This window comes from Octopus bimaculoides, chromosome 1 (assembly GCF_046866305.1).
Source record: "Octopus bimaculoides isolate indiv1 chromosome 1, ASM4686630v1, whole genome shotgun sequence".
Classification (NCBI taxonomy): domain Eukaryota; kingdom Metazoa; phylum Mollusca; class Cephalopoda; order Octopoda; family Octopodidae; genus Octopus; species Octopus bimaculoides.
In genome coordinates, this window is record NC_142928.1 from 38,980,512 (window position 1) to 39,052,600 (window position 72,089).

Consider the following 72,089-nt stretch of genomic DNA (forward strand, 5'->3'; position numbering starts at 1 on the left):
CAAGCTATAGAACTGCACCAAGCTCCAGTCTAATGTAGCATGGTTTCTACAGCTGAATGTCCTCCCTAATTCCAAATATTTTACAGAGTGTGCTGGGTGCTTTTATGTGGCACTGCATGAGCACTTTAACGTGGAACCAGCACAAGTGCTTTTTATATGGCATTAGCACAGGACTCTTGTAGGCCAACCCTCTTCACCAGGGCGAGCAACCTTAACACTTCTGTGGAGTATGGGTGTTCTTAAGTACAGCAAAGCACTATGCATCTCAGTCCTTTGTCATCTCATCTGAAAGGTTCAGTATCAATACATTTCCTCCATGTTGTATGTCACCTTAGTTTTATTAATATTGTAATCTGAAACTTGTTATGCTTCTAATGATGAACTACTGTCTAGTTATGAAATGTTCTTTCTAATCTTAGTCATACATGCTGTTTGACTATTTGGGATTATATAATACCTCTTGACTAGAAGAGATCTCCCTTCCAGTAGGACATGAAAAATAAAAGAAAACTGTCATTAATAATTTATTCTTGCTAACCCTCTGTGCAACCATTTATTTTACATACCTTCATCAAGATGCAGACCTTTATAATCAGTTTACATAAATATATAAAAATCCATTTCTATCTTAGAGTCACATCTCATATCAATGAATGTCAGTCAAGAATTTTGGTTAAGGGTTCATATATAAAATAAATCATTTTAGTAGAGACAATAATTACTTTTACTCAGAAAATTTTCATTTCAATTTCATTTGTATGAAGTTATACGGATTCATATTACATTACAAGTAATGCAAGATGTTTTCACTTATATTACTTAGACAAATATTATTGCAAAGGTGTAAAATTGATAGGAAATGTTTTGCACAAGGTCTGTAAGATTAGCTACAGTTTTTAATGCTTCTCAGACTAAATATTTTACAAATTGAATAAACTTATAATACTATAATAAATTGGTAAATAGCAGAGCTAGACAAGGAAATGCCAAAACTGTCAACTTTAGATATGAAGAAGTATTACTTTAGCTTTATAAGTATTGAACTGTTCCAATCAATTTATTGACAAAAATCAAATGTAAACAGTTTTTACAATATTTCTTCAATGTTATATTTTGTTTTTTTACAATGAAATTTTCTACTAACAATCACATTCTAGTGATGGAATATTTAAATAAAACCATCTTTTCAGAGACTTATTTATTCTAATATCGACTTGACTTCAGCACAAGGCAACACATTTTGTAGTGACAAAATTAAATTAACCCCAATGACTGAATGGTATGAAAGAGAGTATGGCCAAGTTGGTATTGTTGGAATTTGAACCCAGAATATATAAGGATGTAATTAAATGCAGAAAGAGATATTTTGATGCACTCTATCAATTTTACCTTCCAGTGCCCTTGTTTACTTCGATATTTCTAACACTTTTAAAATGTTTTAATCCACTTGTTATAGAGATTTATTATCCAGCAACAAGTGAAAATCTAATATTCAGAGGGAGAGATAAAGGCAAATTACAAAACAAATTCATTAAGGCTTACATTATATCTGATGGCATTTTCATCAACCACTAATGCAAAATGCAATTTCTAATTCTATGAAAATGTAAAATCCTTTGAGATATCATCTAAACAGCTCAGTATAAATTGTATGCCTCTAAATAGCACACATGGGCACAATGAATTTCAGACAACATTCTGCTATGTATCAGCTTATAATGGTTGTTTTAAAATTCCTCATAAGTTTATTCAATAGATTCACTTGTGGTATTAAGAGAGAAAAAAAAAATAATAATGCCCTAATTTAATACCTGCTGTTAAGTGTAAGTACATTAGTACAGATTAAAATTACAGAAACTCTCTTCATGTTCTCATTATTTATTTTAAACATTTTCTAAATAAAAGTTTCCCTTTAATTCAAATATCCATTACACAAACTCACAAATATAATACATCATAAAAAAATCAAATATTTAACCTTACACTTTTAAAACAAAACTTCTATTAAAACAGTTCTGTCCTTATTGTTGCTACATCCATTTAACAGCAGCAGTTCTCCAACCCCTATTACTACTACAGCTGCTGCAGTAGCTTACGTTAAGGCTAAGGGAACTGCTATAGTGTGTACCACTATTAAAACTATTTGATTTACTTTTTTAATCACATTATTTTTACATCTACCTCCACTATGAAAGTTATTTGGCAGCACCAGCTCTGTTCATCACTGCTGTGATCGCCATTCATTCAATAATAACAATTTTGCTATTATCATTGCTACCACCTACACCTATCATGTAGCAGAATTCCTGTGTATGACTACTTCACAACCATCATAACTCTTCAACTGATTCTGCAGTAAAACGAATGAGTTGTAATATTTTATCATCACACTCTCACATCAGACATCACCACTGCAACAACAACCACCAGCATCATAACCACCACTACCACCACCACCTTTTCATAATCATTTATAAATATTGAGAAATTAAAAGAAGCAATATAGTGTGGTTTTGAAATTGATGCCAGGTATCAGTCTGCCATCACAATATCATGATTTAAAGATTTAAAGCTTGCACTTCAAACTCAGGGATGTCTACACATCAGCTGCCTTTCCTTCACCAGTTTCACAAGTGCTTCAGGGAACTTCCCTTATTTTTCAGATATTCTCTCTCGTTTGTCACCCTTTCACAAGTGCAGTCACACTGAAAATCTAATTACAAGCACAGTTACGCAAATCATGCATGGCATCAGTGATGCTGATGTGCTCAATAGTATCCATCCTTACAACCTGTTTCTCCTCACACTTGACTGACAGGCTTAGACTATAAACTGACAATAGTGTCCCTCTGCATTCAAGACTATGCATAGAAAGATGAAAAGCTCTTTCTCCATTCATAGCAAACATTGAAATCACCTTCCTTTTCCTACTCTTATTTATTTATGTCTTCTCTAAACCCCTGTTTTGTCCTTAATTTTATTGATCTTTCACATAATGTACATTTTCGCTTATTTCTAACTGTCTCATGACCTTTTCCATATTCTCTCTGTTTATGCTTTTTCCACCATGTTTATGCTTCTTTTATTTCTTTTTTTTTATTCTATAGTAGTAGAGATATAATTTTCCAGCAGTTCTGATCCAGCTATAATCCCACTTTCAAAATTATAAAAGGAATTATTATATATATTGATATTGGTCAGGTTATGATTCATCATATATGTGTTACCAGATGTGGTGGAACTGAAAATAAACATTGTGACAGCAGTGATGTGCATAGGTAATGGAATGAAAGAAGAGACACAATAAAATTTTTTACCTAAAATGAGACTAACCAATAGCAAAGTTTGGAAGATAATTTGATAAAAACAGAAAAACAAGTATCAACAAACTATTTTAATTATGTTGAGACAAAATATTTTATTACAATTATCTGAAATATAAAACTTTAGTATAAGAAACTGCTAAGATACGAGAACAGTCCAGCAATTTTCAAAAATTTAACATATTTAAATATCATTAGACCACCAGACTTTGGAACTATCAGAAATATTTTGCTTCACCATATGGACTAATATGCTTATCACTTATGAATTATAATGACTAAATGACTATATATATATATATATATATATATATATATATATATAATTGTTAAACAGGACACTAAAAATTAAGGCAAGACAAACATCTCAAGATGTATACAATTTTATTATAGGAAAAGATTCACAATCTTACAGCTGTTTCTGGGATATCCCTGAGTATGGGATATTCCATCATCGGAGACAAAGAAAAAATAGGGAAAAATGAGAATGGTATATATTCATGAGATGACGACATAGAGGAAGGGAGTAAAAGAATAAGGAGATGGAAAGAAAGAAGGAAAAAAGAAGCATAAAAGTTCATGGTTCAACTTTACAAAGTTATAGAAACCAGAGCATGAGTCCTTAGATGCAATCTTGCATAGATCCATGAGCTTAAGTCCTTAGGTGCAATCTTGCCTATATCCATGCATGTGAAAATCCTGAAATAGTAGAAATCTCAAGAAAAAAGACAAACATATCAATGTTCAGTGCAGGATTACACCTAAGGACTTTGCTCATGGCTCTATGCAGGATAACTAAGGACTCACACTCTATATCTCTCTCTTCTTTTACTCAACTATCCCATTTATATTCTGATCCCTGTCCCTTGTGAGTATGTCCGGCATTTTACCACCATCTCTGTCCTGCTGTCTCCCACTCTCTCTCTCTTCTTCTCCAGCACTTCCCTCAGATCGGGTAACCGTGTATTTCCTTTGCGGTAGCGCACCTGTTTCTCTCTCTTTCTCTTTAGTCAGGTAACCTTGTACTTCTTCTACAGCACAACACCTGATTCTGTCTCTCTTTCATAATCCGACACAAGAAAACTTCCTCTAATTCCCCCTCCCCTCTTGAAAGTTCTTTTTTTTGTCTTGCAAGTACTTGGTGATCCTGTCAGTGCAGGTGCCACTTAAAAGCACCCAGTCCATACTGTAAAGTGATTGGTATTCAGAAGGGCATCCAGCAGTAAAAAACCTTGCCTATACCTGTGCCATGTAAAAATCACTAAGTCCACTCTGCTGAATGGTTGGTGTTAGGAAGGGCATCCAGCTGTAAAAATCCTGCCAAAACAGTCACAGAAGTCTGGTGCAGGCTCTGCCTTGGCCAGCTCTTGTAAAACCGCCCCATCCATGCTAGCATGGAAGGCAGATGTTAAATGATGAGGATGATGATGGATATGTATGTAAGCATATATATATATATATATATATATATACACATATATATATAAACATATATATGTGTGTGTGTATATATATATATATATATATATATATATATATATACTGAGCACCTGCTAATACTTTGCATGTACCATGTCCTCGCATTGTTGTTTTTTCTTGTATTTGTTCGTTTTTTTTTGGGGGGGGGGGATTTACTATATATATATATATATATATATATATAGAGAGAGAGAGAGAGAGAGAGAGAGAGTACTGTTCCATGATGGTAAGATCAACAAAAAAGTACTTCGTCAGGTGAGAGATAAATATTATTTCATAAACACAATGTATGTTATGTATATTGTGTTTATTAAATAATACACACACATATGTATATATAATATATATTTTCAGAAGTGTGTCTCTCTGTCTGTGTTTGTCCCCCCACCATTGCTTCATAACCAATGTTGGTGCGTTTATGTCCCTGTAACTTAGCACTTCAGCAAAAGATGTCGATAGAATAATTACCAGCCTTACAAAGAATAAGTTCTGGGGTCAAATTCTTCAACCAAAAGGCAGTGCTCCAGCATGGCTACAGTCAAGCAACTGAAACAAATAAAAGAATATATCGTATATATTTATATACATGCAGCATTTTTTTATATACTTACATACATATGTGTGTGTGTTAACACACATACGCAATATATGGATATACGGACAAGAAATATCATGTGTACATTGCTACATATTTGAAGAAGAGGTTTCTCAATATTTTCATGTATTTATATTGATGGAAATATCTAGAAAGCTCTTCTTCAAAGACATAACAAAATACACAAGAGAGCCCTCTTCAATATCACTGTTCTGTTAAGAACTTTCCTGTCTCTTGCCATTTATAATTTCAGCTATAATAATCTTCAGCTGCGTCTCACAAAGCTGCCCGCTATTGCAATTAACTGAATGCTAACCATGTAGATTGAAAGCTTCATCAAATATCACTCCAAGATGTGCAATAATGGAGTGCTTTCAAACCCCATTTTATCAGATCAAAAATATCTAAAACCACTACATTAATAACTGATCCCTTCCAAATATATTCCCTTCTATATTGATAAAAGCACTGCATGTCACCCTTAATTCACTGATATAGATCTCATCCATGCATGCTTCTTACCAGGTGTGAAAAAAGGGATTGGTTTCAGGAAGGACATCTTGTAGAATAGTGCTACAAAACGTTTTGGTCAACTCATAGCAATAAGGAAATTTTAGACACATAAAAACAAATGAATCAGAACTCAAATTTCATACATACAGGCAGACATAATTATTACAATATTAATGTAGAACTTAGAGCTCTTGTACCCTGACTATGAATTCTCATTTGTACTTATCATCATTGGTGCTTGAGGTTATGTACCAACAAATTTGCACAAAAACCTAAAAATATTCGGATTCACAGAGAAAGCGCAAAAGAAACTGATGTGGGTTTGCTAAATCCAATCTATTTGTGGCACAGTAAAAATTTAGAAAACATTCTAAAAGTCTCCATCTGAGATTCTTATGTAAATAGATGCACACACTTGGGAGTATGCATCAACAGTTCAACCAACACATCAACTCATCCACATATTTACAAACACTGAGAACTCTCTTAGCTTAAAAAGTCTTGCCTCTGTTAGTTATCAGTTTGAACGCTCTCAAGAGAAACTTAAAGAAAATTCAAAGAAAAAACTCATATATTCATACAAAATGCCGCGTTGAAAAATAAAACAAGTCCGAATATATGTTAATATTTCTTTTAGCAGCACTGGGGTCAATGTAATCAACTTACCCCATCCCCTAAAACTGCTGGCCTTGTACCAACAATTTGAAACCAATATTTCCTTTAGCATCACTAAAACTTTGAGTGTACATAATAAAATGAATGAATAATTAAATGAATGCATTGATACACATTCACTAGAGGAACATGTATCAAAATGAAATGTACAAAAGTGATAAAAATGTTTGAGAAATTATAGATGTAAAAATGTCCTCAGCAAATATGTTCTGTGACAGCCAACTACTTCAGCCTTTTAGTTTAAACAATTGTGCAATTAAGCAGTGGATGTTTCTTATTTCTTTTTGTAGTCGTTTCATTTTGCATTTTAAATTCTAGCTTTTGTAAATCTAGCATAATTAACAAGTATTACAAAATTAAAAGTAATTATTCTATGTAATAGCAAAAAATATCACTTCATAATATAGATGTCATTAACCTACACTCAGAACAACTCTGCAGGCTGTGATGCATATGAAAGTGGTTGTTGATGATCTTGAAGTATGTGTGTGTTGGAGGGAATGCTGGCCAATCAATTTATAAGAGATAAAAAAAATCCCTACCTAGGTGTTATATGATCCCTTAAACTAATATTAGTTTAACAGATTTTTAAATAAACTAAATGAAATAAAATTATGAGAAAATAACATTAACAGAAAACAAATATTTGCTAACATAATAATTTTCTCTTTATCTTTCTCTAGGATTTGTGTAGCTATTAAGATATTTTTATTTCAATATTTAATCCATAGAGAGAGAGAAAGAAAAAGAATAACCATAGCAACATACACTGAGCAGTGTCACTTTCATATAATATTGCTGCTACAATATTTCCATTGGTGATAAAATAATTTCATAACTGCTGTTGCCCACGCTTCATCAAAAGTGCTGATAAAACATTATAAGTTTAGGAAGCAAGCAAGGACAGCTGGAAAATTTATACATTAATAAATACACAATATCAACATCATTTTAACATTCATTTTGCTTCAGCATATCATCACTCACTTTAATCCTTTAGTCATCTCACTTGAATGGCCCACTATTTTAAGAGCTGACCTCACTGCTATGTATGGGTGGGTACAAATTACATTGTTTCTGGTTAAAATTCATTAGATCTATTGCAGTTTTGGTTATTACATTTCCACCTGGTAGAAAGTAAGGGACTTTTGCTAATTTAAGATATTTAAGTGCTCAAACCAGTATTAACCTTTCTCTACCTATCAGTAACTAAAATACTACCAGCACATTCTCTCAGAACTTATTCATACCATCTCAAAGTAATTCATACACCACAATTCCCCTTACACCAACCATCTCTTCGAGGTATCCATCCATCCATCTTCTCTGCCCCCTATTCCTGGAAGAGCTGTGGAGGCAGAGTTTTCAGATATCTCCTGCATAGAGTTCTATCAGAATCAGCTGACATTACACTTTGCTGCTGGATTCCCGAGTATGATCAATTAAGATGGATACCATTTATAGTCTGCCCTTAGATCATTTCCCGGTTGGCACAGCTTGAAGAATCCATCTTGTGATTCTTTCCTGTGACATTCTAACCAAATGTGATCATCATCAGAGCCGTGACCTCTTAAAGCAGAGAAATAGCAGCTTGACCTGGACAGGCTTTCTGATGCCTGAGCTTCACACCCTGTCAAGTAATGTTACTCAAGGGATCTTTTGGTGGAAACTCATTTTGTTAACTTGCATTCATGATCATACCCTTTAAGTAATTGCCCAACATTCATGACTATAAGTGTGAACAGGCAGGAAAACCAAATTGGAGATAGAATGTTTGGCTTTTTTACCAACTGCTCCTCTTCTGAGGGTTGAAAGCTGGAGCTGGCACATTACTATGCCAACTCCTGAAATTCTAGCTTCCAATTCAACATAAGAAACGTTATTCATTAAGGTGTATTTCTACCATCTATTAACAATCTTAAATATTCTCTGAGTTTTGCCTCAGAAGCTTGGGCAACAGTTCCTTACAGATTAATTAGCATAAATTATTCAAATCCTCTGTAAAAGTCAACATCTTGATAATACCTAGGTCATGTATCATTGGTTAATCTGTCCTTTTTTTGTCTGTTCCAGTCATTAGACTGTGGTCGTGCTGGGGGCACTCCCTTGAAGAATTTTCGTTAAACAAATCAACCCCAGGACTTATTTTTTTAAGCCTAGTACATATTCTATTGGTCTCTTTTGCCAAACCACTAAGTTATGAGGATGTAAACACACCAACACCGGTTGTTAAGCAGTGGTGGGGAACAAACACAGTCACAAAGACACACAATACATACATATATATATATATATATATATATATATATATATATATATATATATATATATATATATAAATTGTATAGGAGGAGAAGCAGTGCTACCTTATGTTATATGTGGGTGGCTTAAATGATGCATGGAAGAGAGATAATCTTTTCTACTCTAGGGACAAGGTCTGAAATTTTGGGGGAGGGAGCCAGTCAATTAGATCAATCCCAGTATGCAACTGATTCTTAATTTATCAAAAAGATGAAAGCAAAGTCGACCTCAGCAGAATTTGAACTCATAAAGCATTTCACCTGGCATGCTAATGTTTCTGCCACCTCACTGCATTATGGAAGAGAGATGATATAATATAATGGTGGCCAGTATGTATTCGCAAAAGAAAAACAGCGTATCAAAAAGTGCCTGATAACAGAAGAATCAGGGTGGGTAAAGGTTGCCAGAGTGTGATTCCTTCCCACTCAAGCATCATGTCTAGATGGTGATGTAATGGAGAAGGGAGATATTCAATATGCACAAATGAAGTGCTTTCTTCCCAGTTATGGTTAGTAAGATACTGTGAGTAGAAGGGATGATGGGGAGATAAGAGGGTACAGAATAGGTACAACTTGTAGGGGAATAGAGAGTGAGAGAATGTGAGGATATAGAGTAGGCAACTGAAATGGATGATGTGCACACAAAACAATAGGCAGTCCAATTATTTCAACAAGTATTTTACCAAGCTTGCACCAAAGATCAAGACCTCTGCAGCACTGCATAACACCAGCCAACATAGTCCTCTGTCATCTCTTTCATCAGGTGTAACATCTGAGATCATTTTTTACCACCTTGTCTCCAATTATCCTCAGCCTCCCTCTTCCACAGTTACTCTTCACTTTGAGCACTTGGTATTTGCTTATGCAGCTACCATCTTTCATCCACATCATGTGTCCATACCATTGCAGTATCTCTTGCATGTTGCATCTGATTCTCCTTATACTCAGTTTGTCACACAGTTAATTTATATTTCATTGTTCATACAGGCTAGTATTTCTTTCTCATCTTCCACAACTTAGGCTCACATCTTACAATTATGCAGCAGTGGACTTTGCACACGACCATCATATAATCTTCCTTTAACTTGGAGGAATGAGCCCTTTGTTGCCAACAGAGGAAACAGCTCTTCAAACTTTTCCTACCCATTCATAATTTTGGAACTTCTATCCCTACAGTTAATCCGGACACCTAGGTTGCAAAATCTATCATATACTTATAGGGAGCTGTCCAGGCATTTGAGATAATCTATTTCTCAAAAGCTTTTAGTGTTTACTGCCCTAGTGTTCCTGATGCATATGAAATCTACCTTTTCTGTTGGCCTCTCATCTCACTAAGCCCCCATACCTGATAAAATTTCTATTGACTCCATTTCCGCAGTAAGAACATGGCTATTTAGTTGAAACTATAAGGATTCCGTTATCCTTCATACTTACCACAATTTTTGTTTCCATTAGGTTTACTTTAAGACTCTTCAATTCCAAATTTTGCTTCATTGTTTAAAACTTCAACTTCATTTCTAGAGATTTTGCTATAAGAACTAAATCATCAGCATACAGGACTTCCCATAGGTAACAAGTTTTAAATTCCTCTGTTATGGTTACTTCTATTGGCACATTAAATTTTTTGCTGAGCTTATTGTTGATTCTCACTTTGATGACTGTCCCTTCATACATAGCTTGTACAAACCTTGCTGCAGAAACTCCTAGTTTCCTCAGTAATCACCAGATTACAGATCAAGGGACCTTGTCAAAAGCCTTCTTGATCAATGAGCACTATGTATAGTGGTCTATTTTAAACAATGTATTTATCATGCAGTTGGCTCACAAGGAATACAGCACCACCAGTACCTCTTCGTGAGACAAAGCCAAACTGTATCTTATTGAGACTAATTCTCTCTTTAATTAATTTTTCCATAACCCTTTTTCTAACTCTGTGTGTGTGGGGGGGGGGGGGGATTAGACCCATGACTCAAACGAATGACTGGAAATTTTAAATCTATTTTTTAATTTATGTTTCTGTTTTCAAGACTCTAAAGAACCATATACTGTTTAAATGTTGCAGAGGATATTCAGAATTTAAGCTTAGAAATTGGGAAGGAAAAAATATTCTTTTATATTTTTAGCTGAAGTATTCAATTTCTCTGTCATTCTTTTTCTGTAATTACTAGTCATAGACATTATTAAATCTTTGTTGCTCTTAACCATTTTAAAAATAAGGCATTTCAAGTAATATGAATGCTATTGCTTAGATATCTAACAATATAAATAAACACAAATCATAATACTTTGTGATGATTTGCGTTTGTTTATCCTCTTTTTCTTTTCACAATTAAATATTCACACATACACACAATAACAAGCACAAACATCAGCCAAAGACAAACGCTACCAAGATAATGATAAAGGAAACTATTGTATTTTTTTAAGTATATGAACAAGAAGCTAATAATAGACACAGAATAACATATGTTTTTGTCTCCTAGACATTTCCTTAGTGAACAAGTTTTACTTTATTGAAAAAGTTATTCTAAAATGAAGTAAACAAAGTTACTAAGTCTCTAAATTGTCTAACATTGATTTATAAGCTAGAATCCATAAGCTTCCTTGAAAGAAATGCCTCCTCAGCTATACATCATTACAATGACATCACCTGCTAGGGATAAAATGCAGTTGCCAGCAAGTCTAGGACCAGCTGGGTAACAATTATTCAGGTGTAGAGAAAATGACTCCTTGTTTATTTATTAATAAATCTATCTGGCTCAAGAACTTTAACTTCTCTGCTGTCATAAAACTCTTGAATAAATATAATCTGCTTGAATAGTAGCTATTATTGTAATTACTCAGTATGGAATCTGGAAGCCAAAAATGTCTGCTGTAATCACATGTTACTTTCAAATTGGCTTTCCTCAGATAAGATGTCAGTACTGAAAACGGAAAAGTAATTTGAATTTCCAAACCAAGTTCCATCATTTGCTTGATAAATTTCAGTACAATCAATGTAAACAAAAACAGTATTGGACTCAGAGATCTTTAAGTTCAGATAACCACAGTGAGGCAGAATTGAACCAGATTACTGCTAAAATAGATATAGCTTCTGGGACTTTATTATCAATGTGTGTTAACTGAAGAAAATATATCTCCAAGATAAAGAAACATTTCAAAATTCTACATAGAGCTTTTAAATGGATTGTAGACAAACTACTCAATTTAAATTGATTGTAGACAAGTAAATCAATTTAAATGGATTGTAGACAAGTAAATCAATTATTATATACAATTATTAACTGAATATCAAAACAGACAGTAAAAGGGCAGAGAAACTCCAGATAAAATACCTTTGCAGTGTATAACTTCATCTTTCCATGTTCTGAGTTTAAGTTTTGCTATGTCTCAATTTCCTTTTTATTCTTGCACTAATAAATACAAGTTATATGTCATGTTTAATTAAATCAACTATGTCTGTTTCCTCTAAATGAATAATTCTGTGCCAATATAAGAAATCAATATACAAAATTTAGACAGCATTCAATTCGAAATGAGTTTTGTTCCTTTGATGACTATCTTCTTTTATCTTTTATTTGTTTCCATCATTGGACTGTGGCCATCTTGGGCACCATCTTGAAGGGTTTAGTTGAATATACAACTCCAGTACTTTTTTTTGTTTTTAAAGTCTAGTACTTACCTTATCAGTCTCTTTTGCCAACTACTAGCCTACAGGGACATAGACAAACCAAGCAGTTGTGTACACAGGGAAAAACACAAAACACATACACACACACACATATATATGATGAACTTTCATACAGTTTATGTATATGTAATTCACTCATAAAGAAATTGTCAGCTCAGGGCTGTAGTAGAAGATACTTGCCTAAAGTGCTGTACGAAGGCCTGAACCTGAAATCACATGATTGCAAAGCAATTCTTTTTAAAGCTTTTAACTCTTTTAGAGATTTCTTATCCATGTAGGTGTCTATTTTCTATCATTTCCATTATTTACAAATATCACTAAACAACAACATACAGACCCAGGAATCTCAAACAACTTATCTAATTAGAATCTAATAATCTATTAACAGTGAAATTTAAATCTTTAAATTGAAGTTTTTGGGGTTTTTTTAAAGAGTTGGACAAACATTTAATTCTCACAAAAGGGTTCTTAAAGAAAAGTTCCACAATGAGACTAAATTACTTGTAATGGCCTTAAGAGATACTAAATATATGCAGGATTCCAAATCTGTATAAAAATAATGCTGTTTCCTTTCCAAGATTGTTTTAAAAAAATATATGCTTCAGCCCAAAAAGTTATTGAACTTTTACATGATCAGACTAAACATTTTCATATTTTAAATTATATCCTTCATATTCGTTGAATGTTGATATCATCAAAATAATATGTTGAATATTTTATATTTTTCCCCCACTCTGTAACTAATACTTAGTTACGTTGATTCTGGTTACCTCTTTTAGCTTTATAAATTGATTTTGCCTTATCACTTGAAGCCTAAAGCTGATTTCAAATGAAATACCCATGCCCTACTTCTGAAAATCCCCTACCATGCAGCTTTTGCTCTGTAAAATATTGTTAGAAAACCAATCCAATCATTAAACCACTAAAATTTTAAAGATATTGTTAAATATATTAACTTTGAAATCATCTTTTCAAAGGATTCTTTCACAAAATATGGTTATATTTCTTGATATCTGGATCAATACTTAAAATTTTCTATATCTGCATGCAATTGCCATTGTTTTTAAATCTTCACCTAAGATTATTATGAAAAGCTGAGAAATTCTAATTCAGCCACTTATAGAAACTAAACTCTAGAAATTAAGAAATTAAACTCTAGTTTATGAAGTTAATGTCCAGAGAGAGGGGGGGAGCGTGAGTGAGGGTAGCAGAAATAGGGGGAGAAAGAGAAAGACAGAGAAGAAAATTCAGACTTGTTTGTTAAACTAGAAAATATCTTTTTTTTGCCCATTTTATAAAATTATCTATTATATCAGTAAAATACATTTTAATTTAATTACTTGAAGCTGCCTCCAAGTCTTAAGAGTTTTTAGACAAGATTTACTTCCAGAAAGAGACTTCTTTTTTAATTTGTAGAAAGTTTAATGTAAAAGACTAGTTTTTAGAGTTTTACTGCTTTGTTTCAATTAATTTTCAAAATAATAAAGAATTTAGTGAAATAATAGTAATTATTAAGATGTTATTTGGATCATAAATTAATATCAAAATTTCATGTTTATTTATGTTCCTAATACCAACATAAAAATATTTTATTAAATTTCTTATTATATTCAGTATTACTTGAAACAAAGTTGGTTTGATTCAAGAGAAATATTGCAACAAAATGTTTAAATTGTCCACAGTCTCACTTTATTATACACGCTTCGCTATGAGAAATACAACAGCCTATCTCTAGGTGTATAAATCCATTCAGACCAGTATTCCAATGTGAACAGACATGCTGCAAACAATTTATAAGTTCCTATAATTGTGAAAAAATAGAGAGAAAAAAGGAATATATTAAATGAACTCAACAAGAAATGATTATCATGGTAAATGATTGGTAAATGATTTCTTTAGCCTTAGGTTATTTTACTTTAATTACATGATGGGCTATAAACAACAGTATATATTCATTTCATGCCACAGTATACCAATCAAAGCAAATTTTAAAAGTACGTCTCATCTGTAAGTACTAAGCAGTAATAAAAATAATTTCTTTTTCACAAAACAAAAGGTAATTTTGTCTGAGAGAAGATAGAGTAGATTGAATCACACCCAATAACTTGGATATTTTCAAGAAAAATCGTTTGCTCTAATAGTTCTTTCAATGCAGTTCTGTACATCTGATAGTGAAGTCTCCCTGAATCTTCTTCAATAATCATTGCTCTGTCATAACTTGTTTACATTTTACAAAATAATTTTCTTACAGTTATTTTATAAAAAGCTAACTAGTTTAAAGCTAACTTCATCTAATATCTTCATATCTACTGGGTTCTTGGCATTTGTTACACCAGACATTTAATGGGCAAGAAAGTGGGACTGGCTCTGCACAAACCATTCCCACTATAATAATATACATCATGCAGATTGTTCATCAACACAATCACACTTTCTTTATAACGACTGAAAAAAAAAGAGGCAATGAATAGAGGGTGTTACTGGAAGTCTTCAGCTTTGACCCGGCTGTAGGGCAGTCATTTTTCACTGTCCTTTGACAAAACATTGAAATAAGGACACTGTGCAGCTGTGCCTTGCTGAACACTCATTCATCAAAGTGATGAAAGAGCCCAACAGTACTCTCAAAGATATAATCCAGAATCATTTTAACTGGTCTAATCCAATAATTCATAATGTTACTCATAAATATTAATGTCACAAGCAGTATTAATGCCAAGAGGTAATATTTATCCCCACTTAAACATGGATGTTCTGTTAGAACAAACTCACATATGGCTTTTGATGTAAAATGCAATCTTGTTTATATCGCTAATATGAAAATAAATTCATGGTGGTCTTGGCCTGGAGGTGACAGGGGTTTGTCTCCCTACTAGCAATATAAAACAAGAGTGCATTTTGCACCAAAAGCCAATATGAGAGTTTCTCACGTAGTCACTTCCACAATACAGTTTGTTCTAATAGAGCATGCACATTTAAGTGGGAATGAATATTACCTCTCAATTTTACACATAAACCAAAATTTCCATTAAACAGTCTTGAATGATATTAATTGAGCTCAAAACAATATCTACCACGATACAAGAGCCTTTTCTTTAATTGAATTGATTTTCTCATGTTGGTAGTCATTTAGAAGATAATTGACATGAATTTATGGTTTTATAAAAGGTTGAAACTTATGTTTAATGATATAAATATAAATATTCCAGAAATCAAAATAAAATTTTATGAATAATTATAGGACTGTGGTAAATCCAAAATGATCTTGAGAGAAGCATAGTAGGGAAAAAAATGATTAGTTAGACATTGCAGGATCTAAAAATTTTTCCTGTTATGAATGCTACAAGTCATACATTACACTTCCTGTACAGATTACTTATATTTTTTAACGTTAGTTAAAAAAGGGAAGGACAGCAACATTGATATTTTCAAGATCTTACAGACTGTCGGTGATGCAGTTGATATTCATTTTGAACATCATTCATTTTTTCCTGTAGGAAAAAACCTAAGGTAGAGAGGGAGTCCTATAATTTTGCTATAGGAAGAAGTACTATAGGAGGAATAACTGAGTGTAGTACCAAATCTAGGAAGTGAGACTCCTGTAGATGAAGAGCAAGAGATGCAGTGAGTAGGTTTGAATAGAAAGTCTTTGCCGTTAACCGTTTTAGGGAAGTAAAAAGCATTGTAGTAGTAGTAGTAGTAGTAGTAGTAGTAGCAGCAGCAGCAGCAGTTGCAGTGACAGTGAAAGAAAAAGTGTTTATAAGTTGTAGCGGTGTTGAGGAGTAAAACTATTAATCAGTCAGGTAATGAATTCTTTTGGATACAATATATTTTATTACCACTTAATTAAGGATGGAAAAGGCAGCATCTATGAGTCAGGTTATTTTCCAAAGCCTCTGAGGCCAGTGGAAGACAGACAAGAAGTTAACTTCAAACAAGAGATTTGGCCCAAATCCTTACAACAGAATGAACTCCACTAAAAACGCCCATGCAAAACATTAAATTTACTACCCAAGAACTCAGAATCCAAAGAGCAGTATCAAATACATCTAATACTCTAACAGTTCCACCAGCCCACTATGTTAGACTAGAAATGCATTTTATAAACCTAAAAAGGATGAAAGGTAAAGTTGACCAAGGCTATATTTGAACTCAGAGTACAATTATCACAAAACAGTTTGTCTTACACTCAAATGACTCTGCCAACTGAATGCATTTATATGCGAAATACCAAATACAATGCATTTCTATACAAAATTCCAGATATGTGAGAACAACTCTAAGTTGTTTTCTATCTATACTTTTTCCACATATGAAGCAAGGAAATATAGTTAAGTGTTGGATGTCATGCTCTTACTCATACCTTACCAGATTAACTTTTAGGCTTTTAGGTTCAACACTATGCTTCTAGGTTTGGAACTTTCATGACAAAGAGACTTCAGATTTTAATATAGGAGAAAAATATTTTTGTATGATGCAGCTGGATGAAATTTAAAAGGATTCTGTTTCTAAATTTTGGTGGGGTTTATATAAAATAATTTTTAAAAAGCCTTTAAAAGACTTCATATGAAACTGATTTGAACATTTAACAAGATTAAGTATCGCAGGCATTTTTAAATCAGAAAGGTGGAACAGTACCATTAACAAGTATTGAACTTAATGAAGTGACTTCATCAGAAATGGGGATGAGGGCAAAAAGTCAAAATCACAAAAGACCAGTTTCTTGGAGAATGTTTCTGTCAAGCTAAACTGCCTGAGAACAATAGGATTCTAATATCTTTGAGAATGAAAAGAGAAAAGCCTTGTCACCATAACTTTAGCTCAAAAATCTTTCTTTCTCTCTCTCTCACTCACACATACACACACACACACACACACACACAATGATTAGATTTTAATATGAAGTAGGTTAGAAAGAGAAACAGGAAAAATGCCATTGAGATACTTATACGTCATTCATAAAATCTTGAATGCCCTAAGATCAATCATAAGCAGCAGAAGCACTGCATTGCAATTTGACATTCTCAAAACTATGCATGCAATAGAGTGCAGCTTTCTGGACATGCAATTTATTAATGTTTGACCTACAGATGCCAAAACACAAAGAATTACATATATTCTGTCTGGAGATAATCGAAATATGAATAAGGCTTCCATGAGCTATGAAGGCATGTTATTTTCTTATGATAGATATAGCAACTTCAGCACATTATACAGATATGCTCGAGCATACTTTTCCCAATTCACGTTTCAATACCTCTCTGACTGCTATGCTTTCAATCCCATATGTTGTGTCTAACAAAATTCAGTTACAAGTCAAAACAATAGCTGCATTAGTAGCAAAACAAATTTTTAGCACATTAATTAAAAGTACACAGATAAGACAAAGTACAATTCTGTTTATCTTCCAAATGAATTTTTTTTTTAATCAAAATTATGATTATATATTTTAACTTAATGTACAAATTATGACTGTATTTTATTAATTTTAGAGATGATTATTAAAATGGAATGAACACTGAAAATTGCAAAAAGATGACTTTCATAACAGTAAATAGTTATTTCAATTGAAAATGGCACAGTCATTCATAATGCTTACTTACAATTCTCTGATTATATTAACAAATTCTTAGAAATTTCATGTGAAAGAATTGTGGCCAAATGAAAAAAAAAGAAAAAGCTGCAAAAATAAAGAAAAGAAAATAGAATATGCAACAATAGCGATAATTAGTATAGATATAGGAACTGAAACATAAGCTAAAAAATAAAACATGAAAATATTATAAATGAAGAAAATAAAGAAAACATTTTTGATATCAACTCTAAAATCAATATGATTTTATGGAACTCTTGTATAAATTAGGTTGGAAAGAAACCCTATATATTGGATAAACAAATGTATGGAATGAGAATATAGCAATGTCTCAACTTACACAAAAGAGATTAGAGATAATTAGAGTTATTATATCTGCTGCTTAACTTTTACCATTAATGTGCGTGTGTGTGTGTGTGTGTGTAATTCAATCTAATATTTAAGTTATTCTAATATTTGTAGAGCTTGTAAGTTAGTTTTATTCAAATTTAATCAGAAACTTCAGCTAATTACATTCTGTAAATGTGTTAGTCAAGCTAATGAGGAGGAGTTTTATAAAGTCAAATATTCTTCAAGCATGATGTGAATTGCTTTTCTTCTGTTAATTTATATAAAATACTTACACTGTGGCAGTCTGCTGAAAATCTGCTAAGATTTTAGACATTATTAGTACTTCATACAGCATGTGAGTTGGTAGTGACATGTTTAAGAAAAGGCATGTTTAGAAAATAACTAATTAAATCATGCTTGAGATGTCTAAGAACCAAAGTTGAAATGACTGAGGATGGAGAAGTATGAAAGATATAGTGTAGCAGACATGTGCATACTACAATAGAAAAACAGCAATTAAACGATGAATGGTGTATGCTAGAAGCAAAGATTGTTTCTCTAGAAAAATAGCTAAACAACCTACAAGTTAACATCTGCAAAAAAATAATACAAACATACAAATATATCCTTTTATGTATACTGTATAAAGATACAGGATACAAATAGTTTCTTGCTTTGGAGACACTGGTTCGGTTAAGTTTTTATAATATGCCTTGTGTCTCCAACCAATCTTCAGCCTCTGAGTACATGGTCTTTTTGATTTGCAATTCCATTTTTGTTCACCCTTCCAATTTTTGCATTTATTTTCTCATTTTTTCTCACCATTTCTCTTGTACCAGCATCTTGATTTGCAAATTTAGACCAAATGCTCAGAGCTTGAAGATTGCTTGGAGACACAAAGTATGTTATAAAACCCTCCTAGACCTGTGTCTCTAAAGCAAGAAACTATTAGTAGCATATATCTATACACTGTGTACATTAAATGGTATTCATCTCTCACTGGATGGAGCAATTTTTTTGCTGGCCATACCTTTCTGTTGAACATCATTTTTCCTTGTAATCAGCTTGAAAAATTGCTAAGATATAAGATGATCTTCTTAACATGAAACCAATGGTAGCCTTAATACAGAAATAACGAAATTTTATCCCCCAATGTAGTGCTGATCACTCATTCTCATTATTTGAAATTTACACACACACACACACACACACACACACACACATATATGTATGTATGTATGTATGTATGTGTATATGTATGATATATGTGTGTGTCTGTATATATATATATCATCATCATCGTCGTCGCCGTCGCTTAACGTCCGCTTTCCATGCTAGCATGGGTTGGACGATTTGACTGAGGACTGGGGAACCAGATGGCTACACCAGGCTCCAATCTGATTTGGCAGAGTTTCTACAACTGGATGCCCTCCCTAACGCCAACCACTCCCAGAGTGTAGTGGGTGCTTTTTACGTGCCACCGGCAGATCTTCGCCAGTGGAGTTTAGTGTCCAATGAAGGAAGGAAGGTACGCATAAGTGGACTGGCTGAGGCCTTAGATTTAGGTCTCACTTGGCTTGCCAGGTCTTCTCACGCACAACATTTGGCAGAGTTTCTATAGCTGGATACCCTTACCAATGCCAACCACTCAAAGAGAGTAGTGGGTGCTTTTACGTGCCACCAGCACGAAGGCCAGTCAGGCGGTACTGGCAACGGCCACGCTCAAAATGGTGTATTTTATGTGCCACCCGCACAAGTGCCAGAAAGGCAACGCTGGGCACAGGTGCCATCACAATTTCGCTTTCGCTTGCCCCAATAAGTCTTTGCAAGCTGAGTTTCGTGTCCAATGAGGGAGACGACGACATTGGCATGGGTGCCAGACGTCAAATTTAACTCAATTTCGATTTCACTTGCCTCAACAGGTCTTCGCAAGTGTTGATTTCACTTGCCTCAACAGGTCTTCGCAAGGGCTCAACTTCATAGCTTCCACACTTAAGGTCACTAAAGAGTAAGCCCTAGGAAATATGTCCTCCATTTCTCTGAATGAAATACCCACAAAATAAAGTATTAGTATTCATATAAACATGTAAATATGTATTTAAAACAAATTGAAGAATGCTCATTTGTAATTACAGTTCAGTGACTAAACAATAAAAGATTAAAGAAATGCATTAGCAATGATTATTATCAACAGATTGTTGAGAAAAAGAGTCTCAGCCTTTTTTGAAGTGAGGAGAGAGGTAAAAAACTGAGTAAGTAGTGTAAGGTGCTGTTGTCACATGCAATGCTTAGACAAGTTATGATTTACCTTCATTTCTGTTTTTTGTCTTTTTAAAAACCATATAAACTGAAGAGACATTAAGTGTTAAACCTAATTATTAAGATGTCAATATTTAGATTTAAAATTGCAGGTTATACAACAATTATTGCTGCTAAATAGATGTCATGAGTGAATTCAATATGATATAAAATATGTGAGATAAAAATGATGTAAATTCATCTAAAGGCTTTGCTGTGCATAGTTGCAGGCATAGCTCTGTCGCTAAGAAGATTGCTTTGGAACCGTGTAGTTTCAAGTTCACTCCTACAGCACAGTACATTTGGGCAGGTGTCTTCAACTATAGCCTCTGGCTGACCAATGGCTTGTGAGTGAATTTGAAAGATGAAACCTGCCGTGTGTGTGTGTGTGTACGTGTGTTTATCTCTCCTCTCCAACCACTGCTTGACAACTGGTGTTGGTTTGTGTATATTCTGATAACAGCAGTTGAGCAAAAGAGGCTGACGAATAAGTACCAGACTTAAAAATCATCACTGGAGTCAATTTGCATGATAAAACCCTTTGAGGTCATGCTTCAACATGGCCAGAATCCAATGATTGAAACAAGTAAAAGATAGAGATAAAGAAAGTCTTATTTAGTTTGAATAAAGAAAAGGACAGAGATGAAAGAATAAGTCACTCTAATTCACAGTAGTCCTTACAAAGATTGTGAACTGTCTATTCTCGTTAGGGAACAGACATAGACAGTCTCAGCACACAGAGACAAGCAACCAAATGTAAACAATGGCTTCCACAGCTTGAAATAATACTCTACTGTGATTGGTAAAGTGCATAGGTCAAAACAACCCAAGTAACTGTAGATGATGTTACGCTGATACAGAAATATTGCAAAGAAGTTACATACACATTGCTGAATGCTTGTATGAAAACTGCTTAATATATAACATGAATATGCATGAAAGTACTTATGCTTTACTTTTAAAGTTATACAGATTTACCTGGGGAAATATGAAATAGAACAATAATAAGGATTCTAAGTTATGTTGTAGTCAGATTACTAGTGAAAAGAGACGTTAAAAATAATTTGCATGAGTGGAATGCTAAATATTTACATCCAGTCCTTGTTTTCTTTGTAGTGTCTATATGGATGTTTTGTTGTCCCTTTTTTGTATCACCTAATTGTCTGGATGTTTTGCGTTCTTGTCTCATTTTGTATTTATATACAGTTATTATGATTATTATTATCAAGGTGGCAAGCTGGTAGAATGCTTAGTGGCATTTCTTGTGGCTTTTAAGTTCTGAATACAAATTCTACCAAGGTCAACTTTACCTTTCATCCTTACAAGGTCTATAAAATAAGTACCAGTTGAGCATTGGGGTTGATATAATGAGCTAGCTCCCTTTCTCACAATTTCAGGTCTTGTGTACATCATTGTTTAGCATCCGTCTTCTGTGCTGGCATGGTTGGATAATTTGATAGGAGCTGGCTAGCCAGAGAACTGTCCAGACACCAATTATTTGTTGTGATATGGTTTCTTATGGCTGGATGCCATTCATAACACCAACTACTTTCCAGAGTTTGTTGGGTGCTTTTTATGTGTCACTGGCATGGGTGCATCTTAGCAGCAGCAGTAGCATGAGTGCATTTTATGTGTCTCCAGCACCTGTAGTAGAAAGAATTATTATTGTAATTATTGAATTATAACTATATTTTTGTTTGAACTTTTTGCTTTTGTTTATTGTTTTTATTCTGTATTACTCTGGCAGTAATCTATATTTTATTATATTTCTAAACAATGCAATGCATTTAACTGTTAAATAAAAAAAAAAAAAATGAAAATTATTCTTTATTGTATATATTTACCAACACTTAATAGTTTCCTTTGATGTTAAAATTGACATAAGTCAATTTTAACATTTCATATGATATTCCTAAAATATAAGTCCATATTTTGTTTTTATTTATCCTTAAGTGTTACTCAATTTTCTTATCAATTTTTTTTAACAAATTGCATGCATACAAAAGTTTAATAAAAAAATTTAGACTAAATTACAAAATAACTTAAGACTATGAAAAACTGATCATGATCTCAGTTGAGCACTGTTTAAAATCATATTTGATATATTTCATCATCGATTTTCTTACACATTCACAACAATCATGTAAGAGAAACAACACTTAATTCAGGATGCATAAAGACAAAATATCTTTTTGATTATTAGTCATACTGACAATTTAAAGTTTCTCTTTGAGGATGTTTGTATAAACATAGTCAATATGAACATTGCTGTAAGCAGTAACCAATGTACAGTAATTGCATATATATATGAACCGAACAATGTGTATGTATACTGCTTTTCATATTACCTATATTTTTTACAGCTTAGAGATGTATATTTAGGTTTCCAATGCATTAAGACTCATTATTGGCTAAATATTGATTTATCAAAAAAAAAAAAAAGAAACAAAAAAAAGTAAGTAAGAAACTGACAATAGAAATATCATTAGTTCTTCCCGACAGCTCCACTTTTAACTGAATGGCAAACCAATTATAAACAACTATAAGATGCTGGAAGGGTATACCACTCACCCTACACACACACACACACACACACACACACACACACACACACATATATATATATATATATATATATATATATATATATATATATATATATATATATATATATACATGCAGAGAGAGAGAGACAGAGAGAGATAGATAAGGGTTGATAAATAGAAAGATAATAGATAAATAGACACATTCACACACACACACACACATTAATATATGGTTTTTGTCTTGAAACATTTTGAAAATATTTGTCTTATTGATATTGGTAAGTTTTATGATCATAAAGGCTAAAACAAAAGAAATCTGAAATATCTTTATGAAAGAAAAATGTCTTCACCAATGTTATTCAATTATTTCTCTCACTTTTTCTTCTCACCACTTTTATCTAGCTCTAATACAACCAAAAAAAATTCAGTATGTATCAATGTATCAAACCACAGAACAAATGTGTTTAAAAACCCTCTGGCATATATATATATATATATATATATATATATATATATATATATATATATATATATATATATATATATATATATATATATATATATATATTATAACAATATAAATGCATTCACTCATACATATGAAAGAATGGTAACTCATTTGTTAATAGAACTACTGATATAAAGAATCCAAGGTCATTAGATTTACTTATGTCATATTACTGGCAGTACCAACCGTAGGTGGTGCTAAACATATATAGCTCACCAGCCAACTAGTTTAACGTAACATAAATATAAAGAAAAATGCTGCTATGCATGTTTAAATAGTGGCATATAAGTGTATTTGTTTTCAGCTTAGAAAAGCATGTAACTTCTGATGCCTTAGAGAGCGTAGCAGGAAATAAGTTTTAATAATGTTCATAACTTTAAGGTTAGAAACAACAATAGGAAAAAAATATAATGTCTGATTGCAAATCAGTAACTTTATCTTTATATGTTTTAATATATTACACATAGAAATCATAAGCATGCATATATATATATGAGCTTAACTGTGGTCTATCCATAGCACTTACTCAGCATTACCTGAAACCTCTTGGTCTAATTGACACCACTATCGCTCATAACATATATATATATATATATATATATATATATAGTTAAAAAACTACTTACAGGGATGATGCGGGCGTTCGATCATGTAAAACAAATAATAAATGAGTATATGCATATATACGTACAGGTATGTGCATACCTACGTCTACCTGTATATATAGGTGCATATCTGGGTACAGGACATTGCAAACAAAACGTAGACAAAACATAATAATAACTAGAGTACAGAAAACACACAGGCCACATAGAGAACATTTTCCTTCATCAGCTACTCCCATTCTAACACAGGCGTTTCGAAGAGTTAGGGCAGGACGCATCGTTAAAATGGCTCTTCCCACGGACCACAAATTAAATTTGTACCATGGAGGAATGTAGTGGCGGACAGAAAACAAGACTGCACCAACTCTTTTGCTGTGATATGTGTGGGTGCCTGTGTGCTTCCAGCTTTGGACTGTTGTGTCATATGCACTCTCACCACTGAGAATACAGACTTTGTTGTTATCAGACACTGATGGACTACCTACCTATGTATAATGTTATATTATATTATATTAACCTTTACAATACCAACCTGCCTGGGACCGCCCCTGACTCTGTAGTACAAATGTCTTGTTTTCAAAGGTTTTGTATTAAAATCTTTCACCAAAACTTAGTTTTAATTTATGTTCGTAACATTAGCTTAATAATAACAAAGTTATTTTACTAAGTTCTTCAATATACTTTGAATTGACTCAAACAAACACAGATTATCTCAACAGAAATATGGTAACAAAAGGATTAATTATATATAGGTGCCAGCAAGTACCTTCTTTTAGAGCCTGAAGATGATCAAACTCTAGAGTGGATTTGGTTGATGGAAACTGAAGAAAGCCTGTCAAATGTGAGTGAAAAATAAGTACCAGTTGAATAATGAGTGCTCTACTTTCAATACTTATCTTCTAAATAAATAAATAAAAAAACACGAGAAGAAACATTAAAAACTTTTAAATTATGCAAAAGTTTAAGAAAAAAGATGTGTGTTTATGTATATAAAGAGAAAGAGTAGGTGTCAATTGTTCATGATGCTGCCATGGTAAGATATGTATACATAAGCACATCTGCAGATAGTGGTAAAATAATTCACATACATATAAACATTTTAGAACCTTGAATTTTAATTTCGAACTTAACCATGAATTTTAATGACCCCAATGCAAGAAATAAAAAAAAACTGTAAAATCAGTAAAATGCTTGAATTCATACCATATTTTTGTATCAGTAACATGTCATTTAATATTCTGCATTGTATTCATGGAAAGGATTTTTATCTCATTATCTGTGTTATTCTTCAATGTAAGGCATAGAATGAAACTTCAAATCTATTTAGATTCAAGATCTATCAACATGTTTTGATATCTTTATATGTCATCATTGAAGGATAATACAGCTAGTGGAAGGGAAAATCTTTTCCATTGAATACAAAATTTTAACTGGATTTGAAACTTTAAAAAATGATTAATGCTACACAAAAGAAAAAGACAGGAAGAAAAAATAGAATGATATGTCATGTGAATTACCAAAACTATTTTAACAATGATAAGGAAAAGTTAAACCTTATTCTAAACCAGGAACAAAAGTACAAAGACATCTGAGTTATACTGTCAACCTTTAAAATTCATTCATTGACAATTTGCAGTCCATGAAACTTTATGACTTGTACGTCTATACAAAAATTACTTGAATATTTCAGTTGTGTAGCCTGTCTGATGAAGACTCCATGTCACATGCATACTGCAACTTGAAAAGTTGCCCTTGCTTGCTTTGAGCCAACAAAATTGCAGTCTGTTTGTTTGACCTGCTAGAAATAGCAACCTATTCTAAATAGCAAGTCACTGTCTTGAAAAGGAAGAACATGTGAGATAATGTAATCCTTGATATGTTGTATATGAAAATGAATAGACTGCTTATCACTGGGATTTTTTTGGTTATAGTTGTACTGAACTAGAGTTGACACAAAGATTTCTAATAAGGCAAGGGAACATTAAATTTTACCTGCAACAAGGCTTAATTTTTTTTTATGACTTTTCAATTTTTACTCCTACATTTGTATGTTGCAACTTCCAAAAATTTTCTCAAAGGTGAGAGAATTTTAGAAGTATATTATCAGGAAATTGTGTAAAATATCATGGTAAAGGAATATAATAACAAATGTCTTTTTCACAAGAATAAAGTTGTTGAACTTCTGCATTTGACAAAGTAATTTAAATATTGCACAGTAACAAAGAAACTAATTTCCTTCACTTCAAGTATGTAAAAAGAAAAAAATTGTTTCAAGAATAACTCTGAAACGTACTTTATCGGGAAGTTTTACATTTTCACAAGAAGAAAAAGTTGCTTGAAGGTAAGGCCAGGTTTAACATAGAAATCAACTGTATTTAGATTAATAATGATGTAATTTTAAATACATATTTTCTTGTAAAAATATATTTCTTTAAAAGATAAGCTTTATTCTTGGTAACTTGGACAGTCACTTGTTAGAAGTTGATTGACAATTGACGTAGAAACAAATTATATTTGAAAGCCGTGGAAGAAGGACAGAGCCTGCAGCATGACAGTACAAAGTAAAACAAACAACTATCAATTTAAAAAGAAAACCAACTCCTTTAGAGTGAGTATGCACAAATTACCACAACAAAAATTCCCAAATGGGGACAAACAATTTAATGTTAACATGTAAATGATGAGAATCCAAATAGAGGATATTTAATAAGCAGAGCAAGTAAGGCAAAGAAAATAATAACAACTGGTGTTGGTGCGTTTATACATTTCTCATGACTAAAAGCAGTTCAGCAAAAGAAACCGATAGAATAAGTTCTCGGCTTAAAAAATAAATAAAACAAAAGTACTGACACCGACTCATTTGACTAAAAATTCTTCAAGGCAGTGCTCCAGTATTACCATAATCTAATAGAATGATAAGAAAGATAAATATTGGTTACATTCAGGACATGGAGCATCTGAATGGCAAGCAAATGAAGATAAATAGGGGAAGTAGAGCACACTTCTTCAGAAGAAAATATAATGATTTCCTCCTCCAGCTCAAATACTGAGTTAGATAAGGTAAAGAAATGAAAACTTCAAAGCTGAACTGAGAATGAAGTTTATATGCAGAAACATGATCATGGCCAACCCAAGATATCCACAAGATATATTCATACAAATAAAATATTGACTGATAAACAAATTTGTACAGAAAATCTTATGGTAGGATGTTCTCAGGATAGAGATGTTAATAATATTAAAAATTACTCTCCCACATGTTCAAGATAAGGTCCACATATAATATTAGGAATTATTATATCTAATGCTTGGATATGCAAATCTATAGATCCTTTACAGGTGCTGGTGCCACATAAAATGCATTTGTGCTGGCGCTACATAAATGCACATAAAAAGCACCCAGCACACTCTGTAAAGTGGTTGGTGTTAAGAAGAGCATCCAACCATAGAAACCAATCCACAACAGATAACTGGAGTCTGAACAGCTTCTTGGCTGGCCAGCTCCTGTTAAACCATCCAACCCATGCCAGCATGGAAAACAGACATTAAATGATGATGATGATGATGATGATGATGATGATGACGATGGATATTATTAAGACTCCATTTTTACAAAGAAAACAATTAAACAACTTAGTTTGCCTAGATTCTCCCTTATGTGGGCTATTGTACTTCCAGGTTATATAAGGAAACCTATAGATTGTGTATTTGATTTGACTGGTCCTTCAAGATCCTGATATCTAATGATCAAGGAGAAATTAGTGAAGTTAGGAGCAGTAACCCTAAAATATGATCAAGCAATTATGGTATTATGAAAACAAACAGCATGGTGTTATTGCTACTAATGTTGATGACTTTTGCTCTGCCAATTCAAAGACATCTGAGGATTCAGGTCATAGACAGGCTTTATTTATTATCTAAAGTTATGTCTGAAGAAGTAACAGAATTTCAGATATAAATAGATATTAAAACAAGGGACACATACATAATATGTCACGTTTAAATATCTTTGCCATAGATTTGTTTTATTTGGTAAGAAAATTAGATATGTTGTACAATGTATTCAAGAGTTACTGCAATTTAAAGTGGAAATTACTATGAAATATAATTTAGCTAAAATATTTGGTTATCTTTCATTATTTCCAACTCCTCTATCTTCATTATTTTTCTATATAAACAGAGTAAAAAACATAATCAGATATCACACTTACCACATATTTTTTTCATTTATAAACAAATAAAATGCATAATTTGTGCATTTGTAAATATACTCTTAAAAGTGTAGTTCTCAACAAAGTTTTCACCAACATGTAGAGATGGTTTTAAGAAAGAAAAACAAATGAAGAAATTTCAGCTAATTAATATGCATAAATAAAATATCTCTAATTCTGAAAGTAGCACACTGATCAAACTATTTACTTATCTGATGCCATAATCATTAAGAACAACAAGTTCAATATGTAAAGTTAATTAAAAATTCAAATCTTAAATATGCAAATTAGACATAATCATTTTTCAAATATTTTATCATGTTAAACTAGAATGATATTATATCTGTCAATATTAAGCTTCACTTTCTATAATATAGCTAACTTTTCCTGTCAAAACTTACAAAATTCAAAAGTATCTATTTCCATAACAGTTCACGCAGCAAGAATTTTTAAATTTCTAATCATTGTAACTTCTCACTGAAGTTAATTTTGAAAACTGGACACATGACAACAAATATAGAGAACCTTAGTAAACAGTTCCACTAAGTGCAGCACTCAAAACTATGTATGCCACTTTAGTTACAGGGTGGATGGAAAGCAACTAGGCATTAGAAATTGCTTAATGAATGTTTAGTATCATTAAAGTCATAACAAAAACATTTTTAAACAGACAACACCAATAGGGGTTTCTTACTTTTTTATTGTTTTATTTCTTATTTTCTAGATGGCCAGTTGATTGACTGTTCAGGAGCAAGCTAAGATAGCAGCACACTATAAAGTGTGGAATTCCCTTGTTTCGGTTCAGAGATGCATGGAAAGGTAAGCATGCAACACTACATCGGGAGACAATAAAAAGTTGTCATGCAAAGCTTATGACCTCAGGCTCTGTGAACGATGCTAGAAAGAGTGGCCATCCAACCACATCCTGATCAGCGGAGAATGTGGCAACAATGCAGGTAATGTTTAATCACAGCTCACAAAAAACAACATATCAAGCAGCTCATGAAAGTGGACTAACAAGACACACAGTACATATGGTGTTGCATAAAGAATTGAATTTTAGTACATGGAAACCATATTACATGCAGGAGTTAAAACTTGAAGACTGTGACTGCAGAAGTCCAGAACTCCAAGGAGTCCAGATCTCACCCCATGTGATTTTTACCTGTGGGGTTACACAAAAGAAGAGGTGTACAAGACAAAACCTCGCACACTGGAGGACTTGGAGACATGGATTCAGGAGGTTCTTAATGATATCCCAGATGACTTCCTTCAGAAGGTTGTTCATTCCATTCCTGGCTGTTTGAGGAAACTGGTTAATGCTAATAGTGCTTATGTTGAAATATGAAGATTTAATTTCATTTTCCCATGTAATAAAGAACATATATCATTTGTTTCAATAAACTTGTAAAAGGAATACAGATATTATTACCAATTTTTAATGCCTACTTACTTTTCATCCATCCTGTATATGAAACACATACTCAAAATTTAGGGCAACTGGTCAGTGTGTGTTCTCAGTTTAGAGAAATTTTTTTTTTTCAAGTCAGGTAAACATTGGCGAATGTGCTAATTCTTTTTCTGTTTTTAGTTTTTCTTCTTCTACATTAGCCACTGCTTTTAAAGTGAGCTATGATATGCACAAAAAATAGCATCTGTGAATAGATGACAAGAGTAAATTCTTATGTTTTCTTTTTATTCATTCATTTATTGCAAATCATCTTTTGATTTTCCCCCTCAAAAATGTGTATTTTCTATGTGTCCATGTATGTATGTGTGTGTCACAGGTTTCTCGTGCTTGAATGTGCAATGCCTATTAATAGATGCAACTGAACTATAAATGGTAACCCAAAAGAAGAGTTCAAGTAAAATCACTTCAGCTATGTCTTGAGCCACGAATTACAGTTCTTTAATACATATTAAAATCTTGTTCATATATGAAAGTGATTTCTTCTGAGCGAAATATATGGAACTATTGATTACTTCAAAAGAAATGATAATTCATAATGTTCAAACTTATCATTTATTGTTGTAATGTTTGAGATATTCAAAGATGTTGCCACTTCCAAAATTGGATTCCAGTTTAGTAAAACATCAAAAAGTTAAGAATATTAAAAGAGTGAACAGTTAAATGGTGGCTGCAATAATGAGTGTAACAGTGAAAATAATACTTGAAATAATGGTAGTAATTGTATTAAAAGTAGTATCATCTATGAAGGGAAAAGTTGTAATGATAAAATCTAAAATAACAGCGCAGTAATAATTTCCAGTGGGAACAGTAGTACTTGGAATTTGCAATGTTGGCTGTGATATTGGTTCCAATGATAATAGTAATATTGATGATAATTTTGATAGTTATATATATATATATATATATATATATATATATATATATATATAGAGAGAGAGAGAGAGAGAGAGACACTACCTACATACATGCATATGTATGATTGTATGTATATATAGTGGTGACAAGTGTTTATCTGTAGTCATGATAGTGATGATATCTGTAGCCTTTATGTTGGTCGTGGTAGAGATAATATAGAAAAATAGAGGTAAAATCTAAGGGAAGCGAGATATGAAGTAGTGGGAGTGGTATGAGAAAAAAATATTGATTGCAACGATATATGTATCACTGACAATGATAATACAATTGGTAATAATGGATCTATAAGCAACAGTGATGCTGATGGTATCTCTCAAAGTAATAGCTGCAACAAAAGTAGGAGGTTAGGAACAGAAAAATATGTTTTTGAATAATATGATTTCTATCAAAGCATACTAACAAAAAGAGGGAAAGCAAGTTATAGCTAGAAAAAGAACAACTTTATTGTTTCAGACTAAGCCAAAAGTCAATATGGTTAACCCTTGTGCTACAGAAAAGGTAACTGTTGCTATTCAAATAGTAAATTCTTTCTCAGAACATTTGAATTCATACGAAGAGGTCAATGTCATTTATGTACCAAATGCTTAAAGAAAAATTATTGGAAAAAAGTAAACGCATTTAAATCAAGTTGTTTTGTATACTATGAGACATGTATGTTTCAAGGTATTTTCCAAGGATATTGGCAAGTAAAATATAATTAGATGTCACATAAAGCAGCCTGAAAGGAAGGTTAGATTCTACCTAGAAACTTACTTTTAAAAGGGTGGAGGAGTTATCCACAACGATTTCATTATGCTTCTGTGGAAGTTAGATAAGAAATAAGATTTTCCAGTGCATTGAAATACATTAAGTATTCATCTCATGCAGGCTCACAAAAGAATCGCATGTAAAAGATTCTTTTATAAATATACTAAATTTACAGAGGTGAATACAGAGTATCATATAATCAACAATAAATTCTGATAGGAAAAATAGTTTTAGTTTCTCATAGCTATATACTTTAAATCCCTTGAGTAATAACCTAACTTAGATACATTGAACTATATTAAGTTATGTAATATGTGAGGTGCTATGCAACAATACTTGGTGAATCTAGTAGTTCAAAGGTATTGTGAGAAATAAAGATATATGACTTAAAAGATAAGGGCTTCTGGCAAAATTGTAAGCCCATCAAACTGTCATAGTCAGTGTGAACAAATAAGAGCCAGCAATGCCGTTAAGAAAGAATAAACTTTTGTCACATTAACCTCTTTTGTTACAGACTGTCACAGTACAAACAGAAACAGATCAATATCTATGCAAAAAATCTTTACAAAGAAGTTGGCAAGTTTATACTATCAAATTATAGAAATGCAATTCAGAACGGAAAACTAAGAAAATTCTAACAATTTAATAACCTAGCAACTGTCTAATTCATACTGAGAAATGAAGTTATAATTTAAACAAGGAGTCTTTCATTTGCAACTTATTTTCCAACTTACTTTAAATTTTCAATACTAGTCATTGCCTACAACTCAGTATTTGATTATCCTTGTCTCTTTAATGTTTTGTTTTCCAAAATATCTCAGATTATATAGCTTTGCATCATAATCACTTCAATATGATAGTTACCTACTTTGTAAGCCTTACTGCTTTCTATCATGATCATAAGCCATTATTATTATTTTAGTTTAGCCCAACTAATCTTAATATCACTGTTTTCATTCTTTCTCTTCTAATTAACTATGCCCTCAGTATATTTACTTTATAATTATCTCTTTGGAAGAAAAGAAGTTGATAAAAAGGAAAAGAAATTATGAACATAAAATTCATATAATCTGTTGAAAAGATTTGCCAATATTACATTTCTTTTCCACCACAACATTCAGTGTGAATATGTATCATCTACAAATATCCTCAATTGTTAGTAGCTATAATTTGTAATGTCAAATTATGGATGTAATGGTCATGTTTGATTTCTTTAGCTTTAAGAAAGTCTGATATAAATTTGCATAGCATCAATTTTATTATGCTTTTGTATCCTTTGCAACACAAGTGAAGCTAGATCATTTATCCTCTTATGATTGCAAACTATGCCTCTCCAGGCATTTAACCAAATATAACCCAAAGAGGACATTGTTATTTTCAGGGTATACTTTATATTTTAACTTTTAATTTAGCTGTTTTGAATCAAAGCAGAAAAATGATTTTCTTACATTTTCAGATTTAATTAACAAATTCTAGGCATTTTTCATAATTATAATGTAACAGTTGTTTACACAGAAACCTATAACACACTGATACACTAATGTGGAGCTCAGTTTCATGTAGTGTAACAATAGAAAACACCACTTCATCTACACTTCAAAAAAAAGTTCATTCAATTTAATTATCGAGCAACTGTATTATTCATGCTCAGAAATTAAGTTATAAATTAAACACAAAGTCTTTCATTTATAACCTATTTCCATCTTACATTGAATTTAAAAAAAGTAGTCACTGTTTACAACTCAATATTTTGATTATCCACTTCTCTCTAAAGTTCAGTTTTCAAAAATATCTTTGATTAAACAGCGCTGCATCATAATCACTTCAGTTTGTTTGTTACTTCTTTGTAAGCCTTACTTACTCATCAGTTTTAGATTCCCCACTGTTTTGTTTACTGTTTGTGAGATGTAAGCCATTACATCTTTTTATATTATGATATAATCTGAACAAGCAGATGAAATGTATCTTAATAATGGATATGGAGCAATGCAGGTGATGGGACACAAACAATCATTCCTTCATCAACAGACTGATATTCTTTCAATGTAACTAGCTATAATTCTTCACTACTTATCATTCTTAGATATTCTTAGGGAAATCCTTTTAATTTAACAATATAAATTTCCCCATAGAGTACATTCATGAGTAAAATATATTACAGCCATTTTATACTGTCTTTCTGTCTATTTACTTATTTCAGTCATTGGACTGTGGCCATGCTGGGGCATTACCTTGAAGGGTTTAGTCGAACAGATTGACCCCAGTACTTATTTTTCTTTCCTTTGATTTTTGTAAGTCTAGTTCTTATTCTATTGGTCTCTCTTGCCAGGCTACTAAGTTACAAGGATATGAACAAACCAAAGCACAAACACACACACAATGGGCTTTCACAGTTTCAGTCATTCACAAGATATTGGTCAGCTTGGGGTTATAGTAGAAGACATTAGCTTAAGGTACCACACACTGGGGCTGAACCTGAAATCTTGTGGTTGGAAAGTAAGTTTCTTAAACACACAGCCATACCTGTGCCTCTTATGGATTATTTTTCAAACCTTAAATTCAGATCTCAGAATCACATGAATGCACTAATAAAAATTTATTTTGGTGAATTAACTTTACTTTTTATATTTTACAATTGCTTTCAAAGTTGCAAATGCATCTCAGGATAAATCAGTTATTTTAAATCCTTTTGCTTCTGTTATCTTTAGGAATTCTTAATTTCAAAATTAACAGTGATTCAAAGATTTAATAGAATATAACAATTTAATGATTTCATGAAAAAGAGACTTTGAATGAATAATGAATATCAATTTCCCAAACATTGTCTTTGATAGGAACTATTGTGTTAATATTTCAAGAGATTGATATGATTCCTATAATAGGGCAAGCTATTTATGAAATTACTTGAGACTTTTTGAAGTATAATTAAATAGATTTAAATGACATTTGGAATCATGCAAATGAACTGAAAAGTCATTTTAAATATATGCTACCTAGAATTTTGATATATCCTGGGTATGTTTTATTCTTCATATCAACAAGATTCAGTGCACACAAGTTGAAGATTCAGGTGAATCAGGTCCTTAAAAATAGCAGAGCACTAAAGTCAGGTCAATGAAATTGTTATCGTGTACAAAACAAAATTAGAGGAACTTAAACATACATACAAAAGTAAAAATTTAACATCCTACTACTATCCTACCATCCTGCATTCTCTTATTATTCTGTCTCCTCCTCCTCCTCCTTCTTCTTCTCTGCCAAGAATTCATAATGATGTCGAACCAACAAGAGTAAACAAGAGAGACAGAGACAGGCAGAAATAAGGGAAATGCCCCATGCAGATATTCTTTTAAAATGCTTTTCATTTAATTTCCAAAATTTAATTGCTTTCCATACTTACAGTTGAAAAAGTCTCAATGACTGAAACCGGTACTGAAATGTATTTTAATAAATTATTTTAGCATTTTCTACATTGACTTTTTTCCATATACTCTTTTACTTGTTTCAATCATTTAACTGGTCATGCTGCAGCACCACCTTTAGTCGAAGAAATCGACCCCAGGACTTATTCTTTATAAGCCTAGTACTCAGTCAAATCGTCCAACCCATGCTAGCATGGAAAGCGGACGTTTAACGATGATGATATAAATTCATCATCATCATCATCATCATCGTTTAACGTCCGCTTTCCATGCTAGCATGGGTTGGACGATTTGACTGAGGACTGGTGAAACCGGATGGCAACACCAGGCTCCAGTCTGATTTGGCAGAGTTTCTACAGCTGGATGCCCTTCCTAACGCCAACCACTCAGAGAGTGTAGTGGGTGCTTTTACGTGTCACCCGCACGAAAACGGCCACGCTCGAAATGGTGTCTTTTATGTGCCACCCGCACAAGCCAGTCCAGGGGCACTGGCAACGATCTCGCTCGAAAATCCTACAGGAGCCAGTCAGGCGGTACTGGCAACGGCCACGCTCAAAATGGTGCATCTCATGTGCCACCCGCACAAGAACCAGTCCAGGGGCACTGGCAACGATCTTACTTGGCTTGCCGGGTCTTCTCACGCACAGCCCATTTCCAAAGGTCTCGGTCCGTAGTCATCGCCTCGGTGAGGCCCAATGTACGAAGGTCTTGCCTCACCACCTCAGCCCAGGTCTTCCTGGGCCTACCTCTTCCACGGGTTCCCTCAACTGTTAGGGTGTGGCACTTTTTCACGCAGCTATCCTCCTCCATTCTCACCACATGTCCATACCAGCGCAATCGTCTCTCTTGCACGCCACAACTGATGCTTCTAATGTTCAGCTTTTCTCTCAAGATACTTACACTCTGACGGGTATTCACATTGACATTACACATCCAACGGAGCATACTGGCTTCATTCCTTGCGAGCTTACGTATGTCCTCAGCAGTTACAGCCCATGTTTCACTGCCATGTAGCATGGTTGTTCGTACGCATGCGTCATACAGTCTGCCTTTTACTCTGAGTGAGAGTCCCTTTGTCGCCAGCAGGGGTAAGAGCTCTCTAAACTTTGCCCAGGCTATTCTTATTCTAGCAGCTACACTTTCAGCGCACCCACCCCCACTACTAACTTGGTCGCCCAGATAGCGGAAGCTATCGACTACCTCTAGTTTTTCACCCTGGAATGAGATAGAAGTTGTTTCCTGTTTGTTTGCAGTCTTTATTGCACCTGAACATCTGCCACAAACAAAAACTAACTTGCTAGTTAACCTGCCTTTGATGTTGCTGCACCTCTTATGTGTCCATAGCTTGCACCGGGTACATCTTATAGAGTTACTACCTACTCCTTTTCTACATACTGAGCAGGGCCATCTACCTGAAGGGGTTTGTGTTTTATCTACCTTCCTACTTATTAGGATTTTGGTTTTAGCTAGGTTGACTCTAAGGCCCTTCAATTCTAGACCTTGCTTCCACACCTGAAACTTCTCCTCTAGTTCTGATAGTGACTCCGCAATTAGGGCAAGGTCATCAGCATAGAGGAGCTCCCAGGGGCAACCTGTCTTGAACTCCTCTGTGATTGCCTGGAGGACTATGGTAAATAATAGGGGGCTGAGGACGGAACCTTGGTGGACCCCTACCTCTACCCGGAATTCATTGCTGTACTCATTTCCAACCCTCACCTTACTGGCCGCATCTCTGTACATGGCTCGCACAGCTCTCACTAGCCATTCTTCTATCCCAAGTTTCCTCATTGACCACCAGATAAGGGATCGGGGGACCCTGTCAAAGGCTTTCTCCATGTCAACGAAAGCCAGGTACAGAGGTTTATCCTTGGCTAGGTATTTCTCTTGCAACTGTCTCACTAGAAATAAGGCATCAGTAGTGCTTTTACCTGGCACGAACCCAAACTGCATCTCATCTAAATTGATTCGCTCCCTAATTAGTTGGGCTATGACCCTCTCTGTAACTTTCATAACCTGATCTAACAGCTTGATGCCTCTGTAATTATTTGTATCTAAAGCGTCCCCTTTACCTTTGTAGCAGTTGACTATGATGCTGCTACACCAGTCATAGGGTATGACTCCTTCGTGTATCACCTGGTTCGTAATACGGGTGACTAGGCTATAGCCAACACTGCCAGATATTTTGAGCATCTCTGCAGTGATTCCTGATGGGCCGGGGGCTTTCCCGGTCTTCATACTCTTAATTGCTTTATCTACCCTGGTACTATCAACTCGGATAGCTGGTCCCTCTATTGGGTCGACATAAGGCAGGCTCTCTTTCTCCCATTCATTCTCTTTATTAAGCAATCTATCGTAGTGGCATCTCCAGACCTCTTTCTTTGCATCCTCATTTAATGCAAGCGTACCATCATCCATGCGAACACATTTCTCTCCTACAACATCACTATTCTCTCTCCTACACTGTCTTGCAACCCGAAATACCTCGAGTCTTTGGTCCTCACGGCGCAGAACATTGGCAAATCTTTCCTTATCTGCTTCCCCTCTGGCTAAATAAACCTGTCGCCTAGCCTCCCTTCTGGCACATTGGTACAATTCCCTGCTACCACCGTTCTTCCAGTCCTTCCAAGCTTGTTTCTTTTGTCTAATAGCCCTGTCTACCTCCTTGTTCCACCACCACGTTACTCTGGGTTGGGAGGGGACCTTACACCACCCACAAATCTGGTCGGTGGCTTTCAACAGGTTGTCCCGCAGAAATCTCCAATTGTCTTCCACGTTGTATGATGCTATATCCCCTTCTATTTCGTTAAATGCTTCAAGTAACTTGTCTCTAAGTCTCTGTCCGTTTGCAGGGTCTTTAAGCTTCCACACCCTTCTTCTCCAAGCCTGTCTAATTCTGGGCACCCATTTTGCCTTGATCCCAAAGTCGCTAACTACTAATCTATGTTGTGGGGTACATTCTTCGCCAGGGTAGGTTTTGGCATTTATAAGCCGCCCTCTTTCCCTATTTCTGGCGAGGATGTAGTCGATTTGGCTAGAGTGTCTGCCGGAGCGGTAGGTGACTAGGTGACTGGCAGGTTTCCTGAAGTTGGTATTGCAGACCATAAGATTGGTTGCATCACAGAACTCCAGCAGTCTGGTTCCCTCCTCGTTGCGGGAACCGAAGCCATAGCCTCCATGTATGCCATGGAAGCCCCCAGCACGACGTCCGACATGACCGTTGAAGTCTCCAGCCACAAAGAGAAGGTCCCTGTCACTCGTCGACGAGGTAGTTTGCAAGAGGGTGTCATAGAATTGGTCTTTCAGACCATCTGGTAGCCCAGGTTGAGGTGCATAGGCTGAGATGACAGTAGCTAATCTATGATGAAGCACTAGTCTGATCTTAAGTACTCTGTCACTTACTCTAACGACCTCGATTACCTTATCCACCCATTTCTCCGCTAGAAGTATTCCTACGCCCCCGACCCCGTCAGTGTTCCCTGCCCAGAAAATCTTGTACCTGTGTTCTTTGCCTGTGAGGAACCTTGCAGAACCTCCTCTCCATCTTACTTCCTGGATGCAGCACATATCTACGCATCTCCGTTCAAGCATCTCAACAATTTCACCAGATCTACCTTTCAGCGTGCCGACGTTGAGAGTGCCAATCCTAACAGTATGGGTGTTGGGGGTGTGGGCCTGTAGCCTGGGAAGAGGAAAAGCAGTGTCGTGTACCTGAAAAGAAAACTTGCAATTGGAAGAATTCATAAGCAAAACATTACCTACAACCTGCAAACATTTCTCAACCTTAATGCGCTACCCAAAGGTAGGGGAGAGGATGGCCAAGGCCACTAGATGGGTTCCGGGAGACAGCCGAGGTTGACAGGATGACAAAGGGATGAACTTCCGGTGGAGGGGGCGGGATGACAGAGGAATGAACTTCCGGTGGAGGGGTGGGATGACAGAGGAATGAACTTCCGGTGGAGGGGGTGGGATGACAGAGGAATGAACTTCCGGTGGAGGGGTGGGATGACAGAGGAATGAACTTCCGGTGGAGGGGGTGGGATGACAGAGGAATGTACTTCCGGTGGAGGGGGTGGGATGACAGAGGAATGTACTTCCGGTGGAGGGGTGGGATGACAGAGGAATGAACTTCCGGTGGAGGGGGTGGGATGACAGAGGAATATATATATATTTACATATATATATAAATTATATATTTATATACATAAAATATATATGTACATAAATATATATATATTGTATATACATACGTATATATAGATAGATAGATGGATTTATATGTATATATTATATAAACAGGATGAGCCATAAGCCACCAAAACATTTGAAATTTTATATATAATATGCTATTACACTCTTTGTGATCTGTGAAGAATGTGTTTTAATCCTGGTGAGTGACTTTTTGCCCACCTTGTGTGTATATGTGCGTGTGTGTGTGTATATATATATATATATATATATATATATATATATATATATATATATATATATATATATATATATTGTGTGTGTGAGTGAGAGAGAGACAGAGAAAGAGAGAAAAAGAGAGAGGGAGATATTTATTCATGCATACAGAAATGCCTATTCCAAATATCACATTGTTATTATATTAATGTATTTCAACCTTGTGATCACTATAAGCCTTAGCACCTACAGAATTCAAGTGTGAATCATTTTGTGATTTCTGTAACTGTTAGATTACAAAATGTCATCCAAATTTTAAATGTTCACTAAATGTGGTGATATCACATTCTATTTACTCAAATTTTGGGAAGTCTCTTACAAGCTTGTCGGTTATGCTAACATAAAATAACAAATATATATATATGAACATGAAAATGTACAAGCATGGCTTGCTTTGTGGTAAGACGCTGGCTTCCCAACTACATGGTTCCAGGTTCGGTCCCACTGCGTGGCATCTAGGGTAAGTGTCTTCTACTATAGCCTCGGACCGACCAAAGCCTTGCGAGTGGATTTGGTTGTCAGAAACTGACAGAAGCTTGTAATATATGTATACATTTATGTGTGTTTTTCTATGTATCTATGTTTGTCTCCCCACCATCACTTGACAAACGATGTTAATGTTTACATACCTGTAACTTAGCAGTTTGGCAAAATAGACCAATAGAATAAGTATTAGGCTTACAAAGTCCTAAGGTAGATTTATTCGAGTAAAACCCTTGAAGTTGGTGCCCCAACATGGCCACAGTCAAATGAGTGAAACGGTTAAATGAATAAAAGAATGAAGAGTAAATGTAAATTTGAATTAGAATGTTTAAATTTAGTGGGTTTGAAATATGGTCTCCTAGGTAATTACTACTACAATATGCCATGTGTTCCACAGAACCCACAGCTAGTATGAACATCATTGATAATATTGTTGTGGTGGAGATACAGTGGCTCAACAAGAAGTGTATATATACCTACTGCAGCTGACTTATTCAATTATTTAGCTATTGTAAGGAATATTGATTTCCTGAAAAATGACCTCTTCCTTCCAAAACCAAAGTAAAATAAACCTAACTAGTTGAACATAAGTTACAACTATTGATCTGAAATATCTTATCAGTGAAGAACATACTGTAGAAATGTCTGCTTGTAAAAGCCTATCAATCTTCCCAGAAGTGAGAAATTCCACACATATATCTTCTCTTATACAATCAACTGTCTATAACACCATAAGGACAATGTTATACCGACTGTATTGAAAGCAACTGAACCACAGTTAAGTGCTGGTCATACTGATTAGAAAACATTTTATCACAATCTTTGATTAACTTTTACATTATGCTAGTGTTAAATGATTAGACAATTCATTGATTTTCTAAGTCTAGAAATTGTTTTGGTGAATAAATCAGTATTGCTTAGCAACAATGTGTCATCAAGAACTGTTATTGACACCATTATTTCACAAACTCACATGGTTATGGAAGCAATAAAATGTATATATTTTGATAATGAGGAATATAATTCAGCAAAACAAACCAATAATCCTTTTTATATAATAATCGTTTTTTTATATGTTATAATGAATTTCAGAATTTATTCTTTTGTTTTTTCCTCTTCCCCATAATTTTTTTTTTTACAACTGCTCTCCATATTGAAATGATTTTTCAACCCTGCAGGTGTTTAATAGGAAAACATTAAGGTAAAATGATACTTTGCCTGTTTAGCTGGAATAGATTATGTTATTTCTAAATAATTATTGATCCCATGATCTGATTAAATTGTCAAATTTTGCAGAATTACCTCTATAAAAGTTATGCATTATAACAGAGAATCTAAATTTTCTAAAGAATTTATAAATTTGTAACAAAAACATTACCTGTAACCATTTGGCAGATGTCTGCCAAGCAATATGTGAGAAACAGATAGAGTAAAACAACATTATTCTCTATACAGCAGTCTTTGAGATCAGGCATTATTTTTTTGTAATGCTTTATAATGATTTTCTTTAATAAGATTTTCTAATGCTAGAATTTCTTCACTCAGAAACCTGCATGTCTTTTGATTATAAAACACTTGAGTTACTGTATAAACAAAAGGGTCCATCTTGTATCAGTTAATTGTGAAAATGAAGAATTTAGGGATATATCTTTCATTATTAAGTTTGTGTCTAGAAATTAAATTCACATGAAAATTTGATTGGTTTTAATGTAGGTCATTTCAAATCTGTATCATAGAACAAGGGGCAGTTCTTGGTGGGTTGGTATCAAAAGGGTGAAGTAACTTGCTTTTTGTGTGTATGTGTATTAAGATGGACAACACAACACTCACTCTCTCTTCTCTTTTCTCTCTCTCTCTCTGTTTTTTTCTCAATTATATATTAATGTGCAAGTGGCTGAGCACTCCATTGACATGCATATCCTTAGCATAGTTCTTAGGGAGATTCAGCATGACACAGAATGTGACAAGGCATATATATACATGTGTGTATATATGTATGTATGTGTGTGTGCGTGTGTATATATATATATATATATATATATACATTTGAAAGAAAATAGGTGGGCAAAGTGGAGAGTGAGTCAGTGGTCAAAGTGTTAGTGGTTATTACTCTTATGAAGATAGGTTGGTGATTGAGAGGGTGTTATTGGAGAGCTCTTGTAGACTACATTTTTGCATAGACAGACACCTCCAAAAGGGTAGAGTCAAGACAACTAACAACTGCAAGCTTAACTGCTTGTCAGGTTCTTATGGTTTGTTATCAATGAAGACCTGGAGGTATAATCAGTATTGGTGGTCATATGGTTCTTATCTGCTTTCTCTTGTTTTGCATGTATACATATATACATATTTTGTATTTCATACCCAAACTGTTATATTTAATATATTTAAAATTTAATTTGGTTATCTGCATAATTGCCTCTCTGTATACATTTATGGAGGCAAAATGTAATTTTGTTCAATATATTTGTTTTCAAAGTACCCTTAACCCCTGGCATACAATGAAAGCAATGCAAGATTTGAGATGAAAAGTGGTTAAGGAAAAATAAATTAACACATTTAAAAAGCCAAACAAAAAATTCACAAAAGAACAATTGTACATCTGTCCACAAGCTGCTAAAATGTTTCCAAAACAGCTGACAAAAGTTATAAGGCACCACATCCAAGTATCTTGTAGTTTTCACTATTTTCACTTTCTTTTCGAAATTTAGTAGTGTTATTAATATATTATACATTAGTGGTTAATAAAGAAATTATTATTAATGCATTTTCCTGTTCTATTTTCAACCAACAAAGGCTTTATTATCTGTGGGGACAATCATAGATTTCTCATGAAGAACTAAACAACCTACTATATGTGAAACATCCAAAACTAGCTAACATTATCATAATTTCTTTATCAACATGGATAATTAAACAATTTTTACGGACGGTTATTTTTTCTTCATATTATGTAACATGTGAAGTTTAGGATCAGAACACCCATGTAAGTTGAATTTTCTGTTTTGACAGGGTTTTTTTCATTTATTTTTTCGCAAAACTCTTGGAAATTATGGGGTGGGGGTGGCTTTTAAGTGATGGGAGACAGCTTTTTATGAAAAAAGATTATGAAAATTTATGATTCCCACCACCACCTCTGGATCGATTTGAGCCAAATTGTTTTTGGTACTATGCACTTAAAAACCACAGAAGAAACCTTTTCAGTAAAAACAAAATAAATAAACAGAAAATATATTCAGAACAAATAGTGTGTGGTTTAAGGGAGATTTAGCTGTTGCTTCAAACACATCCTACGACCACCTGGTTCCTTCCTCGTTTATATACTGATGTTTTTCACTCTTGGAAGTAATCCGTGTGTTACTTCCATGTCATCATGCCATTAAATGTGTGTTGTGGGGAGAAAAATATTGAAAAGCATCAATACATGTCAGAGTGACAGAGAAACAAAGAAAGTATCAGTTGGTTGTAGAATGTGTTAGAAACAACAGCTAAATCTCTCTTTAATCACAGACCTTTACGTTTGAAAATATTTCCCATTTATCGATTTATTTTTAATGAATAGTTTTCTCTCATGGTTTTTAAGTGCGTATGCAGAACAGGAGTAAAAGACCAAAAATTGGGCCACAGGTAAGAAAGAGGTGGGGGTGAAAATTTTTTTTTTAATTTTTAATCAGAATCTGACCCCTGTCACATTCAAGGGTGTAGTAAAAATAATTAGAAAGATACTTGTCAAAACGGAGAAGATCCCACTTATGTGTTGTCCTGATCTGAAACTTTATCTAATTTTGTTAGATATGTTACTTGGTTTTAGTTTCACACCAGAGCTTAAAGATATTTGAAAACAAACGCATTGGACAAGATTACCATTGTGTGTGTGTGCCTGTATGTAATTTCTAATACAGTTAGAGTCCAGTCTGACACTACATAGACATTCAGGAATGGAATAAGACAGCTGGTGACAATCGAAATGAAGTGTAGATATTAACGTTGCAAAATGTTGCATTTCTGAAGATTAAGTAAATTAGTCCATAAAACGATAATCTTATTAGCAACGCATACAAAATACTTTAAAAAATATCGACTCAGACTTTAAGACATTTTTTGGACACGTTTCTGAAAACACTAATTATTTTGTAATTATAGATTATAAAATACGGCGAATATACAAAAAAAAAAAGAAATTAGGAATGATTGCTGCTGTAAATATTTGGATTCTCAAAAAATGAGATGAAAGAAATATAAAATTCTTCTAAAATGTTTTTATAACATATTCATCAAAAGCAATTCTGGAAATGAAGTAAAAGATATGTAAGCATGTATATATATAAATATATATATATATATGAGGGATTCTCTTGTATATGTAAGTGTATGTGCGTGCACACAAGCATGTGATTATCAGCTAGCCTTCCACCATTCTGAAAGAAGCACACTACAAGAAAAATAAAGCAGTTTTATTTTTGCACTATTGAGCAGTATATTACTGGTCATGGATGTTACACCAGTTTCACGTCGACTCTTGCAATTGGCAACATGGGTAACTTTGCAGGTATGCTGGCTGGAAGCACATATTTTATGTTGCAGGCACACCTAGTATTAAAAAGTATTAGTGAACACCCATAAGTCCTGTGCAGAGGCAGGATGTCTATGACAATGAATGCTCAGTGTATAGTCAATGCAAAACATGTATAGTCAATGCAAAACAGACCCAGATGAAAAATCGCTACTTCAACTACCACCGAAATATGCGATATATCACAAGGTTAACCCCATCCAATTCCTCTCCGAAATCGAAAAGTCGTTCACAAAAATACGTTGGAATTTAAACATGTACAACAACAACAACAGCAACAACACGAGCGACAACAACAACAACAATAACCGCAGCAACAACACGAATAACAACAACAACAACAGCAACAACACGAATGACAACAACAACAATAACCGCAGCAACAACATGAATGACGACAATCACAACAACAACAATACCAACGATAACCGCAGCAACAACAACATGGATGAAAACAATCACGACAACAACAATACCAACAATAACCACAGCAGCAGCAACAACAACAGCCGTAGCAACAAAAACAACTGCAACCCCATGAACACCAACAGCAACAACAACAACAGCAAAAACGAACACATGAGGACAAGCAATAGAAACAAAAACAATAACAGAGAAAAAATCGAATACAACAGCAACAATAACAGGGAGAACGGACACACAGACACAGATAACCATAGGCACAAGAACACAGACAAAGGTAAGGCCATGGGGGTCAAGAGGGAGAATAAAGCTGAATGCAACAGAATTCTTGGACAGGGAGTCAGCAGACCTAAAACAGAAAACACTAGATGGGATGGTAACAATGGCGATGGTGGTGGTGGTGGTAGTGACAGTAACAATAGTAGTGGTAGGAATAACAGGATGAATGGGAGTAGCAATAACGGCAGTAATAGTAGTGGTGGTTACGAAGAAGACAACCCCAGAGGGGCCAACAACAGGAATACTAGCCTCCTTGACACTCAATTCTTCAACATACATGACAAAACTTATGATATGAGCCGGGTATACCCGACAACATTACCCTTTAACAAAAGAGTCTGCATCCCTAAACATACTCATGACCACATGGAAGCACAGTTCACTATAGCTAGGACAAAACTTAGACAGATTTTAGAATTATACACTAAGAGACAGAGACAGAATAAGACAGAGGCCCAACAACTTGGGAATATACCCGCAAGTGGCCTACACAAGCTCATGCAGCGCACGAAAAAGGGAGAAGTGGTATGCCTTCCCACAGATAAGTCCGGCAGAATGTCAATAGACAGCCTGCCGAACTATATCCAGGCAATGCAACCTCACATCGCCAATACGAAGGTAACAACCTTACAGGCGCATGAGGAAAGAGAAAAAGTCCTCAATGCCCACATGATGATGTGGACAATTGTCCTTAGACCCCAGAAGCGCACAGCCAACAACTTCCAAGCCTGGAACAATGATATCCCGACGCTGTATGGGCTCCGTAAGGACCACAAAGTAACAACTAATCCTGTAGTGGGACCACCAACAAGACCAGTCTGTGGAGCGAATGTCGCTAGTAACTACAGGATCTCCTACTTCCTCTCAATGATCATACGCCCCATAATCCAGATGTCACCTGATGTCTGTGACAGCACGGAAGATCTCCTCAGCAGGATCAACGACTGCAACAACACTTGCAACCTGACAGGGTGTATAGTGGGTAGCATGGATGTGGTATCACTATACCCATCTATCGACGTGGATTTTGCAGTGGAAAAGTGCGTGGAAATGATCAACGAGAGCGAAGTAGAGTTCCAAAAAGTCAACACAGAAGAACTGGGCCTCCTACTTAGATTGACATATGACGATGCATATCTAGATAGATACGACCTTAGAGATTTCTGCCCTAGTAGACGTCTAAGAGGTAGACCACCCACAATTACCTCTATGGCTAGGAAGACCCCTATAGAGAGATGGAGTGGATGGACCAGAGCCATACGGACCCCCACTAATATCCACCAGGTAAAGAAAATGATCGCACATGCACTAGGAGCTAGTATAAAGGTCACCCAAAAAGGCCACACCTTTAAATTTAACAACAAATTATACGCCCAGGACGAGGGGGCAGCCATCGGGGTTAGTATCGCCGGTGATGTGGCCAATCTTTTCATGGTATGGTGGGACAGAAGGCTTAAGGAACGCCTGACACAGAACTCCATACTCGTGAATGTGTACTCTCGATATGTCGATGATATCAACTTAGTGGTACAGACACCCCCACAAGAGAGTACCCCTGAAATAGAAATAGAAACTAAGACTATGGAGAGCATCCAGCAAATAGCTAACTCCATCCACCAGAGTATTAGAGTTACGATAGACTACCCTACTAAACACCCTAACCATAGATTACCTGTATTAGATACTGAACTCTGGCTAGAAACTAAGAACAATAAAACCAGAATCCTCCATTCACACTATACAAAACCTATGGCCTCCAAGTACATGACCCACCGGAACTCGGCTATTGCGGACAATGCCAAATTCAACATATTGATGGCAGACCTCGTCAGAGTAATGCGAAATGTCTCCTGCATGTGCGACCCTACAGAATTAAAGAGACATATACAACATTTCGTCCACCGCATGCAGTTCTCGGGTTACAGCCATAAAGAAAGGATCAGGGTTAGGAGCTATGAAGAAGTTTGAAACAATCAAACGCAACGATAGGAATGGGATTTGCCCACTCTATAGGAGCAAATCATGGAACACCATAGAAAGAACTAAGAAGAAAATAGGGAAGGCAAGCTCATGGTACAATAGCCACAAGTACCAAAGCGTCATGTTCGTCGACACCACCCCTAGAGGCGAACTGGCGTACCGCTTTAGAAGGGCCCTAGACAAACTTAAGCTAAGAATTAAGGTTGTTGAAAGGCCAGGCAACCCTATCAAATCCCTTATCAGTAGAACATACCCTTTCAGTAGAACCCCCTGCACTGATAGGAACTGTATCGTATGTAGATTTAGCCCACAAACGAACTGCAAAACCAGAAATGTGGTCTATAGTATAAGATGTACAGAGGGACGATGCAGAAATAAGACAACGACATATGTAGACGAAACAGCAAGGAGTATAGGGGAGTGGGCAAACGAACATTGGAGGGAACTTAAGGAAGGGAAGAACTCATCAGTTCTGTACCAGCACGCTGAGCAAGAACATAGAGGCTCAATCAACAACATAGAAATTAAAATCTTATCTACACATAGCAATGATGCAGCACTTAGACAAATTACTGAAGCTACACACATAATAGAAGGGAAACCTAGCCTGAATAGGAAACTAGAATGGAACACTAACAAACCACAGCATGTGACAACATGTTACCCATAAACCAATAATAGGAACAAAGTATAATACAATACATAGATAAACAAATGGAATTAAATACTACATACGTTAACAAAATTTAATTAAACACATTAAAAAAAAAAAACACACACACACACACACATGAACATATAAATAAATAAAAACTAATACAAACGAACACGTATTAACAGAGAATATAGGTGATACAGACACTCCCCATACACACATGCACTTACAAAAGACACAGACACATTGAAGGACACGCATGCGTAGACACATACAATAGGAATACAAAATACAAAATGGCTGATAGTTAGCAAGGTGAGACACACATAAGAAAGAAGGAAACAAAGGACCACTGATGAGGTCACAGAAGTGTGACGAAAGAACTCTGGCCGAAATAAGATTAAGATTAAGATTAATGTAATATAAAGCTGAAAAAAAAAAAATTAACACCAAATATACAGTGCGTGTGTTTTTATTGGCTAAACTGGCAATATGACCATCCCCAAGTACAACAACATATATATATATATATATATATATATATATATATATATATATATATATATATATATATATATAAGAAATGTTTATATTGATTAAGAAATTTTTATAGTTTCACTCCACTACAAGGGCGGCAAGCTGGTAGAACCATTAGCATGCTGAAGAAAATGCTTAGTGGTATTTTTCTAGCATTACGCCCTGACTTCGAATTCCCCCATGTCGACTTTGCCTTTCAAAATATATAAAATGGTACCAGCTGAGTTATTTGTTCCATGTAATAAGCTGATTCCCTTCACCAAAATTTCTGGCCTTATGCCTGTAGTAGAAAATGTTGAGTTCAACATATATCTACGGATGCAATACTGGGACATCTTGTCAGTTATGTATACAGGGGTCACTTGTGGCTTCGAGGCTTAAAGCATACACTCTCATTCAGGCACAGTAGAGTAACAAAATAGGGAGGGGAGAGATGAGCAGTCTGCCCCGCATGGTGCTTTTATGGAAGCAGCACTTTTGGGTCTGCTGTACAGCCTGTATTGCTAGACTTGTGTGCAAAGCAGCATTCTACTGACTCTACTGGTCATTTCTTTTCAGTCAGAACCATCTAAAAGCTTTCTCAGATAAAAGTAAAGTGTATGGAGTATCAACAGTTGGCATATTGTCCAAGGTTTTTTTAGCTCGACAGGATGATATTATTGAATTCATCTCCATTGTATGCTCTATCTGGGTCAAGTACATAGCTGTAAAAATTTTTCTCGGCTAATCACATTGATAATCTCAGTTAATTGAAGCCTTTCTAATCCCGAAAATAGTCACTGAAAATATCATATTAAAAGTGCTGAATAAACACATAATACTATGTATGCTGCTTCCAATCTCTACATGACCAGGTATTGACAATAAATGACTGACTTAAGTTTTTATTGCACTGTCTTATTTTGCTAAAGAAATTGAATAAAAGTTGTAATCATACAGAAATTGTGTGGAGGACATGCACGGTCAGTTAATGACTGATTGAAATGACGTTTTTATTTCTTTAATTGTTTATAGTATTAAAATAAAATGTGAGTATTATCCACCAACTTTTTACACAAGCTAAAATTGTGTCTATTTTTCAGACACCAGTTTTATAAATCCCTATATTACATACATATAACCCTGCTGTCTGCGTATTTCATGTGGAAAAAACCTCTCCCAATGCTATATTTATTAAACTGGTAAAGACCAGTGCACCATACCCACAACATATTAGTGAAACCTCTTAACACTCCTTTCGCTTAATGAGAAGAGACTTTATAGTGTTAGACAGATTAAAATGTTTAAAATCATTTTATCAAATACAAGCACAGGCATGGCTATGTGGTTAAGAAGATTGCTTTGCAACCCCGTGTCTTCTATAGCTCCGAGCTAACCAATACATTGAGAGAGAATTTGGTAGACACAGATTGTATGGAATCCTGTTGTATGTAAATGTGAGTATGTGTTTGCATTCGTCTCCTCCACTATCGCTTGATAACCACTGTTAGTTTGTTTACATCCCCGTATCTTAGCAGTTCGGCAAAAAGACCAATAGAATAAATACGAGATTTTAAAAAGAATATTAAGTACTACGGTTGATTTGTTCAACTAAACTCTTCAAGGAGGAATCCTATCATGGCCGTAAACCAATGACTGAGACAGAAATAAGTACAATAAAACGAGAGCAATTTGTTCACCTCATTCGTAATCTTTCGGTATTAGCAGGCATCATTCACCCTCTTTTTCAGCTTGCCCTTTTTATCCTATATCATGAGGGAATGCTGTGCAGATGAATGATGACATTTACTAATACCGAAAGAGTGTTACCCCATTTTCAGTTCTTACAGCCAATCCCATGAGAAATATTGTTATCAAACTTGAAATAATGAAAGTCATATCTGAATATCAGATATTAATAAAATGATATTACAAATCAATACGTTAAAATCACATTGAAGACGTTCACTATCATTAAATTATTGAAAAATGCAGTTATATATTTTGACCTTATATATTGCAAATTTTATGGTATATGAAAAGACTTTCTTTTTCTTTACTTGGAGTACTCTGTCATGTTTCTCCAGGAGTTATACAAAACGTTAAGTCGTCCTGAGCCGATTAAAGGATTCCATCAGAAAGATTCAATTTTAGCCACTCAAGAATAATGCAACAAATATGGTGCAAAATATAAAGTATTTGTATTATCCGTGCTTATGTTTTCGTTTAATAGTAATGAGCAGTGATTATATGTTACTTTTAAGCATACCCACACAAAAGTGCCTCCAGCACGACTTGTTTCTTCCTTACAGGATATTCTTGAATGAAATTGGGTCTTTTCTATTGCTGTCACAGATTTTGAAATTTTAAAATTAAGTGAAAATTCTCAAATTCGAGATTCGGAGTGTACGGAAAAAACTGATATGTGTCAGTATATATGTGTGAGCAACCAACAATTTGTTACACATTAATTTCCGAAATAATCGTAATATGTTTCACCCGAAAGTCATTTGTAGAAAATTTCATTAAAAATACCCATTTTTCCAAAAGTTATGAAGAAACAAAGTCGGTGGAGCACACTTGTGTAGATATGCCTGCATTTATACTGTAATACTTCGACCGTGCGAACCAAAGGAGATGGCGACGTAGACGGTAAAGGCTCCTTTTTACCATGTCGCACGGTCGAAAACAAAACAAGATATATAAGATAGAAGGCTCATCGTGAGATACGAACCATGGTGCCAGTAAAAGAACTTAGAACAAACTCAACCATTAGATATATAATGAGAATAAATTTATTAACATAGTGAAACTGTTTGTGTCTGTGTGCGCGTGCATGCGACATATATAATTAACACACTAGATAAGTCAGGCCTAACAATGTGAAGTGACGGACAGTCGTATAAACAATAGTGTGTATACAATATGTGAGAGTACAAGTGTGCGTGTGAATGAGAGGAAACACAGAACATAGAAAGAGTGTCTGTAACATAGACTACAAGTCTCAAACACTGAGATAGAGAAATACCAGTTCGTATGAGTTACACAAGGAGATAGAATGTTCATACGCAGGAAGTTGTGGCCAAGTAGCAGAGCTGTGGATTCCCAATATGTCTGTTGAGCGTCGAATGCTGTGACCGTTTACCTGATACGGAATATTCTCGCTAGTTAGCTCTGATTGTTGCTCGTGAGTGGAAACAATCCACTCAAACAGGGTCGATATAAAACCGACTGTGGTGATTTGCTGGCTCACGACATTGTGGTAGACAGTACATAGGTGGTGAAGACGTCGGAAACCCAGTAAAACTCTCTATCACGTGACTTTATCTGAAACCACGATTGGACGTAATCCACCCCTAGCAAGCAGAACATGTGGACAATTGCCGCGCAAATAAGAACCAATCAGGATAGTGGACAGAAGGGACCAAGGCAGCCGAAGGCTAGATGTTAGCAGCTTCGTTATCATTTATGATTGAATGCCCGAGAAAGAGGTTTCACTACAATATCATCAATACTTCTGCGGTATCCATCTGATACTTATGACACCCAGTTTTGAACTTCATTTTTTTTTTACCACTTAACAAAAAATATACTTTAAATTGTGTTAAAATATGGGTAATTTTTCAGATTAACACCCGAACAATCTTCACTAGGGTGTTAGGGTTTCGGTTAGGGACGGAATTCCCTAATCCAAACCCTAACCCCCTAGTGAAGATCGTTCGGGTGTTAATCTGAAAAATTACCAAAATATCTAACTACATTTATGTCATCTTATTAAATATAGTGTAATAAAGATTTTATGTTTATTCTTTGAGACAGGCTGATTGAGAAAAGTTACGGACAGATTCAATTATGGCAGAGGTTACGTTTGTGGATTAATAAAATTGTTTTAGTAGCAACATTAATAATTTCTTTCATGTGTGGAGCAACCATAGGGGCAAATAATGTTATGCTTAGTAAATGAAATCTACGTATATTTTCATAGGTAACTTCAAATCTATAAACAAAAGTAATTTTCTTAAAATTTATTCAAATAGACATTACAGAAATTATCAAACTATCAAAATAGAATTTACATATTAAAATTTGCAGGATATTTTTTGTTTTCTTATACCTAGAGTAAAATTCTGTTCCAAGCCATAACTACAAATAAACTTGACAAAGCAAAATTAAACGTATACGCACACACACTGTATTTGAAATCTTATCTTAAATGAAATAGCTCGTACATACGCTATTGTGCACTCACTTTAAAATGATTTCAAACGTACATAGTTATATAATTGAATATACATTTGAACACATTACAAAAGATACAAGCAGTGACTGACAGCTCTCGAATATAACAGACATGCTAAATCGTATTCAAAACTTATCAAAAATTGTTGCTCTTGAAAGAAAAGCACTCTAACAAAATAAAGATGTGTCAAGCATAGTGCAACTGTTTTCCTTTGATGTTAGTATGATAGAACAAGAATAAAAAACAAAATAAAACGCTTTAGCTACTTTTGTAGAAAGAAATATGTTTCTTTTTACCATGTTTCAGGTTAATGTAAATGTGATATTATATACCATTTGCAGCCATTGTTTCATTATGTAAATGTGAAAGAGTTAAAGATAACTTCTAGAATGCTGCAAAACTCGATTTTTTTCTTTTCTTTTCATTCTATCTTAAAGAGTATTTGCAACTATCATGAGACTTCTCAGTATCCATATTTAAGTGTATTTCTTCCAGTGAATGCACTTGTAGGACAGACGTTATCAAACGATTTTGAACAATTCTGACTGGATTTAGGTGCATATGTATTTTCAAGCAGACAGACACCTCTATAGACCCCTCACACCTGACCCAACAGAAGACATCGAGGACGTAACTGTGTAACAGGATGAAAGATTCCCGCACTGGATGGGTAATGCTCGCATCCTTCACATTAAATATTAATTGAAGAAAGAGTCAAGATTTTTCGTTAACTTCGACAGTATAAATATTTATCCTTTGATTCGCAATATAAAACATTTTCATACTCTCGGTGAATCGGCAACCTAGGAGCTTATCGGCAGTAGTCTCGTGGAGTGAGTCAATCCTTCCCGTTCATGCATAGCGGGGATGTGCCACGAGGTAGCTGCTCGAGACACGTCTGTATCGTTCAGCTACTAGCGTAAAAAAAAAGAGATACAAGAGAATTTCGCTGTTGCTAGTTTTCTGCGCATGCGCATGAGGGAACTTCCGGCAGGCCTTCCGGAAGATTCTAACCCTTCGCATGCGTGCTGGAGATTTCCAAGATGACATCACTACAACTGTTTGAGGTTGAGGGGTCTCCACCAGCAGCAGGTACTAATTTATAACTCGATAGATCAGAGCAATAAGAAATGAAATGCCCGGCCCGACTCACGAATTAGCCATAAGGTGAATTACCCTAACCACTAGGCTACCTACTTTATATCATACTATGCTGATGAAGTGAAATAACCCAGAAATCGCTATGCTCAGATATTGTTTTGAGATTAGTGGGGGTGCTAAATGCCCTTGTTCGAAAATATAAGGACACAGATCATGTCGTATAGCCAACTGGAGATGATGTTTCCTGGGGCTAAATTACAGCAACATTCGGCCTAAACCAGGACTGCAATGTTATGTTGGCAAATAATCTTTACTCTTGAGTACTGCTGCTGAATATCTCTCGTTGAGAGACTTACAAATAGTAATTTTCTATCATACTGTGTATTCTGTGTATTTGTAATATTTTATATAGCAATGAATCTAGGAAAAAAGTCACAGAAAAAATAGCTACATCCCTCGGTACTACTAAAGCAGCGCGGACCCGAACGCGCAGTCGTGCGTCCGCGCTAGCTAGTCTTGAGTGGTCGATCCTAACCCTAACCCTAACCCTAACCCTGTCCCTAACCCTAACCCTAACCCTATCCCTAACCCTAACCCTATCCCGCGTGTGCAAATGAATACGTGTTTAGGGTTAGGGTTAGGGTCAACCACTCACGACTAGCTAGCGCGACTGCGCGTTCGGGTCCGCGCTGCTTTAGTAGTACCCATCCCTCAATCTGGCGAGTCGTTTAATGGTTTTAGAGCAAAAAAAGTTACAATGAGAGCAATTATTTAGCAGGAAGCTGTTGGTAACCCACCTGAAAGAAGAGTTCACCAACACTTTTTTGCAGCTATAAGTCTTAGGGGTTCTCCCGAACCTTGTTGCTCGACGGGAGAACTCAAAGTTTATGATAGAGTTTCTTCGGTGTGTCGGCTAAAATATTCGTCTTAGTCATCCATATTGAAAATACTGAATATGCATGCAATGCTATGATACTATGTAAGGTGTTTCCATTCTGTACATGTCATCTGTTGTCAATAAACGACTGACTTAAAGCTTTGGCTTCATTACCTTACTTTGCCAAAGAAATTGAATAAAAGGTTGGTTTTATTTTCCACATATATGTAATGCCATTACATATAAATTGTGTACAAGTCATACACTGTCAGCTAACAACTGATTTAAAATATATTTTTCTGTATTTTATTACCCTAATTGTTTGTCACTGTAGTTTCAGGTGTATGCTGTTATTTATTTGGCGTGTTATGCGTACATGAAAAACACAAACATAATTGTATATTTTTATTGTAAGATTTATTGAACATGTTTCTATGGAGTTCTAATGACTACTGGGAGTAGGAGATTAGAAACGAGCTTCAATGTAACAAATATTTTAAGTAATGTTCAAGATGACGGAAAGAGTTGGTTCGTGATTACAAAGTATGTCTGTAGGAAATAAATGCATAATGTGTATGAAATCATCTACAAGTGAGTCTGTAGAAAATAAATGCAAAAGTAGCATAAACACGACTTTTTTGCAAGATTATGAAGCATGCTAACATGATAACAAATGAAGTCTGCAGTATTGCAATTATTTTTTTAACGGAACAATGAAATGTAAAGCCACAAGATTAATTATGCAAAGAGTAAAGAACAGGAACATGCAAAGAAAGAGTTCTTGAGTATATTTTGTGAAGTCATGTGCGCGAAAAGGTGTTAGGCTGCATTTCGTTGTTTGAGTCACCGGCCACAAGTTGGGTCGCAAAGTTCAACTGTGTGGTTTCCATATTAGCTGCCATTTCATAACAGTTTGAAAGTGGTAGTAGTTGAGCAGAGAATTATAGGTCGTTGGTATTCTGTTGTAGGAAAATAACATTGCAGTTTTCCTGCTGTTAGTTGTATAACACCAGCATAGCTAATTAGACTGTAATGTTTAACAATGAACTGGTAGCTAAAGTGAACTGTAGACCACACTGACTGTTATATGTTTCTTGTGTTAACCATCTTGAAATTGTCTTTTCTCTCTTGGAGCAGAATGCTTTTCCCAATTCAAATGACAGTAACAGCTAAATGCGAATATCCTATCGATTCTTGTCAAATGTTTGTGGGAAAAAATGGCTGTTATTTTTAGCAACAGTAAAAATCAGGAAAGCACATCAAAACATAGTGATAGAAACATGGTGAGTAATAAACAGACGATGAAGCATGTTGAAATCCACTGGTCACCATGGCTGCTGTGGAAAAGGATGTTGGAATGGTAGCAAAACTGGGATGTGAAGCTCCCACAGGTAAGTAGGTTGAAATAAAAAATGTTGGCAGGTGGAGAAAAATAATCTGCTGACATCAATGGCGAGGAAAATTGTGTAATCCAAAATGGCAATGGACGAGCGTTTGTCAAATCAAAATGGTGCAAAAGGAGACGCTGCTGTGTGAAGATGACAAATGAGGATCCCAAAAGGTGTTGGTAGTGAGAGCGGCCAAGACAGGTGTCGAATTAAATGTAGATGTGAAACTGAAGAACCATAGAGAAAACATTGCCTCAAGACAAATGTCATGGTGAGAGAAAAGGGCAGCAAACTGCCGAATCCGAGGTAGAAATTTTAATGCATTGTGATCTCTGACAAATGGAGCTGAAGAAGAATTACTAAGGATGGGGGATGAAAAGATGCTGTGCAGTTGAAAAAAAATCCAAGTTAGCCCATTCTCCGGCCATGAGAAATAGGAATATGACTTTTCATGCAGAGGCAAAATTTCACCACCATGGCAGTTGTAACCAAAACTAGCCAAATTGAAAAATGGCAGGCAAACAGCATATAAAACTGCAGAAATTGGCACGGCGGTGGATCAAAGTGAAGAAATGCTGCACAAAAGAAAGCATAAAAAACAGTTGCGTTCTTAGCTGAGAAATATTGACGAACTGATGACTGCTATTTCTAGTAAGTTGACGATGCTGTACAGGCATGAAAGATCGGCAGTAGTGGGAAGGATATCAGAGATGTTGGAAACAATGGATGGAACTGGGGATTATGCCATACTGTATTAGTTACCAGGAATGAATTGCACAGAAAGAAAAATTGGCAGATTAGCAAATCTCAGTAGCAGATTTAACTGCCATTTCTAGCAAAAGCCAAATGAAAACGATGCTATTCAAACGCAGGCGGAGTAGTAAGAAGTGGTATTTCGTATGAACAAGGTTGGAAGATGAAAAGTGTTGGAACAGTTTTGAGAAGGAGCTTTCCAATCGAAAAAATTTCTTACAGCATGTACGATGATGACTAATTCATGGAGGTAACCAGGTTTGCTGCTAAAAAATATAAAAGCTTCCCATAGGCATAACTGACATAGCTGCATTACTTCAGAGTCAAGATGGTGTTACTGGGTGAATATTGCTGCAAAAAGTTCTGAGTTAGGTCATCAGTTTTAGTGAAGTGAAAAAAGAAAATTTGGCTAAGGTACTGGTAATATAATCTTCTGGTTTCAAACAAGTCATAATAAAGAACATCAAGGAATGCAAAGACACAAGTTAAAATTCACTGCTAATAGAAGATATAGCAAACTGATTCATCATGAATAATTCTGTTAATAAAAATACATCGGTTCCTCATGCAGATTGAAGATGATGATGTGTACGAGAAAAACACAGAGCATGGTGACAAAAATCTTTCCTGACAATTCTCTCATCTCTGAGATTGCATAGCGGAATAAAACTTGCTCTATGCTGAAGATCCGAACTCCATTGTGACAATTCACCTCCCTGAAGAAAATAGCAGGAAGAGGCATCCTTAAATGGCTATGGGTAGGCTAAAAAAAGACCAGTTTTCTGGTAAGCAAGTAGTCAGATTGGATGACTTTAAGCAGAAAATAATGGTGATGAGCCAAAATGTGGGTACTTAAAGGTAAACTGTGAATATGCTTGTTATAATGTTATAAATATGGTGGGCTACTGATTTGGGATGTTCACTTTATGATCATAGGGTCGATTCCTGAACCTGGTGCCACATCGTGTACTTAGGTACAGTATTCCATTCCATTTCATGATGCTCTGGTTTATCAGTCGATTGCTGATGCAGACTCTTCTCCCGCCAACTGTCCCATCTTCCATGTTTTGCTGGGTTAAGAGGTGGGAGTGGGGTCCTTGGAAGTGTTTGCTTTTGCTTGCAACTACATAGGCATCTAAAACATTTAGCAAAAGCATAGTATATCTCAACAAGTCACACTCGCTCATGTGCAACAGCTGAATGTATAGTGTTTTAACTATGAATAATTAGCTTAAAAGCCACACTCTGTGCAGACTTTTAAGCTAGCTCCTGCAGAGGGTTAATTGTGCCTGTGACTCGAAACTAAAGAGTGTTAAACAGCATGACTATAAGCCTTGTGGGTGTTTGATCAGAGGTTAAGGATGGATGAAAATTAATTTTGTAATCCAATCATTATATTGTTCCAGTCCCAAGTTGAATTTCAACTGTTGGTCAAATTATCCCAGAGCTCTTATCTCGACGTAAAATTAATGAAGCGAATGTCGTTTATCTCCCCCTTGATCTCTGATGTCATCTGACAAATGTGAACCAAGATGGCGTGCATCAGCCAAGCTTTACCTGCTAGAAATAGCAACCCAAATACTTTTAAATCAGATCCCAATGCTGGAGGTTCAAGAACCAAATCAAGGGCAGATTTTTAATCCTGGAATCATCCTGATTCCAAGAAGGTATGATATGTCTATGTAGAGAAAATGTAGACTGATATACAGGGGTCCCTGATGGACAGACAGAAAATCACTTTTATTATTATTGAAGTATAATGGAAACCTAATCTTAGGAAGCCACACTAATTAGTAATTATTAGTTCGTTGAATTCTGCATTGAGGAAATATGATATAGGCTATCTAAAATCATTGCACAAACAATTTATGAACAGCATAGAACTTAATAACTTAAGGAAAAAAAAACTACTTATTCTTTAAGCAGAGTTTTATTTTGTAATATCTAGACAAGCACAATCAGAATCAACAATCAAGTAGATGTTGAACAAAGAAGACGCCAGTGTCCTATGTCGCTTGTGGTCAGTTCATAGATTGTTATAATTATCGGACAGACTTCAAAGATTTTGTTTGATTCATCAGCATTAATTCGAAGAAATCTATAAATAATTAGCCTAGGCAAGTTCACATTTATGACATTACAAATGAAATTATATTATATTTTATGATGGTGTATATTTTATTAAATAAATCTTTTCATATTAATCTCACTTTGAAATGTTTGTACTGTCTTTCAAGTAGAAAAGTTTCATTTGAAATAATGGAAAAGTTTTCTGGTGTCACTAAGGCCAGAATGAGTAGACTTATGATTGAAAATATTCTAGTCATGACTATTCCGTTTTTTTCAGTATACATGATCCGATATATCCCTCCATTTTAAGGATAGTTAGGTGTGATTTGAGAGAGAGAGAGAGAGGAGTCCTTATATCAAGTGATATAAGGACTCCTTCATTATTAAAGGAGGTAAAGACAATGATCTGGCAGAATCATTAGCATGCCAGACAAAATGCTTTATGGCATTTCGTTTGTCTTTACATTCTGAGTTCAAACACTATCATGGCTGACTTTGCTTTTCATTCTTTCGGAATTAATGAAATAAGTACCCTCCTTGACATGGCCAGAATAATCAGGAAAGTATTAGATAGTTGAAAAGTAAAGATAGCATGGTACTGCAGCAAACCCGCTATGCATGCAAGACATCAGGAGTTAAAAAAACGAAAACTGGGTTGAAAATAATGATAATAACCATGCTTATTTTTACCGACCCCAAAAGGATGACAGGCAAAGTCGACCTTGGAGGAATTCAAACCCAGAGCATAGCGAAGAATGACATGCCGCTAAGCATTTCACACAGTGTGCTAACAATTCTACCAGCTCACTGCTTTAAAATAAAAATAATAATAATAATAATAATTTTAATAATATTACATCAAATACAGCATGGACAGTACATCAGAAAGTGAGAAGTGCAGAATTTGTGGACAAAATGGTGAAACCATATGGCATATTACCAATCAATGTATGCCAGTAGCCCAGAAAGAATATAAGAGGAGTCATGACAACATAGCAAGGATTGTCCATTGGAAACTTTGCAACAAGTATGGACTTGACAAAGCAAAAAAGTGGTACGAACATAAACCCGAGGGCATCATTGAAAATGATAATGCAAAGATCCTATGGGATTTTATGATTCAGTGTGACCATGAGATAGAGAATAGGAAACCAGATATAGTGTTAATTTAGAAAGAAAGCAAACGATGTTGGATCATAGATATAGCATGCCCAGCTGACAACAAGGTATGTAATAAAAAGAAAGAAAAATCGATAGTTAGCTTGGGAGGTTAAGTAGTTGTGGTTGCTGAAAAAGGTGGTAGTAGTAACAATAATTGTTGGAGCCCTGGGAACAGTGAGTAAAAATCTTGAGAAATTCATGGAACAAATAGAGGCTCCAATAAGGTTGGAGCACTTGCAGAAAACAGCTTTGCTTGGAACCGCTCGAATACTCCGGATGGTGCTCGAAAAATAAGGAGTGTTACCTTAGTTCACTGGTAGCAAGCAGCTGAAATTGTAGCATTAGAAGCTGTGCAAAGACAATAAAATAACGATGATGATGATGATGACATCTATATGAATATTCATTCGAATATTTACTCATTTATCATATATATATAACTCATAAATATAGTGTACATTTAAACACATAAGAGGTATCCATCATAGGATTCCCTCACACTAGAAAGAACAGCTAAATGAAAATAAAAACAATTATTGAAAATTTTTTGGATAATTTTCGAATTTTTAACATTGGCATTTTTATTTGCTGCCGACGAGGAGCTGCGCTTGCATGGTAGATTTGAAAAAGTAGAATGTATAAGCATGAGGCATAGAATTGATTGTCTCATGTATATATGTTTAATCTAAGGTGTACCTGTTGATGAAGATTTCACCTAGCAAATTATTTTATTTGCTAAAATAAAAATCAGAAACCAATTGGTTGGTCCAGGAAGCTAGATGGTAAATGTTTTTATTTTCATTTCATTCCCTTCGAAATGTTATCCCTGATATTGGTTTTGAAACTTAGCTGTTCTTTCTAGCATGAGGGAATCCTATGCAGGATACCTCTTATGTGTTTAAATGTACACTGTATTTATGAGTAATATATAGTCTTTAGACTAAATTTTTACATGCTAGGCCACTGGTAGTAGAAATTTCTACAATTTCTATTTCCCTTCGATATTATTAATTATATATATGTATATATATTCTGAGTATTCCAAACGTATCTTAATGTAATCCTTGTAGTGACATGCTGACTAGGAAAAGACCCACCTAATCCATATAAGCATGGAAAATGGATGCAAAATAATTATGACTTAAATAATTCCAGAATATAACTAACCTGTATGCATAGGAAGATAGATCTCTAAGCTGTTAAACTTCCCTTGTTACTAAAATCACTAAGTTTTGTATTTAGATTTATTAGTTGAACTACAATATTCTGTCCTAACAAGAGAAATAGCTGAATTGATGTTATTAGAGTAAATCATTTCCAATGATATTAATCAATAAAGAATGAATGTCTAAACTGCTTCTAAAATTCAAGAACTTAAGACTATCAAATTATTACAATAGGATATAATGTATGTGTCTGTAATGACATTTTTTGACTGTCACCAGACATGTAATCAGTAAATTTTAATGAATTTCTTTCTTGATTATGAGCTTCTATTCTTATCACAGTTCTTTTTAAGTATATAATTAAGGAAAAGATTTGACAAATCTTTTTTCATTCAATCTGATAATTAAATTACTAATGATTTTTAGTAAATATTGACAATAAGTAGACATTCAAGATTGAAGTTTTTCTAAACTTTTGATATTCTATCTAATATCAATTTTGTTCATAGCACCTTGTTATAACAAGCAATTTTGTTGCTCCTTGATACTGTGTAAGATATATTACTTTTTTTTATGTAAAATGTTTAAAAATATAATTTAATGGTTAGCAATAACTGGTAAAAAAAGATTCAACAAGACAACATCATGAAAAATAACAACTGTCCGTTCTTTCAGTCAGTTTATTGATTTCATTTATCATGTTGCTAAATTACTATTCAGTCATTCTTTTCATGTCTAATTTTCAATCACAATATGAATTGCAATGTAAATATCTCTTAACCTTTGTTTTCAGGATACTATGAAAATAAGAGACTTTTCATTGATAGAATATTCCCACGTAATCTGATAATTAGATGACCTTTTCTTGACAGCATAACTTGGGGGCTCAAGAGTTATTTCCATCAATATTAGATTTGGTATGTACTGAACATATTTGAAAAATTGACTCCAGATTTGTGATGCCTTATCAACTAAATAGGTTTTCATTTGATATCAGCCTTCAATATTTCTCAAGCAAAGACCAGCATGGCAGTTGGACTAAAAACCTTGCTTAGCAGCAATGAGGTTTGGGGTTAAGTTTCACAGCATAGAACCTTCGGCAAGTGTCTTCTTCAATAGTCCCTGTCCAACCAATGCCTTGTGAGTGGATTTGGCAGATGGAAGCTGTGTTGGAGCTCGTTATATATACATACATATATATATATACATACATATATATATATATATATATACAGAGAGAGAGAGAGAGAGAGAGAGAGAGGCAGTTATGCAGATAAACAAATGAGATATAGTAAATACATTAAGCATAATAGTTTGGGTATGAAATACAAAATACATATATCTATACATATATATATATATATATATATATGCATGCATGCAAAATGAGAGAAAGCAAAAGTTGGAGACTTTCAAATGAAGAACTTTTATGTATAAATATATAGATATTTATATTAATAGGTCCAACTTAAACAGCAAAAACGACAAAGTTTATTTAGTAGTTTGGCAAGAGATCAACTGAACAAGTGCCAGACTTTAGAAATATGTACTGGTGTCAATTCATAGACTAAAACCCTTAAAAGCAGTGCTTCAGCATGGCCACAGTCCAATGACTGTATAAATAAAAGATAAAGGTTGAAGAATTTTTTAAAACAACAATTAATATTTGAGTATTTATTAAGGTAGCAACCTGGCAGAATTCTTAGCACACCGGTTAGAATGCTTAGCGGCATTTTGTCTGTCTTCATGTTCTGAGTTAAAATTCTGCCAAGGTTGACTTTGCCTTTCATACTTTTGGAGTTGATAAAATAAGTACCAGTTGAGTACTGGGGTTGATGCAATCAACTTGACTCCTCATCCAAAACTGCTGGCCTTGTACCAAAATTTGAAATCAGTATTTAAGTATTTATTATATTCCTTATCTCTTTAGACACTTACATGGAATCTTCCCAAATTGTTCTTATCTCTAACAAGTATTCTTCCTTTAAGTGTTTATTGGTTGCAGTAATATGTAATTCTGAATATGCATGCATTTTCTGATATTGTTTAGTAGAAGCAAAACCAATGGCTTTTAAATGAATGGCTTCTACATGTGGCCATCAGACCTCTTAGACTCAATCTATATCTTTCACATTTCAAAATTTCAAGCAGCTCCATTATTCAAATGCACATTTTTTGAATATGAGTATAAAAACAAAATGCAGATAAACTACTTATTTTTCAAACAGAAGAAATAAATGAAATATACAACTATGTTTTAAGCTTAGATATTCATTGATCAGAATTAATCTACAATGAATGCTATTTTTCTGACTTCAGTGGTTGAATGAATGAATGATAATGCTTTTATCAAGAATGTTAAATATTTCCTGCTGGTGCTTAAAATGGCAGCATGAATATATTTCACTAGAAGTATACTTGTATAGAGTTATGACAAAAGCTAAGTACTTTTCTCAGCAATTAAAGTTTCTTGCATAATTATAATATAAATATAAAACTGTATATAAGCAAGTTTTACAATAAGTGCACTGCACCTCTGCATGTTGTAAAAAGAGATTAAAAGGATTTATAACAGGAAGAACATCTGATTGTAGAATGCTAATTCAAACTTGGACCCCTCAAGCCAAGCCAGTATATAGATATAGATATACATACATATATACATTATAGATATATGCAAACACACACACACACACACACACACACACACACACAGAGTGGGCTTCCTTGCGTTTTTTGTCAACCAGATTCATTTGCAAATTTTTGGTCAGCCCGGGGCACTAGTAAAAGACAATTGCCCAAGTCTTCACACAGTGGAACTGAACCCCAAACCCCACAGTTTCAAAGAAAGCTTCTTAACCATACAGCCATATCTAGAGACGAATATATTTTCCATTGGTGATGAATGTCAGAATCTTAATGTGGCTCAGGAATAAATGGGGAAATTTACTGCAGGACTTTGTAAACGGTACACTTAACAAAAATTATCTTAGAATTTCTTTTGTAGTGTTGCTTGTGTGATGATGAGCCATGTCTCATGTGGCTCATCATCATCATCATTATTAGTTAATGTCCGTTGTCCATGCTGGCATGGGCTGGGCGGTTTGACCAGGAAGGCTGCACCAAACTCCAGTCTGTTTTGGCATGGTTTCTATGGTTAGATGCCCTTCCTAATGCCAACCACTCCATGAGTGTAATAGGTGTTTTTACATAGCACCGGCATAGGTGCTATTTACATGACACCAGTATCTGCCACGATGGGTCTTCTTCTCAAGCATGGCAAAATACCAAATGGACTCAGTCATTACCTCGAAGCCCAGCATAATACCAAATTCTCTTAGTCCTTACCTCTGTAATGTCCAATGTTTGGTCCTTGCCTCTGTGAGGCCCAATACTCAAAAGGTGTTTTTATGTGCCACCAGCACAGGTGCCATTTGCATGATGCCAGTATCTGCCATGACTGTGATTTTACTTGGCTTGATGAGTCTTCTTCTCAAGCAAAACATAGTACCAAAGCACAACATTTCAAGCACAACATAGTACCATTGCCTCTGTGAGGCCCAACATTCGGAAGGAGTTCAGCCACTTTGTATTTGTGAGGCTCAATGCTTGAAAGGTGCTTTTTATGTGCCATCTGCACGGGTGCCAGTTACATGACACCTGCATCAGCTATGACTGCAATTTCACTTGACTCAATGGGTCTTCTCATACACAGCATATCACCAAAGGTCTTGGTCACAAGTCATTGCCTCTGTGAGGCCCAAGGTTTGGTGATCATGCTTCACTATCTCATCCTATGTCTTCCTGGGTCTACCTCTACCACAGGTTCCCTCCACAGTTAGGGATTGACAATTCTTTACACAGCTGTCCTCATCCATACACATTACATGACCGTACCAGTACATCCGTCTCTCTTGCTCACCACATCTGATGCCTCTAATACCTAACTTTTCTCTCAAGATGCTTACACTCTGTCAAACATGCACACTGACATTGCACATCCAGCGAAGCATGCTGGCTAAATTTTTCTCATGCCTATGCATGTTCTCAGATGTCACAGTCCATGTTTCACTGCCATGTAACATAGCTGTTCACACACTGGAGTCATACTATCTGGCCCACGTCTAGAAAAAAGCTACTCATACCTGATTATGTCAAATGATACTCAATGATGAAATATTCACACTCAGTTTTATTGTCTGCTTCATTCATGATTCTATGGAATTCATATGCAACAGCCTTTCATTTCAGTCTCATGTTATCTTAATTGTGAAACCTAATTCTTCTGAAATTAACATAATTACTGCTTTCTCAGCTTTCTTTGATTCACCTATACAACCTACATACCAGAAATTTAAAATAAGAAGGTTTTTACATAATCCTTTAAATACTTAATTCTAATCTTGAAGCATTTACACAAAATTTCAGGACTTCCATGTCAATGATTTGATTCTCATAATTGAATCCGATGAAGTTTCAAATTATAAAAATCTAGATTGAAAATGACCATCCCTTCACTTAAAATCCTGGCTTCAGTGAAGTGGTCTTATTAATATATAAGAATAATTGATATTACTAATGAGTGAGAAAACTCTAGAAATCTTTGGTAAAATTACCTCAAGTATAAGGCACCCAAGTACGAACATGCATATATACACACACAAACACACACACACACATGCATACATGCACTCAGACACACACAAACTCTCATTCACACACACACACACACACACACACACACACACACACACACACACACACTCTCTCTCTCATTCACTTTCTCACTCATGTATATATAACCACACCTATATACACAGGCCAATATCAATGTTATATCTGTGTCTGAATAAGTGTGTGTAAGTATACTTCCTGAACAGATCTTGTCATGGTAAACATAAACATGCTTACAACTCAAAGTATTTAATGAAAATAGTTTAATGATGGAAGGAAGAAAAGAAAATTACATATTGCAAATAAATTGGGAATAGGTCTACTTTTTCAGAAACGCCAGTCAACATCATTTCTTTCTTCGATATTCCTTCACAACACGAACATTGATTTTAAGAGAAAAGAAAAATAAAGAAATAAAAATACTTACAAGCAAAGAAAAACAAAATAGTATAACAGACTGGAATATCTGCAATGATGTTGAAAATAGAAGCATCTGAAGAATAAATAATTGTGAGCATCAGAATCAGAAAATACTGCTTGTATCTAGACAATAGGGTTCATAATTTTCTATAACAGTCAAGGAACTGGCAAGAAATAGCGTTAACGAGTAAGACACTAAAGGTGAAAAAATTATAAAAAACAAACAAATTTAAAACAAATTAGTTCTAAAAAGAAAAAGAAAAAGAAATTCGATGCAAATATTTTAACGAAAATTGTAATACATTAACACTTCATAAGAATATTGCAACAAGTGGTTTGTAGTAACATATGGCCCAGTCAAGTATGCCAGAAATAGCTAAATATTGTGTTATTCTACAATGTATGGTTGTAGTGTAATGGACAGTAAAATAATATTGGGTGGATAGATATTTTAAATGAACAATTCATTTTGTTTTTTTTTCCAGTTTTAAGTAACTCTAGAGCAACCTATTAAAAAAATATAATTTAGACATTTTTTTTAGCAATTAAGAAATAGAAATGAAACATGAGAAAAAGAGAATGAAAATATGAAATTTAAGAAAATATATAAATAAAAAATTACATAAATGTTGTAGGCTATAATTGAACTTACATTTCCTACTAAATTCTGAAGTATATAGCGTTCATACTAAGGTTATAAAAGAGTTAACTATGAAGCAACTAACAAGTTGTAAGCTATGCATTGGTAATACATCTTCTACATTTCTTCTACTTGTTACTCAGAAAAGTAAATATATAAATGATTAAGAGCTTTAAGGAACAGATTTGGTCTACACCGGGCTCTCTCTTTTCATATACTATTCAATTGGCTTTGAGTGTTTCATGTTTAAACACATAAATACTGTTTTAAAAAAAATAATACAATTCAAAGCTTCAAGACATTTCAATTAAATAGATTATTTGAATTAGCTAATCATAACTGGAATTTATATCAATCATTGAAGAATGTTATAATGCCATAGTAGTGTAGAAAGTAATGAATAATCTTGCGAGTGCCATGTTCTATACATAATTGCTTACGTCAGAGGGGAGATATACATTTGCATTATAGATAAAGATTTGGTTTTGTTTCTGTGATTATATACATTAATCATTCTCCCATGAGAGTCAATATTTAAACAACAGCTATTTCTAACATATCAATGATCTCTATCAAAACCTATAAATTTTCTGCATCTCGTCTTTGCTGATAATAATACTCTATTAAAGAATTTCTCAAATATAGCAAAACAAATTAATATAGATATCAAGCTTCCTTGTTTTGCTTATACAAAATGAATCTTAATTTGTAATATTTCATCAGAAACACAAACTCTGCACAGCAATGAAAACAAAGTATCACAATACCAATTTATTTCATAAATTTTCAAAAACAAATTAAGTTTTAGCATGCCATTTTATACACAATTTTATACACACACACACACACACAATATATATATATATATTATATTATATCATATATATTATATATTTTCCTTGTCTAGATAAGCAACAATAATTATTACCTTGGTGATACATATCTCAATAAACTTGTTTGAGTAAACGAATCTCCTAAAGCCACATGATTTGATCAAGTTGAAATCACATCAATATGTCTAGCTGCAAGCACACATGGAGTTAAAAGTCTTGTTGACAGACAGTATATGATATGTTACAAACATTATAGTCACAAGTTCAAATTTCACTGCCCGGTCTTATAATCGAATAACTTCATGAAAAATAACCACAACGCTGGGAATGTCATTTTTTACTTCATAATGCTTGATCACATTACATGCTTGTGGCATAAATCCACTATTTAACCCTTTTGCATTTGCATTACTCTGTCAAATCTAATGCTTATTTATTCACAATATCTTCAACTAATCATTTATCATCTTGTAGCAGTGAGATTTCAACGATGTGATTGTATACTTTCAAAACGATGTTGTAAGTTAGGTGTGAGAGGCAGGATCTGGCCAGTTTGAATATAAAAGAGGTTGATTATTTGAGCTGGATATGGCCAGTTTAAATACTAAAGGATTAAATGTGATTACTAATTTCCCCATTTACTCCTGAGCCTCATTAAGATTCTGACATTCATCAGTAATGGAAAATATATTCGTCTCTAGGTATGGCTGTATGGTTAAGAAGCTTTCTTTGAACCTGTGGGGTTTTGGGTTCAGTTCCACTGTGTGAAGACTTGGGTAATTGTCTTTTACTAGAGTCCCAGGCTGACCAAAAATTTGTAAATGAATTTAGTTGACAGAAAACGCAGGGAAGCCTACTCTGTGCATGTGTGTGTGTGTGTGTGTGTGTGTGCACGCATGTGTTTGTGCATATATATGCAATGTATATATGTATGTATATCTATATGTTTGTATGTGTATACACCTGTATGTATCATCATCATCATCATAGTCGTTTAATGTCCACTTTCCATGCTCGCATAGGTTGGATAATTTGACTGAGGACTGGTGAAACCAGATGGCTACACCACACTCCAATCTGATTTGGCATATATATATATGCATACGCCCACGCACACATGCACAAACATATATATATGTGTGTGTGTGTATGAGTTTGTATCCCACCACCACTTTATAATAACTGGTATTGGTTTGCTTATGTTCCCCCATGAGTCAATGGTTTGGTAAAAGAGACAGAAAGAACATGGAACCAGTCTTAAAATAAACACTGTAGTCAATATTTTCAACTAGACCATGCAAGATAGTGCCCCAGCATGGCCCTAGTTTAGTGACTGAGACTAGTAAAAGATAAAAGATAAAACCAAATATAAAAATCTAGTCAGATCTGCTGTCATTCTTTTCAGTTTTCAAACCCAAGAAATTCATTGATTATGCTAAAGCTTAAAAATGTTTTCTAAACGTAAGTTTCTAAACATAACTGTGTATAGTGTGTAATTATATATATGTATGTGCATATGATAACAACACTAAGATATACACAGTTACAATATCTCAACTTTCAGCTGTTTTCTTTAACTGAAAGAGTTTGTGCTTTCAAAAAGACGAGATGAACAACAAAACACATCTAAAATCCTTGATGATATTCTGTAAAATACAAAATTATTTCAGAAAGCTGAAATTTTAACAAAGATTACCAAATTAGTTACTGATAAAAATAGTCATGTCAGGACATTTACAATATTCAAATATTCAATATTCAAATGCTAAAATTTTCTGCAATAAATTGTAATAATAAAGGCAAATACACTTAAAAAGTGGAAAGTATGAAAACTTAGTAATCCACTTTGGTAACATATAACATGATTAGTGTAAATGTCAGGAGAAAATTTTAAGAAAACATTGAAATATGACTGTTACCAAGTTTAAAAAATATATAAATATTAATGTTTGGAATATCAAAATTGTAATATTGTGTAATTCCATAATAATATGATTTACAAATGATAGCAGTAGTAGAAATGGACTCTTAGTTTTGAGACAAATATTTTACCCTGTACTTATATATGGACTTATGTAACAAGCTTCAGATTTTACATGCTAAAGATGTATTTCATGGATGAGTGGTTAAGAAGTTCACATCCCAAACGTGAACCACTGTGTGGCACATTGGGCAAGTGTTCTTCTACTATTGTCTTGGGCTGACCAAAGTGTTCTTCTTCTATAGTCTCAGGTTGACCAAAGCCTTGTGAGTGGATCTGGTAGATGGAAACTAGAAGAAGCCTGTGTGTTGTCTTGACATCTTGTAATGGTTGTAAACAAACACCACTGTCATACAAGTAATGTTTTTCATTTCCAGCCTTTTATGAAAAACATCTCTAGTTATGGGGAAATATTACCTTACCTAGAAACAGGTGAGGGTTGGTGACAGGAAGGGTACCCAGCCATAAAAATCTGCTTCAAAAAATTCTGTCTGTTTCATGCAAGTATGAAAAATGGGCATTACAATCAGCACAGGGTATATATTAAATATGATACAGAGATAGTTATTTTAGCTTTATATTGTCTCAATTGTACATGGTTGGATGATTGTTTTATTCAGTTTTCTGAATTGGAGGTGTCAAATTCTCATTCAAACATGTGGCTGATTACATATATGTGCCATGGAAAAGGTTCAAAAAGGCTGAAATGCTTCTGGTGTTCTTGTTGGTTGCTCCTGAGGCAATTTTTAGACTCACTCTGATATTTATTGTATTTTTAACACAGTACAGCCATAAGAGATGTTATCTTAGGACAAATACCACAGTAACTGGCCTATTGATGCTGTATATATATTATGATACATAAATGGTTATTTTAATTTAATACTGCTTCAGTTGCATTCACTGAAGTACTGAAAATATTTCCAGCCATTAGCAGATATTTTGAAAACAACTACACAAAGACATCTTAGATTAGAAAATGTCAATTGAATGATTATGCTTCTGCTCTTTTAATAGTATATATATAAAAAAAGTAATCATTTATTTAATGATGTGGTATGAGAGAAGTTTTTAATAATGGAAGTATATAATGGGTTGATACTGAGAAATCAATCTGTGATAGCTGTTACCAGTATTTTCAATTAAATATTAGATTATTATCAGGTATATATTTCTCCATTTACATTATAATACGAAAATATTATTGGTCTTATTATAAGATTAAATAGTTACTGTGACTTTATAGTATAAATGATTATTATAGATTGACTTAAATTAAGCCAAGTATAGGGAGTGTCTGGTTTCTGTAAAATTACCAAATCTTAGGCACAGGTATCATTTTATCTTGTATTAAATTTTTCTACTATTACCCTAAGAGTAATGTCATTTGCTTGTATGTTAGTTATAATTAGCTTATTAAGGAAAACTTTTCTTCTCCAATAATAGTTAAGGGGTGTATTCCAAATGCATAAGGATAATTTTATATCTGCACACACCTCCACATATAAGCATTAGTTCAGTTCATATAAAGAAATGTATAACTTGACTTGGCAATGAGAAAGTAAAAGTTGCTGTAGAAAAAGGGATTCTTTTAAAATCAGTATTATACTGATAAATAATAAATTTATGCAGAAAAATTCAAACGAATGGAATAAAACACATTGGTAGAAAGTTCGACATCAAGCAAATGTATTAAAAACCTGAAAATTACGTTATGCTTCTTATACTTTATACGGCCCACCTTTTGTATGATGAAAGAAAACTTGCTTACAATCAGAAGTGATAGTTCTTCACAATTCTTCCATTTTGTTTACATCCTAGAGATACCTTCATTTGTTAACTATATGTAAAAACCTTTTACTTCAAATATCAAAGTCATTTCAACAGTTGCTACCTGCCCCTACTACTAGCTACTTAAGTATATCAGTTACATACTAGAAATCAGTAATCCCACTAAATTGTTTATAACCAATTATCTAAACAAACTATTACACAATATAATATTGATTTTCTATCAACAGTCTTGCTGCAAAATCGCTCTTCAGCTAATATTAGGTTATATAGCTTTTACTATTTACTAGTTCTATAATCTCCTCTATGTTGATTACTGGGCTTCAAATACAGGCCAGTCTTGCAAGTTTTTAATTTACTTGATATGACTCTCAGCCATCTGACTCTTGATCATGACAAATAACT